Source organism: Cottoperca gobio, chromosome 15 (assembly GCF_900634415.1).
Source record: "Cottoperca gobio chromosome 15, fCotGob3.1, whole genome shotgun sequence".
NCBI classification, from domain to species: Eukaryota; Metazoa; Chordata; class Actinopteri; order Perciformes; family Bovichtidae; genus Cottoperca; species Cottoperca gobio.
The window spans coordinates 23971093-24043181 of NC_041369.1; the positions used below are offsets into that span (position 1 = coordinate 23971093).

The 72089-nt window shown below is 40.9% G+C and overlaps 6 protein-coding genes and 1 pseudogene across 10 annotated transcripts in view; all 7 read left to right on the forward strand.

Moving 5' to 3' along the window:
- arfgef3 (ARFGEF family member 3) overlaps positions 1–8106 on the forward strand; it is a 44313-nt gene extending 36207 nt beyond the window's left edge. For 3 of the 5 annotated variants that reach the window (XM_029449270.1, XM_029449268.1, XM_029449271.1), the window contains 9 exons: positions 814–945; positions 1286–1416; positions 1901–1909; positions 2220–2438; positions 2629–2800; positions 3129–3230; positions 3624–4009; positions 4220–4700; positions 4956–8106. In XM_029449270.1, coding sequence (XP_029305130.1) covers positions 814–945; positions 1286–1416; positions 1901–1909; positions 2220–2438; positions 2629–2800; positions 3129–3230; positions 3624–4009; positions 4220–4700; positions 4956–5147 — 1824 coding nt within the window. In that variant the 3' untranslated portion in view covers positions 5148–8106. The remainder of the gene's footprint in view (positions 1–813; positions 946–1285; positions 1417–1900; positions 1910–2219; positions 2439–2628; positions 2801–3128; positions 3231–3623; positions 4010–4219; positions 4701–4955) is intronic. The other 2 variants (XM_029449272.1, XM_029449269.1) reach the window with 1 other exon arrangement.
- A 7069-nt stretch (positions 8107–15175) lies between these two features.
- LOC115019729 (high-affinity choline transporter 1-like) lies at positions 15176–25958 on the forward strand. The gene is given in 9 exon segments (XM_029449273.1): positions 15176–15538; positions 16804–16917; positions 17359–17514; positions 17748–17896; positions 18365–18508; positions 18796–18949; positions 19148–19365; positions 25393–25737; positions 25739–25958. Coding segments are annotated over 9 exon segments (1677 nt in total). The 5' UTR covers positions 15176–15354; the 3' UTR covers positions 25952–25958.
- A 2993-nt stretch (positions 25959–28951) lies between these two features.
- Positions 28952–30351, forward strand: LOC115020306 (G-protein coupled receptor 4-like; annotated as a pseudogene).
- A 2462-nt stretch (positions 30352–32813) lies between these two features.
- LOC115020307 (G-protein coupled receptor 4-like) lies at positions 32814–39037 on the forward strand. The gene is made up of 5 exons (XM_029450259.1): positions 32814–32997; positions 34969–34975; positions 37679–37838; positions 38252–38439; positions 38530–39037. The coding sequence occupies exons 1-5, from the start codon at positions 32814–32816 to the stop codon at positions 39035–39037; spliced, it is 1047 nt and encodes a 348-aa protein (XP_029306119.1).
- Positions 39038–44313: 5276 nt separating this feature from the next.
- On the forward strand, positions 44314–45858 carry LOC115020309 (G-protein coupled receptor 4-like). Its single transcript, XM_029450262.1, has 3 exons — positions 44314–44517; positions 44931–45121; positions 45212–45858. Exons 1-3 carry the CDS (start codon positions 44314–44316, stop codon positions 45717–45719), a joined length of 903 nt encoding a protein of 300 aa, XP_029306122.1. The 3' UTR covers positions 45720–45858.
- Positions 45859–48203: 2345 nt separating this feature from the next.
- On the forward strand, positions 48204–53980 carry LOC115020273 (high-affinity choline transporter 1-like). Its single transcript, XM_029450224.1, has 8 exons — positions 48204–48387; positions 49274–49390; positions 49885–50040; positions 50208–50356; positions 50496–50639; positions 50816–50969; positions 52210–52427; positions 53349–53980. The coding sequence occupies exons 1-8, from the start codon at positions 48204–48206 to the stop codon at positions 53907–53909; spliced, it is 1683 nt and encodes a 560-aa protein (XP_029306084.1). The 3' UTR covers positions 53910–53980.
- Positions 53981–59490: 5510 nt separating this feature from the next.
- Positions 59491–72089, forward strand: part of LOC115019849 (high-affinity choline transporter 1-like) — a 70565-nt gene continuing 57966 nt past the window's right edge. The window contains 1 exon segment of the mRNA XM_029449505.1: positions 59491–59674. Within this exon segment, the coding sequence (XP_029305365.1) occupies positions 59491–59674 (184 nt within the window).

A 72089-nucleotide genomic window follows, 5' to 3' on the forward strand; every position in this document is an offset into this window, starting at 1 on the left:
GAACTGTATGTCAGTAACATGGGACATAAATATAGTGTCGGAGCAATGTTCTGCTTTTTGATGAAGTTCTTGATTTATTAGTTTGGAGCTTCTGAACTTCACTGGTTTGACTCTTGACTGATTTATTTAAATGTAATTGTAATCCATTAGGGCGTCCCTGCATGTGCTACTTTCTGTAAAACTTCACAAAAACTGGACAAAATGTTTTAAATGTAAAGTTTGTTTGAAGTTCAGGAGGACCCATCGTTCTATAAACTCCTGCGCTGCCCTGTACGTCCAGTTGTTATATTGTCTGTATATTTGTTAGTGTTCAATCACACACATCAGTTATTCTGTCAAGAAAACGTAGAACTCTCAGAGTGTCTGCGTGATTTAAAACAACGCGTTTAGATTTCCCAGGGGAAACTCTGCTAACATACAACCCAGTGATTGTCGCACGCTGGGAGCCTTTAACATAAAGCTTACAGTCAATCCTTAACATGTAGCTTATGCTTTCAGAAACGTCAACACGTGACCTTTGACTCGGTTTATAGAAAAGCTGAATTATTTATAAGCACTGCATTCAGGTCACATACGATATTATGTAAAAACTGTATTAAACTGTATAATACTTCATCATGATGGAAATCTACTGTTTTGAGATCATATAATAGAAAAAGAATGATGAAAACAGGGGTTTGCATCATGCACACAGTGTTCTGTGTATTCAGGGGAAGTATACTCAATCCAGTAATCCAATTAAGTAAATAAATGTATGAACATGCACCAGCAGATCACGTTAACGTCCGTCTCTGTGTCTCTGTGTCTCTGTAGAACCTTCTGGCCTGTTTTCATAGCGGCTCAGACAGTTTCTCTGGAGACGCCTGCGAGGTGAAGGTGGCGGCGCCGTCCCACTCGCCTGCAGCTGAGGCGGAGTACTGGAGGATCAGAGCGATGGCTCAGCAGGTCAGTGGGACTTCATGCTGCGACAGGGAAGAGGCCCGCGATGGTCCAGTACAATCTTTATTTGCACATTCATTGGGCTTTTTTTAATTTTTTATTTAGTGAAGTGAGACATGGTAGGATTAGCACAACAGGACAAACGATGTTAGCGAAGGTGCGTCGTACACGGCTCCTGTGATACCAGTAAGATTAGGTTTGCAGATGTGAAAGTGAGTTCTGTGGTGCAGCATGTAACCACAGCTGTCTCCAATGAAGCATAATATCTCAACTGTAACTAAAAGTTCATTAATATCTCTGCTATAACCGCCGCCGACAGTTTAATGATTGTGCTCGCTGTGTCCAGGTCTTTATGTTGGACACCCAGTGCTCTCCGAAGACGCCCAACAACAAGGAGGGCTTTGAGCACGCTCAGTCCTGCGTCCTCATCATCGAGCTGCCGGCTGACCAGCAGTCCAACGGACACACCCAGAAGAGGTGCACAACACACACACACACACACACACACACACACACACACACACATCTTCGAGTCCAAGTGAACGTTTGTGCCAAATTTGAAACAATTCTCTCGACAATTCTCACGTTTTACTGGTGCGGAGGCATCAAAAGGCTTTGATGTCAACTCTTGGACAAGACAACACTAAAACTATTTTTGATAAATGTATATAATGTGTTCACTTCAGCGTATTTCATTCTGTGCTGCCGAGACGTCAGAGGTTGCACAGCATGTGATGAAACACTTCTGTTAGTGCAGCATTGAATGCATTGTTTCTTGTCTTCAATGTGTTCAGCTGTTTCCTCTCTCAGTACCTTTAAAGGACAGTTTGCACATTTTCTAAGTTAAAAAAGGACATGCAGTCTTTAGTTTGAACATGATTGGAAGCACACGTGCAGCCACATTAACTCAAATCTAACCCTCACTAACTCTTTGCTTGCTTTTCTGCTGCTGGGGTTACAGGAAGATTGGGTGAGTGTGTTGTTCTGTAACATTGTGTTTGTCAGATTTAACTGTATGTTAGCGTGGCTCTGCATGGGTCTGTGTGATCTCAGTCAAACGTATCCGTCTGAAGAGTTGCCCAATGTGAGAAGAAAATACTGTGTTTGTTGGATATTGATGTTTTGAAATGTGATAAATGCTGAGATTGAGTTGTAGCTGTGTGAATGAAGTCGGGTTTACTCAGAACATGCAGTACAGGAGCTGTTCGATTGGTTCACAGTCGAACATTCTTTACTTGAATAAATGTGATTTGACGTCGTCTGGTTTCTGAATCCTGCAGGATCCCGTTCCGCACCATCGTGGTGAGCCTGTTGTCCCACCAGGTTCTGCTCCAGAACCTCTCCGACATCCTGCTGGAGGAGTTCGTCAAGCAGCCCGAAGCAGACGAAAAGGTCACGGCTGTGACCTCTGACACCAGCCGGGCCGCGGCCGGCTTCCTGCGCTACATCTCCATGACTAACTTAGCCATTATCCTGGATCTGCTGCTGGACTCTTACAGGTTACTGAACTATAACATCTATGTGTATATATATATATATATATATATATATATATATATATATATATATATATATATATATATACAGTATGCACATAGGCACTATTTTCATTATCAACAACATGATATAAAACAGAGAAAATCAAAACTCGACTAATGATTGCAGCTCTGCTTCTGATCTCTGCTACAGGACAGCGCGGGACTTTGACACTCGGCCAGGTCTGAAATACTTGCTGATGAAGGTGTCGGGTGTCTGTGGAGCGGCTAATCTTTACCGCCAGTCTGCCATGAGCTTCAACCTGTACTTCCAGGCCCTGCTGTGCGCCACGCTGAGCCAAGCCGACAGCATGACGGCCCAGCAGGTAGAACTCTCACTTCACACCAATCACACGCTTCAAGAGGCTTTAACATCAACCTTTATTTATAAAGCACTTTCATTACACAGTGAATTTACCAAAGTGCAGGACAATAAAACAACATAAAACACAACATGGTATCAGTGTTTGGTCATACTTCTGTTTGAATAATGTTTAGTTCCACATTTAGTATTTTCACTTCTGTTTTGTGTTTTAAAGAGTTATACAGTTCAGATTGGAAGTGAAGCATCACACAAACAATACATTCAAGTTGACTTATTAATGAATGAACTAGCACGATGAAGATGCAGCTCACAAGTCCCTGTGATCGTAGGTGAAGAGGATGCTGTACGAGGAAGAGGAGGGGAGCTCTGACTCTTCTCACCCCGGCTCTGCCTCCTCAGAGGACGAAGACATATTTGAAGAAACGGCACAGGTGACACACACACACACACACACACACACACACACACACACACACACACACACACACACACACACACACACACACACACACACACACACACACACAGATAAAACAAATCAACTGCACAGAAAATGATTTGTTTTCCTTTTATTTGACGTAACAAGCAGATCGGTGCAGAAACACAGAAGAATACAGAACAGTTGCACTTAAAGCTCGTTGTGATTAACCTGAACTACAGGAGCAAAGAAAGTTAGTCCAGCTGCTGCTTTCTTCTTCGTTGGTCATTTCCTCGTTAGTTTTCTCCAGTTTAAGGAACTCAGTCCTGAGAAGGTTTTCCTAAAGTAACAAGGAAGATGTTGTAATATCAAACATCCAACATCCCCTCTGTGTGTCCTCCTGTAGGTCAGCCCCCCTCGCGGCCGGGATAAACGGCATCACTGGCGAGCCCCCATCCCGTCTCTCAGCGTGCAGCCGCTGAGCAGCGCAGACTGGGCGTGGCTGGTCAAACGCCTCTCCAAACTGTGCATGGACCTGTGCAACAGCTACATCCAAATGCACCGCGACCTGGAGAGCATGCTGGAGGAGATGGCGCTGCTGAGAGGAGGAGCAGGAGGAGGAGGAGATCACGTCTTCTTCCTGCCTCTCTTCCAGTCGGAGACGTCCACCCCAACATCGGCAGGCGGGCTGTCAGTGAGGGAGACGCCATCAGAGGAAGGAGGCTCCAGATGTCAGGCAGCGGACAGCGCAGCACCTCCAGGGGACACGCCCACACCCAGCCCAGGATTGAGGTCTGACTTTAATCATATTTTTAGGATGACATGACGTATGTAAGTCTACCTGCAGCCTCGAAGTAACTTGTTATTGATTAGGATATTCGACTACTAGCATCCCAACGGTAGAAGTCCAAGTCCTTGTTGTCAGCTTCTTGACGCCAAAAACTATCTAACCAGAACTATGTTTCTGTCTGTCAAGTAACCATGTCATCTCTCTTCTCACAGCTGCACAGGCAGTCTGCCCCTCAACTTCCCGACCGGAGGTGAGAGGAGGGACTCCGGCTTCACAGGAAGCTCTGTGGGAGGAGCTCCTGGCAGCGCTGGACTGGGAAGGAGAAAGGAATGGTGGGAAACCGCCGGGAACAAACTGTACACCATCGCCACGGACAAAACCATCAGCAAGCTGATGATGGAGTACAAACGCAGGAAACAGCAGCAGCAGCCGCAGCAAACCAACGTCAACCTGTTCATGAAGGAGCAGGGCCGGGCGGCGGGAGGAGGAGGAGGCGTAGGGGAGAGGAAGGGCCCTTTGGAGCCACAGAGGCCCCCACAGAGGCCCCAACATCTGGTGGACCAGCAGGGCCCCCCCTTGAGGCACTCAGTCAGTGCAGGGCCTGAGGTTCTGAGGCAGGAGAAGAGACCACGATCTGGATCCACCATCAGCTCCCACAGCATCACCCTGAGGGACTCTGAGGCGCAGATCCAGGTAGAGGCCATACAGGAAGTGTTCTCATGTTTAAGGTTGTACTTCATACAGAATCCAGCTGTGGAACTGTGACTGTCACATTACATTTACTCTCCAGAACAAACCAAAACATATCCCCTGACATACGCATGAACAATTCAAAGTGACTCCACATCACGGGCCAGTGAACAAGTGAATTTAAAGTGTGTTGTTTTAATGTGCTGTGTGTGGCAGTTCTGTCAGCTGCTTGTTGAAATGGTTCCTCTCTCCTCGCAGGCCTGGACCAACATGGTGCTGACTCTCCTCAATCAGGTCCTCCTCCTGTCAGACTCCTCGTTCCTGGCGCTCCAGCCGGTGCTCTACCCCTGCCTCAGCCAGCTTTCCTGTCACGTGACCGACGCCCGCGTCCGCCAGGCACTGCGCGAGTGGCTGAGCCGCGTCGGCAGACTCTACGACATCTTCGTGTGACATTGCAGCGAAGACGAGCAGAAGCACCGAGCGAAGAACGCAGTCTGTCGGTCAGTGAAGGACGGGAACAGATGACTTTATGTAATGATGTCACGACGTCACGATGTGACAGAGAGTGATAACTGGCGTGTAGTCTCTGATGTCATCGTAATGGATCTGCTGCAACTTTTGAAGAGCGTCGGCGAACATCATGTGACATTAAGCTGGAGGATTTGATTGGCTGATGAAGGATGTGGCGTGTGATTCTTTGTGTATAATGTGACGGTTCTGCCTCTTGTTTTTCTGCACACACACACACACACACACACACACACACACACACACACACACACACACTCAAAGCTTTTAAATATGATTTTGAAACAGTGATTTGCAGAACATCTCATCCTCTCATGAGTCACGATGAGCTTCCTCTCAGGTGAGGGCTTCACGTGCATCGACTTATCATTTGATGATTTACTTTCATACTTTTCCTTTGACTTCGTCGACACCCGTGGAGTTTAGCAACAGCCGTATTTATATTAGCATTGCTCAGCTTCTGAGGTCGATAACATGCAGTTTGATTCTTCCAGCTGTTTATTCTAATGTTTCAACATCTGCGTGTGTTGTGGCGTCCACACTCTGGATAAGTGCTTACGTGCGAGTCCTCGTAGAGCATGAATTAAATTAGGTCGCCGTGTTTAAGGTTGAAAAAGCAAAAATACTGTTATATTTATTTATTTATTTTATTCAGTGAATCCACTTTATATCCGGAGACGTGTTGTTCGTTTGATCTGATTGTATTTGAATGTTTGTCGCCGCCATTTTCAATATCAGCTTTAATCAGCAAACAGTCTGTGCATTCTAACGGCGGTGAGATATAACAAGTTATTTCTGCTGCTTCTGTGTGAACGTGTATTTATGGAAGTGCTTCATTATTTAACGGGTCATTCAGCATTTTCTATTTACTTGTTTGTGTACGTGTTCCCTCTTGGTTAGTGCTCGCTGATGATCCAGAGGCTGCCGGTGCTTCAGTCTTTATATCAGCGCGTGGCGTTACATCGGATTCAACTTCAAGAAACGCATCATGTGCTCACAACAACGTCATCCATTGTCCATCCTCACTCCCCAAGTACACACCTTCCTTTGTCATCCGACACCAAAATACAACTTCCACACATTTAAAATGTAAAAGCTCAACGTGTTCTGACAAACACAAAGATATTATATTTATGATTAACAACGTTGTGAGATGGAGAAGCCAGAGAAGATTTGATACTTGTCACCTGCTGACACGTGATGGATATATTCTCAGAGGGTGACCTCCTGACCTTTAACTTTAACACCATCAGACCAGAACGTGACCTTACTCAACGTGATCTCGTGCTACCACTTTGTTAGCTTATATATATTTAAAGTATTCTACACACACTAATGTTTGGATCAAAGAAAACAAAGTGCATCAAACGCTGACTGTGTAACGACCCAGAGATAACGTTACGTCCTGTGACCAGCAGCATCTGTACGCACTGGTTCATGCTACTGTGCTTTTGAGAAGTGATTATGACGACATGAACGAAAGAAGAGTTGAACTCTAACTTCAGCAGCTCGGACCATAACGAGGGAGGGAGGGAGGGGGGGTCATCTGACGCTCCTAAGAAGATTTACTCTTCTTTTTTTAACCCAGTTTGTCAACATCTGAGGGTTTGTGCCTTTGGTTTGCACTCATTGCTCTCCGGCTCCCTCACTTCCTCTGCACTGTCTCATGTGTTCATCTTTGCCAGCTGTCTCTCAGGATATAAAGTGAAAACAACATGACTCTGCAGAAATCTCCAGAGCGCTTGTGCCATTTCACAGCATTACACACTGAAGGAGAGAAGAGATGTAGGTCAGATGGAGCCAGAACGGCAACAAAGTGTGTCTGTGGCACAGAATCAGTCTTTCAGTTCAGTCTTCAGCTTCGTTACGAGAGATACAAATCTGAATCTGGGCAACGTGGGAAACCCCATGACTGAACAATCAAGCACATGTTCCAGCTACACCTGTGTTCGAGACGCTGATTCTTCTGATTCTTCTTAAAATAAAAGTTATAAATCGTAACCCCGGCTACTTCTGTTGAGCCCCTAGTGGCCAGCAGAGGAACATCGTGTCACATATGGACGCCTGGCCAGGACGTCGTCACTATGTTCTTTCCTTTCCCACCTGAACCTGCAGACTGGCTGCCACACAGAAGTAATCCCATAATCTTTGCCCACTCGTTCCTACTTCTTCTCTAAATGTATTTTGCACATGTGCTCCAAACAGCTTTAGTATGTCTCGCCTCTGCCGTCTCTCAGCCCCTCCCAGTGTCCCTGACCCGTCCTCGTTTGTCCTTATTGCTGTTTGAGTGAGCAGCGAGGGGACAGATGTTGTGGGCCGGCAGTGTGATCAGCAGCAGTGAAGAGGAGGATTGAGTTGGTGTTAAGTCCGTGCCAGCGTTTCCCTCTAAAACAAAGCGACTAATGTGTCTGTGTCCTGCAGCCGTCTGTGATTCACTGATGATGAACCTGCTGCCACTCCCTCAGATACACTTTGCGTGTCTTGTGTTGCACTTTGTGTTTCACTACGAATGTGCATTTGACATGAAGCTCAGAGATTAAGATTGAATCCTGAATGTAGGAGTTGTGACCGAAGATCTTCACAAACTTCATCCGCACTCTAAACAGATGTGATGCACTGGGGTATAGTTTAATACCGACGAGCTCCAAATCCTTTCATTGTCATGTGTTCCATTAACAGAAAGTCTTTGCAGGATGTTAAGCTCTCATTGCTTTCTGATTCGCCAAAGTAAAAGCTCAACTTCTGTCCTTGTGCTGGGAAAACTAATCGCATTTCTTCTAATAATTTACAGTAAAATCATCAACAGTTTAGTGTTTTATTGTGCGGTCGAGGGATTATTGTGAACAGATTGACGGCAGTGACGTGGTACACTTGCTGTGCTCTGTGCTATATATATAAATATATATATAAATATATTTATATATATATATAAATATATTTATATAATTATATTATATATATATATTATATATATATATATATATATAAATATAAATATATATATATATATTTATATTTATTTATTTATATATATATATATATATATTTATATATATATATATATATATATATATATATATATATATATATTATATTTATTTATATATATATATATATATATTTTATATATATATATATATATATATATATATATATATATATATATTTATATATATATATATATATATAAAATATATATATTTGGTGGCTACAGATTCATAACAGAAGAACATGAGTTACAAAGTGTGGCCGTGAAGTTTGACAGATGTGGACATTTATCCTGCAGAAGGTCTAAGAAAAGCTGCAGTTGCATTGTGGGAAGAGTAGGAGTTAGTGGTTTTGCTTGACTCATACCAAAGACTACAAGTCAGGATGTCTCAGCTTCTGTTGCTTCTACCATTGTTTTTAAAATGTGTGAGTGTGGGAGCGAAGTCACTGAAGTCCTTTAAACTGAACTTTAATCAAACATGCCACAGAAACAACTTTATATCCCTTATAACACGGTACTCAGAGGACATTCTGGCCTCCAGGTTTCCAGGTAAACTGAAAGCTTCTATAACATTGCACATCCACATTTCATAACTTCCTCTTCTGTTACTTCTGTTTTTTAAGTGCTCCTTACGTTATTAAATAGAACAACTGGATCTTGAGCTCTGCCTGCTGCACGTGTGCTTGAACCACTGACAATAACACGATTGTTGACCTTCATTCAGTTGAGCGAGTGTAACTAGATTCTTCACTCCAAAGACGAGATGTTGGGAAAAAGGTTTGTGTGTGATTTTAAGGCTGTTTTTGGAACCGTAAAGATGTGTGATGTGTCGGTATCTCTGCAGATGAATGTGCAGACTGATGTGACCGCGGGCGTCCTTCACGCTCAGGTGCGTCCTGCACCTGTTTGCTTCCTTCACTGACCTTCACCGCTCCGCTGTTGGACCGGCCTCCGCAGGTCAGCTAATGTTGTGGCTGTGATTTCTAAAAGTGTATTTTTTTCTGCTTTTGATATCAAAGAAAAGCACCTGTAATCTCTCCTCCTGTTTCTAACCTGCTCCGGCTTCGCCTGTCTGTGTGTTGTACAATAAAAGCAGTTTATCTCACATGCTTGTCATCATGTTGTGCTGTTTCTATGACAACAATCTGTTACATTACTTCCTACTGTAGCTTTGCCTCACCTCAACGGGATGTCAGGGTCAGAGAAAGACTTGGGTGGAAAGCTGCACAACACTTGTAAATCCTGTAAATGTGTCTGATGTTGTCAGTTACTCCTAAAATCACATTTCTAAAAGTATTGCTTCTTCACTGACCTTCAAGCTCCAACTTTCCAAAAGGCAACAGCACAGAATCCTCAGTTCATCTTTGACATCTGCTGCCAGTTGTTTCTCCTTCCACCATCTTTAACTGGTTTCTTTTAACCATGATCTGGATCTTTCCCAAAGCTTGACCAAGTGTCATTTTGAAGACACTGCTAAACATGTAGGACTGCTGCACTTTACCTTCTCCCATGTCCTGGTGAGGTCGTTATTCTCTCACTAATTCACCACAATAAGGAGGACGAGGCATTTACAGGCTGTTTTTATATCCAACAATAATCTGAGGAACCCTGAACAGAACTCAAAATGTCATTTACTGACAGAACAAAGAGATTCTGCAGCACAATTGTGGAGATTATTTTTTCCTTCTTGAGGTCTCCGGCTGATCTTTGGGCCTCCTCCTTGAAGGCTGAGGACCAAACCTCAGCACCTAAAGCTCTGAGGAAGATGTCCCCGTGGCTCAAGCTCAGGAATTGTTGGACCAGCAAAGAAACTTTAAAACAACAAGAATAAAACTTGTGCATCGATGGAGTTGATTCTTCAAACATGAGGACGATCTGTTGAAGTCTGGGGTCTCCAAGTGAGTCTGGAAATGAATCAAAAGGAATTTGAGGATTTTATAAACTATAATGAAATCAAGACAGATTTGGACACAATTTATAAAAAGTGAAAAGTCTGGAACAGAAAAAGCGAGAACTTATTTGTTATGCTGTTATTTCTTTAACTATTCAAAGAAGCTTAAATGAGTTGATATGTAAAGTTGTCACATACACGACTGTAGATGAACTGCGTTGGGGATTAAGCATCATGTGTGTAGAAAATGAAACTCACAGTTATTGTTAAAACATTTAAATGACTCAAAATGAGATGTTAGTTTGTATTGTTTTGCTCTTTTGGAGCGACCCCCCCCCCCCTCCCCCTCCCTGTCTCTTGTATTCCAACAGTTGTGTTTCGCTGCTGCTGACCAGCTTCCAGCAGCTGTAGATCCTCCCATCAGGACCAGTGACGTGTCTCCTCTCAGCTGGACACATGGACTGTCTACTGCCCTCGTGTCTTCCTCCCTCCCCCCTCTCACAGTTATTATTTCAGGCTGATCACTGGAGCTCTGCAGTCAGTGTCCCTTTGAGCTCACAGCGGACTCCTCATCTCTCCGTCCACCCGCCTCCTCTGAGCTCTCTCGGCCCCTGTTGGCCCGTGGCTCCAGGCTGGGCTTCAGATCCTCCACCCGTCCACCATGCGGTCTCTGTTGGATAGCAGCTGGACCAAGTTTGGCCCGGCCGGCCGGGACTCTCTGGACTGGTCGCCCGGACCCTCGGCTCTGCCCTCCACCGACAGACAGGCCCCGGTGAGTTCATCCAGATCTCACGGGACCAATGATGACGTCACTATCAATCCATCTGTTGTATTCTTTTGTTCTTTTATTAATGTTAACGTTTCTAAAGATTATTACACAGAGAATGTGGGCTTGCACATGCACGTGGCTTCACACAGGACATCAGCACAAGGAGGGCATTTGGCCAATAAGATCATTTAACAAGGAGTCCAGATATTATTCAGTCCTTTGAAGTTTGTCTTTTTATAAAACCTTCTTGATTACGTTGTAACTGAGAACTGCATGAAGTGTCATGTAAATGATGTGTCCTGAAGCAGAAAATAATAATATAATAATAATAATAATAATAATAATAATAATAATAATAACTTTTCCAAATAGTTTGCATTAGCGATGTTACTTTTATTATTCAGATGTGATGCTGAAGCTCAACAGACTCAGCAACATGTAACAGTATAACACACTCTGTATATTATCAACATATATGAAGTGTTTAAGTGAAACGCATCGAGGCTGTGTGCTCACAATAACACTCTGTTGACGGTGCAGATGGTACAGATTAATTCTCATAAAGAGGCCAAACAGATGTGTGTGACTCACAGCGCCCTCTGCTGGCCAGATGTTATCTAGAACGTTCATCACCTCACTTTAGCAGCACAGTGGAGTACATGAAATATACATCTATCCCCAAGTAAACATTACAATGATAAACATGCAGCATGATTTCATAAGTGAATGTTTTATTTATTCTCATGAAAGCTTTGTTTTGCTCGATGAATTTAAGTAAACGGAGCCGAAACTATATCAAAACCTCCGTTTACTAAGTGTCACACAACGCGTGCAGTGTAATATAATATATAATGTATAAGTCTCATTTATCCAGATGTAAACTCACTTTTTGCTGAAACATTAGAAAGAGATAAAACTGATCATTTTGTGGGTGAATTGGTCCTTTTAGGGTTTATTGTGAAATGTAATTAATTAATGCACGAATGAATCGCATTAATGAATCCATGTTTTAATCCATCCTTTGTGTACCTCACAGGGCCAGAGCTCAGGTGAAGCCTTCATGAGTGCAGGATCCATCACCTACATTGCCATAGCAACTGTCTCCTTCCTGGTCCTCTTCTTCAGCGTCCTCGGCTTCCTGATCAGGCGCCGCAGACACGTCTTCAGCTTCAACGGCAAACTGGGATTTGCCAACGTGATCGCCCTGGAGGACCTGCAGGACCCAGAGAGGAACTGCGAGCTGCTGTCCTCCATTCGCCGCAGTCGGGGGCAGAGCCAGCTCCCCAGCGCCAGCTCCGAGCAGGACGTGACGGACGGCGTGTTCCTCATGGTCTACCTGCCCTCGCCGTACGAACATACGCTCACCAGAATCGCCAGAGCTGCAAGTACAAGCAGCTCCAAAGACTTGGAGCTGCTGCCGCCGAGTCCTGGGCCAGAGACGGGCGGCAGACATGAAGACGGGATGAGGCCGGACGACTAGGCGACCGCAGAGGAACCTGAAGGCAGAACACAGAGCTGCGGGGAGGACGGGGTTTTTGTAGGCCAACGCGTAAATTAGCATCACCCTGGTTCCCTCGACAAAAAGCCAATGGGATTATTTCATTGGATTTGGGATTACTGCAGAAAATAAGCTCTCTGGCGGACCAAAGTTTATGATACTTACATGTTTTAATAAATTAAAGTGTAAATGTAATCACCGCAAGTAAAAAAGCTAAAGTTAAGCTATAAACAAACTAACAGCGCGGTCACATGACTCCACATCACCCCCCCTCGTACAGAAGGACAGTCAGGACCCCCGTGTGCCCCCGTGCCATCCTGCAGCACGTGCAGCAACACAATGACTGAAGAAGCTACAGAATATTAACGTACCTTTTACATCATCGCTTAAACATAACCTGGCAAGGCATTTGCTTTTTCGTTTGCACCTAGGATTGTAAAAAATGTACATCTGGATTGAAATCATTCTATTTTCTACAACTCTTTGATCTGTAACACAGCTGTAGCATCCTTTTAGAGATGTGTTTTGTAATATTTGTACTTATTTTTGCCGTTTGATATTCACAGTACATTCATTGTCACGGTTTGACCTCTGGATACAATGACTGACAATAAAGTGGAGGATTCAGAAATTCTACTTCTATTTTGCAGTATTTCATCTCAATGAACAAACGTTTCTGTTGCTCAGGTCTGTCTGCTTCGTCAGGTGGAGAGTTTTCTAGCTTGAACTCAAGCGTTTGAGTTACTAAACGTTTCAGACGTCTGCTGGATTATACCTAGATCATAGTTTTACTTTTAGTACACACTGCAGCTGCACTTCCAAAGTATGTATTGGGACACAATACTTCGTTCTAACATGGCACCTTCGACTTTGACCCTCTTGCGCATATATCTGCTGCGCAAAGGATTGTGGGTCAGAATACTGCAAACTGCAGAAAGCCACCTGACATACTAGATACACACTTAATTAAAAGGTAGTGTGGCTTTTGAAATGCAGGGTGTATCTTCCACCGAACATAAGGAATGTTGCTTTTCTTGTAATTGCAGATACTGTACGCTGCAAACTGTCATCAATCATTGATGTTCCTGCACTATTTCTACCTTAAATATGTTCTCTGTCTCTGGATATCTGCATGAGGACAAAGCTTGTGTACAGAAGTAAACACATCAACGCTGTCAGATCGGCCACACTGGACATTTTAATCTAGAATGCTGCCTTGTTTTTGGCTACAGTAGCTGCTTTGCTCCAACATGGAACACACACACGCACACACACACACACACACACACACACACACACACACACACACACACACACACACACACACACACACACACACACACAGTGACAGGTCATACTTATTACTGTCACACACCCATGTCTGTTTATTCAGGACCTGTTTGGACACTTTGACGAGTTGTGTTGCATTTTAAAGAATGAAATATTCAAGTCCCAACTCAAAACTCATTGTTCAAACTGGCCTACTCTGCAGTCTCCATCATCCTCCCTCCTCCACCCTTCCCTTCTCTTCTCTGTCTGTCTCTGCCTTTGTTTGTCTGCCAACACATCAACATCAGTCTGAAACAGGTTTTCTTCCAGGTAAAACCATCCCATCCTTTTGAACCCTTGGCAGGCAGGATGACACAATGAAGTTATAATAACAAGTTGTTGTTGGGACTGGTTCTATTTCAACGGTCGCTGATTGTGCAGCTCTTCCAGCTCTTAACGCTCAACATTTGGTGTGATTTAACGCACAAATAAATGTTATGTATATCCCCAAAAGTGATTTTGCTGCGCTGTAACAAAATCTGAGAATTTATGATGTCGTCTTTTGCGACTCTTATTTCCCCGGCATGTTTTTCTTTGCTGCACGGTTTAATAGTTTTGTCAAAGATAACAATTCTAGTACACACATAATCAAATAGTACGGTGGCCCTGAAGGGCAAAACACAACGACATTTCATCAAACCGGAAAAGGTAGGTACGTATTGGACAATGATTCCTAGTCTCTGATTTGGATGTGGCCCGGAGAAGGGAAGATTGGGGTTCCTTACTGGAGCTGCTGCCCCCGCGACCCGACCCCGGATAAGCTGTAGACGATGGATGGAGGGATGATTGGATGCCCTGCCTGTCCGTCTGTGACAAACAGAAATACTTCTTCTTCCTGCCTAGTGATGGACTGATGAGTTACTTGTGCTGGAAACATTGCGGCACATTACTACTTCTCATCTCATAGGACAGGATGATAGGATGATATAAAGTAATGATTGCAAAAATGAACAGTATGTACCGGGAAAGCCAAGTGGTCATGAATCCCCAACTTTTCCCTCTCACTGCCCGCTGGCTGCACAGCTCCCACCGGCTGCTGGTGCACTCATGATCACACTGGGATGCAACCTTTATTTACTTCATTTGTATGTTATTTTTGTTGTGTTTTTAATGTCTTTGTGTTTTGTGAGATATTTTTGTGTTTTGTGAGATATTTTGTGTTTGTGAGATATTTTTGTGTTCTGTGAGATATTTTTGTGTTCTGTGAAATATTTTTGTGTTCTGTGAGATATTTTTGTGTTTTGTGAAATATTTTTGTGTTTTGTGAAATATTTTTGTGTTCTGTGAAATATTTTTGTGTTCTGTGAGATGTCGTGGGGTTTGGACTTTCAGGGCCACCGTAAAATAGGGCAGTGGGACTCCGCGCAACTGCATCACAGTGAGCTGCGACAGCGATTTGAAAATCAGTCCCCCTGTCTGCTGGAGTCAGCTGACCAAACTGCCGTTTAGCTTGTCCCCCCCCCTGCAGCATAAAGACCCCACTGGCAGCCACACACTGCACTCACACAGCACATCCACGCGGACATGTCAGTCAATAAAATCTTCAGGTTGAACCAGTTCCAAAGGATGCGCGCATGCAGCCTGCAGCTTCTCTCTAATAAAGGATTCTGATTCTCTGCACCGCGTGCACTGCGCTGCTTCTCGTCGGTCAGCATGGCACTCAACATCCCGGGACTCATCGCCACCATCGTCTTCTACCTGCTGGTGCTCGGGATCGGCATCTGGGCCTCCATCAAATCCAAAAGAGATGGAAGCAGGACGCAGGCAAATCATGCAGACATGGCCCTGCTGGGGAACAGAGACATCAGCCTGGTAATGGGAATCTTCACCACAACCGGTGAGTGGTGAGGAGCCGCGCTGCAGCAGCTGCAGGTTCATTGTTATGAAACTGCATTTGATTGCATGATCGCAGAACTCGCTCTTTATTTCATGTTTTCTTTTACACATTTGCCAAATCGTATATATATATATATATATATATATATATATATATATATATATATATATATATATATATATATATATATATATATACACACACGTGTGGGTTATGTTTTTTTTATATATATATTCGTATTGTTGTGAGTGAATATATATATATATATATATATATATATATATAAAAACATTTTAAATAATAATTTATAATAAATACATTTGACCAGACCAGACACAAAAATAAAACGATTACTTAGTTAATTCATTTAAAACCGCTCTTTGAGAGAGCCTGGAAATGTCTCAGTAATACACAAAGGGATTTCATAAATGTCTTTAATGTCAGGTTATTACTTTATTTACTGTACAAGATAAGCTATTTAACTATGTGTTTTGATTATTGATGTTATTTGTAGACTGGTGAACAACAACATGTTGTGTATTCTTTGGATTACTTTGGGCTACTAAGGTTCAACTAAAGCTTTACAAGCTTTAAAGCTTAAAGTTACGTATTCAATGCACATTCATCATAAAGTGTATATAATAATAAACTTTATTTTTGTGTGCCTTTCACAGAATACAGCACCATACAGATAATATATGGTGCATAACATAATACAGATTTAAATCATACAAAGCAAATGCAAACGGATCTGAAGTGGTCAAACATAGAGAGGAAAAAGATTTATGATATTAAATACGGATTCATAATGATCATAAGGATATGAAATGTTTAAGGGCTTCTTTTTGAAATCTTTGACTTTAATGTGGATCTCTGTTGTTACACCCTTGTGGATGATTAACACAGGACTGTGAGGGAATCACTTAGATGTTTTACACTATAAGGTATAAGCAGACAGATGAATAGAAGTTACATAACTAGTGTTTAAAACATTATGTTCAACAGTATGAATAGTTACAATAACATTGAACAACCTACATGTGACTTTCGTTGAGGTTGTAGTTTGTAAATGTGAGAGCGTCAAACGTTTTGCTCCATAGATAAAAGTGAAGACACAGAATGCAGCTGTGATCACATTCTTATCGTTCTTATTGTCTCGAGATGCAACATTTGCTTTACTCCAAGGACATTTACAAAAGGTCTCCTGCAAGAACATTTGAAGTTTGAAAATGGTGTGTGTGTGTGTGTGTGTGTGTGTGTTGCAGCTACCTGGGTTGGCGGGACCTTCATCATCGGCACAGCTGAGACCGTGTATGATCCGAAGTTGGGGCTGATCTGGGCCGTGATGCCGTTGGCGGCTTCTTTGGCCTTCATTGTTGGTGAGGTTCTCTTTGTTTTAAAGGTTTTTTTACACTAACTGACACTTCAACTCCTCTCAGGATTACTCTAACCCTAATCCTAATGGAAGTTATCCATTCCTACTTTAACACACAAACCAAACTGGTGCAACTCAAAGTCTGCACCGAAAAAACACAACTTACTGCGTAAAGTGAGGCTGTAAGGAAACACACGTGACACGGGTATAATCATCTCTTTGTTCAAAGTGCAAATTCCTTTTTGGCTCAAGGAAGCTGTAACACATTATTAAGAAAATACATTTATTATATATCCCGCCTTAACTTCCAGTTTCAAGTTGAGTCTTTATGTTTGGTGGTTTGAAAGAACGCGTAGACGCACAGATGGAGTAGAATGAATGAAAGATTTAACATCCAGTGGTGCGATGAAATCCCAACTGCAACTCTCCTGCTTTTGCTCTCAAGGTGGTCTTTTCTTCGCTGAGCCGATGAGAGACAGGAAGTACGTGACCATGATGGACCCTTTCCAGATCAAGTACGGAAACAGACTGACTGGACTTCTGTCTGTGGCGCCGCTGATGTCGGAGATTATTTGGGTGACATCCACTCTGATAAGCTTGGGTAACAATTTATCAAACTACTTCTTGATCTCTATAAACATGTCGCTGTGTGCAAACTGCTTTACAGCGTTTGAGATTCTCAGTAAAATGCTGCACTCTGCTCTTTTTGTTCTGCAGCAAAGAACCAATCGTTTCTTACCTTTGATATGTTAACAATTTTTCCTGGATTGTTTCTCTTCTGTTTACTATCTGTGTATTTTAAGTGTGCATGGCAACTGCATGTGTGTTTCATAGGAGTAACCATGAGTGTGATCCTGGATTTGTCCTACGCTGTGTGCATCTGGATCTCTGCTGCGGTGGCCATCACCTACACCCTGCTGGGAGGTCTCTACTCTGTGGCCTACACAGACGTCATACAGCTCACTCTCATTTTTGTCACCTCGGTAATTTGGTCAATCACATCTGAATTAGTTTGGATTCACAGCAGTTTCAATGGTGACTCATTTACATGATTATTAATTCTGCCGTTGGTATTTCACAATCATCATCAGAAGCCATGCTCTCAGTTTTGGTGCACAAATTACGGACCAAATAAAAACATTAGGGCCAAAAAAGAAGCTTTCCACCATTATATATTTGTATGTGGCAGAACTACAAACAAAGACAAATAACAAGAGTCAAAAATGTACTTCTTTCAAAACTCTGAATACAATGTGAGGAAGAGACAGAAGGTCTCCACTTTGAGGTGGAGAGTTAAACGGGTGTAGCTGAGTACGGCCCTGGTGAATGGCAGCTGCATAGTTGCTTTCTAACCTGCTAACAAGGCTCCGCTCCCCTGACAAAGCATATTGTTTGTCCAGTTGTAAGATGAGGTAGAGGTGGGCTTACATGGTGTACCTCTCTCTCCTCAGTGGGTGTGCGTCCCATTCCTCCTCATGAGCCCCACCTCCGTTGACATCACCACCACGTCTTTCAACCACACCTTCCAGTCTCCATGGGTCGGCTCTCTGACTGCAGACAGAGCCTGGAAGTGGCTCGATATCTTCTTGCTGCTGGTAAGATGAAAGTATGTGATGCTTTGAGACTAATCCAGGCGGATGCATGAGCGGGAAAAGAGCTCAATTTCACGTGAGATGTGCATATCTACCCTGTAAACCACTTACCATGTCTTCTACTGTGGAAATACTGGTTCACCTTGGAGTACAGCCGTCATCAATGTTAGAAACTATAAGTAAAAACAATTAACAATAAAAACCCACATGTATGTGGATCTACTGTACCTCTAATTGTATTATTGTTGCCTTCATGATTCTCTCTTCTCTTATTTCTCTTTCCCTCCAAGAGTATAGGAGATCTCGGTTTCCAGGACTTCCACCAGAGGACCTTATCGGCCTCTTCCTCAGCCACAGCTAAGCTGCGATGCTACGCTGCAGCATTTCTCATACCCACGTTTGGGATTCCTCCTGTGCTTATTGGGGCAGTGGCTGCATCAACGGGTAAAGCAGTCGTGTTGAATACCTTTCAACTTGAAATGTAAACTTGTATTTTCTCCAAATGTTGCTAAATGGAAATAGTTGCTACTAGAAGAACTAGCACACTAACTGTGCTGTAGGTAGCTCTAGACATCACATCCTGCTCCCACACTTGCTGCACTGCACAGTGTGATTCATCCTGTGCCTCTTTGTGTGTCTTAGACTGGAACCTGACTTCGTACGGCTCTCCGTCTCCGTTTGAACGAGGTCAGACGGGTTTGATTTTACCGCTCTCCCTGCAGCACCTAACCCCGCCCTACATCTCCGTTGTGGGCATCGGAGCTGTGGCTGCTGCCGTAATGTCATCAACTGATTCTGCCCTGCTGTCTGCAGCCTCCATCTTCTCCTCAAACATCTACACCAAGATCCTGAGGACCAAGGTAAAGGTTAGAGAAGAGGGTGGAAGGTCAGATGGTAGCTAGGATAGCAAAGGGTCGAAGATGTTCAGGTACATTTACAGAAGATTTCCAAGGGAAGTTAATTTTGGGAATTATTGCACGATTCCAAAGATCTTATCTTTTAATAAGGAACTTATTTGGGGGGAAATACACATTAAAAGCCGTTGAATTAAAAGAATTCAGCAAAGTTGCAGATAGATTGTCTTCTTCTGATATGGCTATGATCTTGTTTTTATCTGCTTATGACGATGTAAATACAGCCTGAGCAGATAAACTTATATTTACATTGAATTTCTTTTATTTCTCGTTAATTCTCATACATTTCCATGGAAGTTTCACCTTGAATATCCCTGGACTTTTGCAACCCTCGGTGTAGCCACATTTATCATTGAACAGATAATAATAATAATAATAATAATAATAATAATAATAATAATAATAATACATTAGATTTGTATAGCGCTTTTCTAGAAAGACGCTTAGATCTCAGTCTCAGTTTGTTCCTGAAATGTTTGTCAAAAACATTCTTGTCATTCTTGAAAAGATTGAGGGGGAAGTAAAACACACACATTGAAAAGGAATTTGAAATGTTGTCCGAGACAGAGCGAGGACTTCGCTCTGTCTCCGTCCTCGCTCTGTCTCCGTCCTCGCTCTGTCTGTCCTCGCTCTGTCCTCTCAGTTTGAAGAAAAAGCATTTCTTAAGGGCCTACGAAATGATCTGTCGTCAGTGTTATTGGGCTGGTATATGATAGAGGTTGCATATCTATTGTGAAATGTGCCATATATATATTTTTATTATTGATGTATTCGTAATAAATCACGATCATAACAGCATAAAAATGACTTCCGCTAACAACAATTGATCGCTGCGCCGAGAGCATCCACTTCGGCAATGTTCGGGCGATGACGTCACAAGTAGAATACAGCCGCCGCCAGTGTTCGTCTGCGTTACAGCCGCCGGCAGTGTTCGTCTGCGTTACAGCCGCCGCCAGTGTTCGTCTGCGTTACAGCCTCCGCCAGTGTTCGTCTGCGTTACAGCCGCCGCCAGTGTTCGTCTGCGTTGAAGCGTCCAGCAAAGACTGCTGTCAATTATTACGAGAAAGAACGGAAAACAATCGATCTTCAAGGATACTTGTGAAGCGATGTGTTGTGTGGGGGTGTGGGGCCGTCTCCAGCTTTCTGTGGCCAAAAGAGGATAAAATGTCGCGTTTATGGACAAGACAAGTGCGTCGATGAAACCGTCGATTTGTGGGCAGCACTTTGAGAGATTGTGTTTCCAACAAACTGCTCGCCAAGGAAATGAGATTCAAAAAGAATTTAAAACTGAACGCAGAAGCTGTGCCTACAATACTGCCGAGACCCCAGCCAGCACAAGCCGGCACGCCGACTCAAACACGTCCGCCGGTGCAGAGTCCTCCACCAAGAGACGACGAAATGCATTCGCCAAAAGGGAGAGAGCGAAGGTACGCCGTGCTACTTGTTTACTGTATTTATTGTTACAAGCATAAAGCCATCATCGCTCTAGACCTACTGTATGTAACGAGGTTACACCAGGCCCTAGCTGATATCTGTGTTATTGTTTGTAGTATTAATAACTAAAGCTAATTACACTTCATTATCTTAATTAAGTGTAGATTCAATGTTTATAACAGGCTTCCCCATTTTATTCTGTAGTTTGAGTAAAAGCGTGAGTCTATTTAACGTTTAACGATCACCCTATTATTACAGAGGTGTTGAAACATTGGTGAATGAAGCCACTGACAGAACTGAGGACACCTGTATGATCAGCGACCATCTATTGGACGTCCACACTGGGGAGGGAGCTGTGTGTACAGCAGTAAGTATACAGACTGTACGTCATCTGTACATTACAGTTGTAGTACCAGTAGACCTGCACATGACGTGTTAAACATACAATCACCACATGCATGTACATAATTCATATATTTAATTGATTTGATATCATTGCTCTGTCAATCAATTCAACCACATCTTTTATTATGAATGTTATTAGATATGTTCTTTACGCAGACATGTATAAACATGCAATACAAGTTCAAGCTGGTTTGAAAGATTTATTAGTAAAGTTGTGTTTTGTACATGTGTGTGTGTGTGTGTGTGTATATATATATATATATATATATATATATGTATATGTGTGTGTGTGTGTGTGTGTATATATATATATATATATATATATACGTGTGTGTATATATATATACATACATACATATATATACATACATATATATATATATATGTATGTATATATATGTATGTATGTATATATATATACACACACGTATATATATATATATATATATACATATAGAGAGAGCAGGGAGACAGAGAGGAACAGAGAGAGACAGAGAGAGAGAGAGAGACAGAGAGAGCGAGAGAGAGAGAGGAGAGAGAGAGAGATAGCGATGAGAGAGAGAGAAGAGAAGAGAGAGAGAGGCGAACAGAGACAGAGAGATAGAGGGTACAGAGAGAGAATGAGAGAGACAGAGAGAGAGACAGGAGAGAGAGAGAGAGAGAGAGAGAGAGAGAGAGAGACGAGAGAGAGATGCGAGACAGAGAGACAGGAGACGTAGAGAGAGGCAGTAGCGGAGAGAGGAGAGACAGAGAGAGAGAGATACAGGGAGAGAGAGAAGGAGACAGAGCCGACACCAGGGGAGACCAGATAAGAGTACAGAGAGAGGAGAGGACAGAGAGACCAGAGATAACATAGAGAACAAGAGACAGAGAGAGACAGAGAGAGACAGAGAGGTGATGGAGAGAGAGAGAGAGAGAGAGGAGAGAGAGAGAGATGAGAGGATTCGATGAGAGACATATATAATACTATATACTATATAGATGATATATATATATCTATATATATATACATATATATACATATATATATATATATATATATATACATATATAATATATATATGTAGATATATCCTATATATATATATATATATATATATATATATATCTTATATATATCTATACATATACAATCACACACACGCACACATATTATATATAATGTTTGATTATAAAACATATCTTTTGCAGAGTATGTTACTGAACTCTTGACCGAGACTCTACGCTTTGTGCCAAGACAATGTTGATGAGGAACCATTGGAAGTCCCAGATCCACTCAGCAGTGAAGAACCAAACCAGAGGGATGCTGTTGTGCTGCACAGAAGCAGATCCAATCACTGAACTGACGTTGTGTTTTGTTATTGACTCTAATAAAGTGCTGATAGTTGAATGACGTGTAGTTGTCAGATGGAAACGTAGCACAGATCTTTTGAATGGCAGTCTGTGGTTCTTACCAAGTATTCCCCAACAAGTTCTCACCAGCTGGCGGTATGCCACATAGTGATACATTCTGTAACATACAAGATAATACATAATAATACTAATAATAAGCTTTATTTGTATAGTGCCTTTCATACAAGAATTGCAGCCCAAAGTGCTTCATAGCAAAAACATAACAATTAGTACAAGGACAGAATAAGAGCATTTACAGAACAATAATCACAGTGTAGATGTAAATGAGTTTGAAGTACCATTATACAAATAGCCGTCATCTTAATTTCATACTATTTATATGCCTGTGTTTGACAACAGGCTCGTAAGCACTATAGGTGAGACGGTCAGTATATAGACTATACTTTATAAACCAGTGCTGTCCTCCGGTCTGTTTGTTAGCTAATAGCTAATGCTTTATATACAGCCTCGTAATATATGACGTTTGACATCAGACACAACGATAGAACCTCAACCGCAGAAACTTCGAGAGAGAATCAAGTTATCAAGCTTTACAGACGTCGATGTGTCCAAGTATAGAAGTAATTAAATGTTTAGGGATCGAGCAATGTGCAGACAACTAGTCGGGTTCATAACAGTTCATGGAAACCAAGCTATCGACTCGATAGCAAGCTAACGATAGCTTGCGATCTATTTACGATCGAGGATAATGTTACGTTTTATTATGATGTACTTACTATTTATTGAGAAGTTCTATGAACTATAGTCAAATGTATATACCTGTCTGTGTTCTGTTGCACAGGATCTCCGCCAAATCCAGATTCACCATCACCATCATCAGCATGTTCGCGCCCGTCTGTGTCTCCATCTTGAATACTGTGTCTCGCGCTGCTCTGTTTCCACCACGTTAAACTCGCCCGCATGATCTAAATCCACGACACCGGCATCCTCTTCAATAAACTCCTCTTCTTCAAGGTGCAACGAGACGACTCACTGTCACTCGATTCTGTCGAAATATCCGAGCCAGAGTCCGACATCGCCACGTCTGTGTATGTCTGTGTATTCAACTGGTGGACTGTTTTCTACTTGTGACTACTTGTGGTCAATTTAGTATTTAATCTATTCTACCTCTAGCATCTAAAGTTTAGGTTTTCGTTTTGATTTCTCCTGAAAATGACCCTCCTGTCTCTCTGTAGAGGCGAGAGCTGCGTGTCCATCTAGAATTTTTTAGCTTCATTACTCTAGCAGCTCTTATTTATCTGATTAAGATATGATTACCTTGCGGGAGTATCATGTCCCTTGTTGTAATTAAAATTGTGTTTTATGTAAAGCGTGTTAGAGCTCCTCAGCCCGTCATATTCGCCGCTCGATCCCCAAGAAACGACCTCTTATATCTCGAGGGCATTTCTCTCTTAACAGGTCACACAAGCGCGTTCTCGACCGACGTTTGTTCCAATGTTTCTTCCTCAAACCTGTGAGTACCAGTCAAACCATAAATTGCAGCTCAGGACTTCACAGAATCCTTATCTTCTCGTACATGCATCTCTGCAGTCACATTCTTGCAACAGTTAGCACCTGATGTGCCCCTAAAGAGAAACACCTCAGGAGCCTTTTCACACAGGAAGCCGCACCTCACTGGTCACATCAGTGCAACAGCAGGAGTTAAACATAAACCTGTTGAAACCACTTTTCTAAAACCATGTCATAATGTATAAAACGTATAAATATAATTATAAATCCCTTCTATTGCTTTTCTCTTCATGACATCCTTTAGGAGTGACCTCCCCTTATACAGAGTTTAAGCTATAAATTAAAATAATGCTTAAGATGTGACTATTAGTTCCAAAACCACTCGATTTAAGTTTAAATAAGTAAAACTATATCAGTACTTCAGCAAGCTAAGTCTTATGAAAGATTTACAGGTTGATCAAGTTGTTAACATTTTAAGAAATCAATTTAAGTAACTCAAGTAAAAACATTAAGAAGTTATATACATAACTCTGGAATAAAGAATAGATTATTCAATTCCATTCTCCATAAGTGACACACAGTCTGTGTATGACGATAACTTCCTTTACTTGTTACTCTGACCATAAATGTAGAATATGTATCTTGCCCTTATCTGGTGGGGTAAACCTCTCCTTCAGCCATTTTAGCTTTTTTTTTGTTTTTAGCAGTACTTTTTAATTGTTGGTTGTTATTTTTGAAGTGCCATTGCACATTAACACTCATACCGCTCTTATTCATGCCGGTCAGATGTCTTCTATGAAGCCACCTGTAGCACATTTAGCAAATCATTAGATATTAATTTCTCCACCTTCCACTTCTCTCTACACCTTAACCCTGCATTCTCTGTAACCTCCAGCAGGGGGCGACTCCTTTATTTTCACTTCCTGAAAATTTATTCTAACATTTTGGTCGCCTAAAAATGTCTCGATCAGCGTTTGGTTGTACTTTGCTCCCCCCTCTCGTGTCACTGCTGGTTGTAAAATATCAAGAATGTTGATGGCCTAGAAAAACAACAAGATGACGACGGCCAAAATACCAAACTGGAGGCTTTAAAACCATAGTGGACAAACCAATGGGTGCCGTCATGGTGTTTACGTCCAGTTCTTATAAACAGTCTCAGGTGGGACGAACAACAAATACTTTGAAACTAAGAGTGAGGAGAGGTTTGGAAAAGCAAATGTATCAGCTGCTGCTTACCTTACAGATTTCCTCTTTTATTTATTTTGATTGAAGGCATCAGAGAACGAGATCCGGTGGGTGATTCGTATGTCGGTGGTCGTCTTCGGTCTGGCCGGTACGTCGCTCACCTTCCTGCACACAGGTGTCATGGCTTTCTGGGTCCTGGGTGGAGAGATCGCCTACATCATGATGTTCCCGCAGCTGGTCTGCGTGCTTTTCTTCAACATATCCAACGGTTACGGTGCCGCTGTGGGCTTCCTGGCTGGGTTTCTTTTAAGACTTTTGAGTGGAGAGCCCTTGGTCGGGCTCCCACCTGCCATCCATTTCCCAGGATGCACCCTTGAAGACGGTGTTTACGTTCAGTATTCCCCCATCAGGACCCTCTGTATGCTGGTTGCCTTTTGCAACCATATTGCTGGTGTCCTACCTGGCAGCGCTGCTCTTCAACAAAGGACTCATATCTGAGAAGTGGGACGTGTTTCAAGTTAAAGTGTTGCCCCCGCCCCAAACACCCAAACCAGCAGATGGTGCCAGCAGCAATGAAAACCACAACTCAAAACCTCTGTGTGAGGACGATGCAGTCTCAGATCCAATGTTGGATTCAAAATGTTGAAATTCACTTCATCTATATATATATATATAGATATATCTAGCTATCTATCTATATATATATATATATATATATATATATATATCTCTATATAGTATATATATTATATATATATGCTATATATTATATAGAAGATTATATCTAATCTCTATCTCTATATATCTATTCTATATCTATTATATAATTATATATGTATATATATATATAGAGCGATCTATATCTATTACTCTCTCAAGAGAGAGGAGATAGATAAGAGAGATAGATCTATATATAGAGAGAGATAGAGATAGATAGAAGATAGATACATAGATAGAGATATAGAGAGGAGATAGGGAGATATATAGAGAGATAGAGAGATATAGATATATAGAAGATAGAGAGATATATTATAGATAGAGAGAGATAGATATATATATATATTATCTCTAGATATATATATAGATATATATATATATATATAGATATATATATAGATTATATATATATATATATATATATAGATATATAGATATAGATAGTATAGATATATATATATATATAGATATAATATATATAGATATAATATATATATATATATATATATATATATATATATATATATATATATAGATATAGATATAGATATATATATATAGCAAACACAGAAAAGCAGGAAGTTGCTGCAGGGGATCAGTGATGTCATCTGTTCATTGACAGTTTAACAATTTGACGCTGTCATTTGACAGCTTTCGATCTTTTAACTGAATGTTTTTATGATGTTTGTAACATATATTAAAGTTATTGCTTTTACATCTTTGACCATGTGTTAAGATATATTGATTCTGTTCCTTTTCAGATTCTAATCTGATACCTGAAAAGCAGTTCCCATATAGAGCACGGTTGTAAAAGGTTTATAAAACAAGGTTGATTATAACTGTTCTCTTCTCAATGTTTGATCCCTAGAGGTTTTATATTTGTAAAACGTGATTTTAAAATCTTTGACGCGCCACAATGTAAAGTCTATGGCCAGTGGGGGAAACACTACTGCACATGTTCAGTGGGCTGCATAACCAGGAAGTAAATCCGGTTGCTAGGAAACTCATATGCACCATGTGATCAATTTTCATTGGACTGATTAGGCGCCATCTTTAAGGCCGTTATCCAGTTCTTATAATACAGAAATGTAAGTGACATTTACTGGAGAACTACAGCTTGTTGTGTTTATTAGAGAGGTCAATACCTGCTGACATGTCCTCACTGCAGAGGTTGAGAGTAAACTAAATCCATACTTCATTTTAGTAATTCATCGCCTTCGGTTCCCAAACCAATGCCTGTCTAGTTTAGTTTCTTCTTTAAGTGTTGCATGTTGTATTCAGGACATTATTGCGTGAAGAAGCTTTGCATTATCTGTAAAAAAATCAGAGGAAACCAAGGATGAGACAAACCTAAATATAAACTACATCTTTATAGCAGCTAATGCACATGACACATGTTCAGAAGAAGATTATAATCAGAGATGTACAGGCAGTACTGTGTGTCATTACTCACTGTGAGGACATGGTGGACAAAGACAGCAGATTTAGATTTGTTAAAGAACCTCTGACTTTAAAGTGTCTCCCCCAAATCTTTCTGAAGTCCATCTCATGCACACAGGAAAGCATTTTCAGCTGGGGGGCTGCTCTGGATATGTACAAGAGCATATTAATGTTCAAGTATTAAAAGCTGCAACAAGCTCAACTACTGCTGACTCAAAACTGAAAACCTTAAACATACGGACTTAACGTGGAGTTTTATCTGCCCCAGTCCCTCACACGCTAATGCATATTTAGGCCTTACTCATTTTTTCTTTCTTCCTTTAAAAGAGGAAGTGAAGATTATCATCAACCCACTGCATATATCTATGATATACATCATAGATATATGCAATCTAGACTGTTTGATTGTAGAGGACAAGACATCTCCTTGCTGTCAGGAACTCATCCAGGTCGTGTGTTGCAGCTTTCAAAGGTACATTTTGCTCCATTATATTATATAGTTTAAAAGAAAAAGGATAAAGAAACTGCAACAGTCATGCAAATAAATATGCAGCATTTAACAAGCAGCCCTGCAGGTGCACAGACTACTGTGTTTAAACCCCTGATGTTTTATTTCATTTGGGTTTTTAAAAAACATGGGGAAAATAAGTATTTTTAATGAAAGCAATTAAATAAAATGTAGTACTACTCTTTAGACATATTAGGAAAGGAGTCCAGATATCTAGAACTTGCTTGTCATTATTCTTATTCTTATTGTTATTATTGTTAGTATATTAACTGTTGTGTAATTACTTTAGATTATGTGCAAATATTAATCCACTGAGAGGTATTTATATTTGCAGTTTGCAGAGATATGCAAAAGAGCGGTGTGTGTTGTAAATATGATTATTGATGGTATGTTATGCAACTCAAGACGGGTAATATTAAACATTACTTTAAATGCCTGAAACACTGGACGATGTTCTGTGACTGCAGTACAGACCTCCCATGAGCACCAGGGGCATTAATAAACATTGATTCTGTAATCTTTACTCCAGTATAGTATACCAAAAGGTTTAAAAGTAATGCACTAAATTCCTACCCAACCAATGTTATGTAACTTAAAAACTGTAACAGACATATTTTGCCTCTTTGTAGAGGTCAGGAGAGAAAATGATCATCCTCAACATTTGTTGTGTTTTAGACTCAGTGATGAAGAAAGTTATAGAAAAGTTAGACACTAAACGGGCTCTGCAGCATCATGGTTTATCCTTTTCAACTGTCATGTTTCTAACATCTAACATCTCTAATGGTGCGTGAACGTCAGGCTCCGCCCCTGCTTCACCAGAACATGTTGCACTATGTGAAACTGTATCATTTAATTCCATATTATTAGCAGATAATGTAACAAATATTGGAAATGTTTGATACCATAACAATCTTCGGTAAATATTAAACAACATACTAACTTCTACAATCTGATCTCATAAACAGGCTTTCACTCTGAAGAATGGAAAGTTCCTACATGGACTTATACTGTTTGAACATTAGCAGCGAGACATCCTGGAACATCTCTGATGACTATGACTGGACACCTTCCAGCAACTACGAATATAGTGGACAAACTGGATTCATCTCATATGTAGTGACGTGCATAATCATTTGTATCGGCCTTCCTTTGACCCTCACGGCCATCTTTGCTGTTTATTTTCTGGTATGTACCAATTGCATAGGCTTCATATTAATTTGAGGGTCCGGGTGTACTCGGCATGAAAACTTTAGCCTCCTCCCTTTCAGCGGATCAGATGCTAGCATGTTAGCCCTTCTTAGCACATTGGACTAATCTAATATGACTTCACTCAAAAGGTAATGCGAACATCTTTGCTCAAAATGATTGGTAAGGATGTTGGAGGTCTGTGCTCTCTGGCTGCTCTTCTCTGTATCTGTCTGTGTAAGATCTTGATGTGGTGTCAGGGGGCTGGGATGATGTGTTTTATTGACCTCTACATTTACGGTACTAATTCACTCTATAATTAAAATGTGCATGAAGCTGATTGGACCCTGCAGATCATGGGTCAGAACATGTTTACAGCTGCTTTCTTTTCTTCTACCGATGTCTTCCTGCAGGTGCAAAAGGATCATGTTGCTCCGATCTTCGTCATGAACCTTCTCATTTCCGACCTCATTCAGCTCTGCTGCATGATCGTCTTGGTGGTGCGACCTGTGCAGACATTGGTGACATCTATCACCTCAATTATTATTTACTACTCTGGTGTCTGATGGCCAGTGTTTGCTTCATGGTGTCTATCGGTCTGGAAAGGTAGCTGTCTGTCTATGCAGAATGTGTGCAGTACTTCTGTGACCGTTATATCACTAAAGATTCTGAAGCTGTGTCTCTCTTGTATTACAGGTATTTAGTTATCGCCCACCCACTGTGGTACCGCTTCAGACGAAGCATCAAGATCTCTGTGGTGGTCTGTGTTGTGATTTGGGTCCTTCCAGTTGTCTGTCACTTCACGTCCTTGGCATTGCATTGGCCTAAATACAACCCCCGCTGCCTTTTACCTCCTTCCCCTCCCACTACTCATATTCTTCCTCATTGGGACCCTCAGAGCCCTGTCCGCTTCCATCTCAGTCCCCGCTGACGAAAAACGACGAATTGTAGGAATGTTGGTCCTTGTGCTTCTTATTTACACGCTGCTGTTCCTGCCCTACATCATTTGGTTGTTGGCAGATGGAATCAAATGTGACATTACCTTCACCCACCTGTCTTCTTTGCTTCTTCGGTTGAGTCCTCTCGCAGACTTAGCTCTGTATGTTCTCATGAGGAAAGGGACCATAGACAAGCTGCTGGCCTCTGTGTGTTGTTGCAGAATGGACAGCAATGATAGCAGCAGTTCAGCAGTATGAGTGATGTGCACAGTCAGAGAAAATACAAGGAGATATGCAGTCGAATAGAAAGGATAGAAACAAGACTGTCATCTCAATCCCAACTCTTCAAATACCAACACTTGAAATGTGTAACAAACTTGTAATAAAAGAGCACCTGTCAATTTGAAAAGTGAGTTGTGACGGGGAGGGGGGGGGGGGGGATGCTGGCGGAACAAAAGTCAGGGGCATCTAGGAGCGTGATTAATCTGCGTTAATATTTTTAACGCGTTCATTTATTTTAGACCGTCAACCCAAATGCTAATCTCTTCCGAAGCCTAACCAAAGAGTTTTGTTGCGTAAATCTAACCAAGTCAAAGTGGTTAAAGTGGAAGAAAACGTACGTTGGGATTTTATTTTGAAAAGACACACTATGCATGTAACGTGCGGAGACTGACACGCCGTCCTGACGTGTGCAAACTGACCGAGACGTTTGTATTTGACGAGTTGGGAGTGAGAATGATTTGATAACTCACATAACTGTAGATACACAAGCCTTGTCCTCACGTTCTGGTTGCTTTGGAAATGTTTTGGGAAACTTGCTCTGCTTTACTTTGATGCTTCAACAAATGTTAATGAAATATGTTTTTATTGGTTTGCTAGCTGTACGTCTTTTATTATTGTCTTTTAATCACAGAAGCAAATGAAATATTAGCATTATAGCTGTGCGCTGTCTTGTTCCTTTATTGTGATTGTTTTGTGTAAGTTTAACACAGAAAGAGTCTTTTGGACTTTTTACTTTGTTTTTTCTTCTCCTACATATATTAATTTAGTTGTTTACTTTGTTAATTATAATTAAAGTATGTCAATCAAAACTGTGTTTGTTATTTTTTATACAACGAAATCTAAACTTTTTGAATGACTAAGTACTTTTAGTGTTTTAGTGCGAGGCAGATTTTTAGGAAGTGATTCAGAGCAGGTATTACGCAACAGCTGATCACATCGCACAGTTAATTCAAAGTGCTTTTAATGCAAAGAAAAGTATTAGAATTACATTTTTAAACATAAGTAATAAAATGAATTCAGATAGTTTTATTTGATGAAATGCATGAAATGAAATACTAAGACCAATCAAATGCAATCAAGGGAATAAATGTGCACATTTGAGATCACCAGGATGTTGATTACTTCTATGGCTGCGAGTGGGCATCAACATCGTGCACATCCATGCAATGCTTCCATTGCTGATGTTGTTCCACTACGACTTGTTTGTTAGCTAACTTTAGTTTGAATGAATTAGAATGTGTTGTTTATATCTATGGTGGACTCCCACCTTGTCACATCTACTGAGCCAGTTTGTGTCACGGTTCAGGACAGGGGAGGACCCAAATGCAGCGAATCAGACGAAGATTATAACCAAAAGTGAGCCTTTAACCCTTTAACACCTAAGCCTAAAAAGCCTCAACATTTTCGCCTGGACTTTTTTACATTTTGACTATAAAAAGGTGAGAAATGTCCTGTGAGTAAGTGCTTTTGCCCATTTTCCAACAATACCTGGACCTTTCCATATCTAGCAGTCATTTACAATTTAGTTGCATGTTATGAGAGTGTAATAACAGTTTAAAATGAAGAGAAACACAAAAGCGGAATTTGAGTTTAGTGGTTTAGTGAACAAAAAACACAGCAATTGTACATGAATAAGAGATTTAACATGTTACATTTGAAGTTTGAAATGTATACAACTATATCCAGTAAAGGTTTTGAGTCTTTTACTCTTACATCTGCAAAAACAGGCCATAAGATGGAAAATATGTCCAGGCGTTTTTCCCCACACAGGGTAATTCTCTCCTCTCTGAGTGTCCCTTCACATGCAGAGGTCTTGGTGGTACTGCCAGTGAATGTTCCTGTTGCTCCTGTTTTCTCTGGGTCACTCAGATGAAGATTAGATCAAATGGCCATGAACTGTCTAGTCTGGGGACATGACAGTGGCAGGGAATGACACATGGAAGATGGTTTGCTTACACCAAAAGTTGCTCATCTTTGTGCAGGTCCAACACTGACATGTACAGCAACATGCCTGTGGACTTCTTCATTTCTTCTGGAGTTATTTCAGTCCAGATGAACAACTCCACAGTGGCAAAGCCGTAGGGGCTGATGAGTTCTGGGACAGTGCCTAGGGCGTGGCAGACCGGGTTGGTGATTCCCCTATTAAAAAAGGGGGACCGGAAAGTGTGTGCCAACTACAGGGATATCATACTTCTCACACTTCACTATAAGTACTAATTTAGTTGCCTCTTGGCTCAATGTTAACGATGCTCAAGATGCATTCAAGAATATCCTTTATGCTTGCCAAGAATCATTAAATCACTCGTTTCACCAGACAGTATTCAGTTGGAAGAAGTTCCTGTTTTTCCGGTTTGTCCTCTAGATTGTCTCCCCTCTTTTCTGTAACACTCACCAGTCAGTCTGACATCAGCGAGTGAGGAAACCAGTCAGCATCGATCATGGCTGTTAACATCCCAGGAGTGATAGCGATGTCGTTTTTCTACCTGCTGGTCCTTGGGACCGGCATCTGGGCTTCTTTCAAGTCCAAAAGGGAACAGAAGAAAAGTTCGGCCTCTGGAATAGAGATGGCTCTGCTGGGAAACCGGAGCATTAACGTGGTGGTGGGGATCTTCACAATGACAGGTGAGGAGAGCACCGCTAACAACACTTGGATGGAAACTGGAACTACAAAGTTGTGATTGTTAAAGAAATATATTTTTAAGAATATAAATATATTTTTGGTTCTGTAAAGGGTTGGTGTCTTATGAGCTGGCTGCACAAAGTTCCAGTTTCCATCAGGCAACAAGACACTTTGAATGTATTGATGTTTGTGAATATAAAAATAAATGTATGTACAAAGCTGTAGCATGAGGATGAAAGCACTGCATAGAGTTCCTCCACAAACACTGTAATGAAATATACGCTATGAAGTATGAGAGTTAAATAAGTGATTGTAGGTTGTCAGCTGGAATGAAGAATGTGAAAACAAAGTTACCCTTGATGTTGTTTAGTCTTCTGAGCCAGAGTTAAGAAACCAAAGAAAGGATAATAATAAGTATTATTATTAAGTGTTCACATTTAATCAGTGGCGGGCCGTCAGGGCCAGTAAGGCCTTCTCTGCTGGCCTAAACATCATCAGAATATAAATTTAATTTTGAAATATTCCCCATAGTCTATTCTCTTCATTTCATAGCTTTCCTCTTGGTTGCAGCTGCTTCCAGCCTCAGATGGAGATTTGGAGGTCTGGCCTTTATGTTAGAGCTTTTATCCAATCATATTTCAGCCATGATGTGTTGCCAGGGTCCAAGAGATCTGCCCTGAGGCCTTCAGAAGCAACAGCGCGGGCGCCTGTCGCTTAAAGTGAACGAAGACAAAACTGTGGCGTTAACCAATCAGATTTCGAGTTGGCGACATAGGGGCCAGCTAGAAGGCGTACGATAACGTCAGCACATGCCACGTCTTTCGATTGGATACGCACTATTGAGAGGCAGAGCTACGCAGAGCTAGCAACCTTGAACGAGCTAATATGTGTAGATTTCTACAAGCTGTTTTTTCAACCCACAACGGCTGAAGGAGGAGAAGAGATCGATTTGGTCGCAGATATCATTACAACGCCATTTTCGAGACAAACTTTTCAAGAAAAGCTAGACATCATGAGAAGAGAACGGCCAACCCTGACGCTAGCGAGTCCTATCCCTGTGTCCACTGCTTCTGCCAAGCGGTCATTCTCGGCCTTAAAGCAAATTAAAACTTATGGCAGAAATGCTACTGGACAGACTCGGCTTTCAGCATTAGCCTCCATGTCTGTAGAAAAGGACTTATTGGTGGAACTGAAACGCACAGATAAACTCTACAACAGTCATTGAAGTCTTCTTGAGGAAAGAAAGGAGGATGGATTTTGTGTTAAAATAATCAGTTGTTTTGGTAACAAGCATTTTGTTTTTTGACAAATATATAAAATGTTTGATGCTTCTGCAAGAGATGTAGAGATGTGTGTGGTGCACTGGCTCAGCTGTGCAGTAACAGTACTCAAGGAGACTTGTTGAATTGTTTTGGATTAACCTTTATCAAAGTGGACATTCAAGGCTAGGAATACACTTTCACCACTGTCGCAAAGATATCCTCATGAACAAATGCAAATTATTTGTTTGTTTTCTTTTATTTTCAGTGAATAGTTGCTGTGTCTTTATTCTTTATCGTCACGTTTCTTAAATGAAACTGCTTTAGGTGCGACAATGTGCTGTTTAGTGAACACACTTGTTAAAGCTCACATACTTTTAGTGGACTTAATAAAACTTTGTAGACTAATCCCTTAAAAGCGCCTTTTATGTTTAAGTGTTGACAGTATCCTAGCGATCTTAAAGCTGGTAGTTTAACACTCTTAATTGTAAATGTGGATTTATTGATTATAAATGCTTCGGAAATATTAATATAACTCTGTTGTACTTTCTGTCTAAATGTATAGTTTCTAGAGCCATGGCGTCATAATGATGGTATTAAGACGTGGAATAATTCAGGTAGGACTGTGTAGGACATCACTGAAGGCCTAGGTGTGAAATGCACGGCCCGCCACTGCATTTAATACAGTACTGATAATTATTTGTGTTCATGTAGACAAGATGTAAGTGCTTCTAAAAGCATTGTTACTAAGTTTGATTACACTACAAGTTAGACTCTAATGGTCAGATACAATCTTCTTCTAAATGCAACTAAACTAACCAAAATTTAACAGAAAATCTATGAAATTAAATAAATTGCTAAACAATGTAAAACACTATACTTGGTTTCAAAATAAACTTGAAAGGAATTGCATATACTGTAAGAGTTTAAAGTAAAACCAAATCAATTATTTCAAATACTTTTAAACAACTTTCCAATTAAGTCTCTCCTAATTTAAATCTTTTGACCTTGTTTATTTTACTGAATTTTGGCTTGGTCAGAGAAGTGTCCGCTGTTAGTCATTAGAGCTGGGAACTCCACAATATTTACCGTTGAACACTTTTCTCATCCAAGAAGCTTCTTCAGTTCTCCTGAAAGGTGGATTCATTTTGAGTTGAAGTGAGACGATAAGTGATGTCAGAGAATCCCCATGCTCTCCGACATGTGGTAGGAACAACTCTGTCCTGAGGCTCCAGAGCCCAATGCAGGTATGCATGGTATGACACAGCTCTACTCAACTCCACTCACTCTTTCTTGGTTTTCCATCGTTAAAAGTTGTGGCTAGTAGTTTTTTGGTACCTCCGCCGTAAAGGTTCCAAGTGAGATGATCCGATACTAGAAGTTAGAGTTACAACACTGCAGACCACAGAGATTGGTCAGAGAGAATCATAACTAGCACTTCCTGAACAAACCTGCTGTATTAAAATAGTCAATACATGTATTGACTTGACTCAGATTTTAAAACCCTGTCGTACACGATGAAGGACACACTACACAGTACACTTGGGAAGATTACTGGAGAACTACAGCTTGTTGTGTTTATTAGAGAGGTCAATACCTGCTGACATGTCCTCACTGCAGAGGTTGAGAGTAAACTAAATCCATACTTCATTTTAGTAATTCATCGCCTTCGGTTCCCAAACCAATGCCTGTCTAGTTTAGTTTCTTCTTTAAGTGTTGCATGTTGTATTCAGGACATTATTGCGTGAAGAAGCTTTGCATTATCTGTAAAAAAATCAGAGGAAACCAAGGATGAGACAAACCTAAATATAAACTACATCTTTATAGCAGCTAATGCACATGACACATGTTCAGAAGAAGATTATAATCAGAGATGTACAGGCAGTACTGTGTGTCATTACTCACTGTGAGGACATGGTGGACAAAGACAGCAGATTTAGATTTGTTAAAGAACCACTGACTTTAAAGTGTCTCCCCCAAATCTTTCTGAAGTCCATCTCATGCACACAGGAAAGTATTTTCAGCTGGGGGGCTGCTCTGGATATGTACAAGAGCATATTAATGTTCAAGTATTAAAAGCTGCAACAAGCTCAACTACTGCTGACTCAAAACTGAAAACCTTAAACATACGGACTTAACGTGGAGTTTTATCTGCCCCAGTCCCTCACACGCTAATGCATATTTAGGCCTTACTCATTTTTTCTTTCTTCCTTTAAAAGAGGAAGTGAAGATTATCATCAACCCACTGCATATATCTATGATATACATCATAGATATATGCAATCTAGACTGTTTGATTGTAGAGGACAAGACATCTCCTTGCTGTCAGGAACTCATCCAGGTCGTGTGTTGTAGCTTTCAAAGGTACATTTTGCTCCATTATATTATATAGTTTAAAAGAAAAAGGATAAAGAAACTGCAACAGTCATGCAAATAAATATGCAGCATTTAACAAGCAGCCCGCAGGTGCACAGACTACTGTGTTTAAACCCCTGATGTTTTATTTCATTTGGGTTTTTAAAAAACATGGGGAAAATAAGTATTTTTAATGAAAGCAATTAAATAAAATGTAGTACTACTCTTTAGACATATTAGGAAAGGAGTCCAGATATCTAGAACTTGCTTGTCATTATTCTTATTCTTATTGTTATTATTGTTATTATATTAACTGTTGTGTAATTACTTTAGATTATGTGCAAATATTAATCCACTGAGAGGTATTTATATTTGCAGTTTGCAGAGATATGCAAAAGAGCGGTGTGTGTTGTAAATATGATTATTGATGGTATGTTATGCAACTCAAGACGGGTAATATTAAACATTACTTTAAATGCCTGAAACACTGGACAATGTTCTGTGACTGCAGTACAGACCTCCCATGAGCACCAGGGGCATTAATAAACATTGATTCTGTAATCTTTACTCCAGTATAGTATACCAAAAGGTTTAAAAGTAATGCACTAAATTCCTACCCAACCAATGTTATGTAACTTAAAAACTGTAACAGACATATTTTGCCTCTTTGTAGAGGTCAGGAGAGAAAATGATCATCCTCAACATTTGTTGTGTTTTAGACTCAGTGATGAAGAAAGTTATAGAAAAGTTAGACACTAAACGGGCTCTGCAGCATCATGGTTTATCCTTTTCAACTGTCATGTTTCTAACATCTAACATCTCTAATGGTGCGTGAACGTCAGGCTCCGCCCCTGCTTCACCAGAACATGTTGCACTATGTGAAACTGTATCATTTGATTGCATATTATTAGCAGATAATGTAACAAATATTGGAAATGTTTGATACCATAACAATCTTCGGTAAATATTAAACAACATACTAACTTCTACAATCTGATCTCATAAACAGGCTTTCACTCTGAAGAATGGACAGTTCCTACATGGACTTAAACTGTTTTGACATTAACAGCGAGACTTTCTGGAATATCTCTGATGACTATGACTGGACACCTTTCAGCAGCTACGAATATAGTGGACAAACTGGATTCATCTCATATGTAGTGACGTGCATAATCATTTGTATCGGCCTTCCTTTGACCCTCACGGCCATCTTTGCTGTTTATTTTCTGGTATGTACCAATTGCATAGGCTTCATATTAATTTGAGGGTCCGGGTGTACTCGGCATGAAAACTTTAGCCTCCTCCCTTTCAGCGGATCAGATGCTAGCATGTTAGCCCTTCTTGACACATTGGACTAATCTAATATGACTTCACTCAAAAGCTAATGCGAACATCTTTGCTCAAAATGATTGGTAAGGATGTTGGAGGTCTGTGCTCTCTGGCTGCTCTTCTCTGTATCTGTCTGTGTAAGATCTTGATGTGGTGTCAGGGGGCTAGGATGATGTGTTTTATTGACCTCTACATTTACGGTACTAATTCACTCTATAATTAAAATGTGCATGAAGCTGATTGGACCCTGCAGATCATGGGTCAGAACATGTTTACAGCTGCTTTCTTTTCTTCTACTGATGTCTTCCTGCAGGTGCAAAAGGATCATGTTGCTCCGATCTTCGTCATGAACCTTCTCATTTCCGACGTCATTCAGCTCTGCTGCATGATCGTCTTGGTGGTGCCACCTAAGCATGGGAAGACATATCACACCATCTTTATTATTTACTACTCTGGTCTGGTGGCCAGTGTTTGCTTCATGGTGTCTATCGGTCTGGAAAGGTAGCTGTCTGTCTATGCAGAATGTGTGCAGTACTTCTGTGACCGTTATATCACTAAAGATTCTGAAGCTGTGTCTCTCTTGTATTACAGGTATTTAGTTATCGCCCACCCACTGTGGTACCGCTTCAGACGAAGCATCAAGATATCTGTGGTGGTTTGTGTTGTGATTTGGGTCCTTCCAGCTGTCTATCTCCTTAGGTCCTTGTTCTGGTATATTACATATGTCCAAGAAACAATCTCCGCTGTCTTTTTCCTCCTTCCCCTCCCACTACTCATATTCTTCCTCAGTGGGACCCTCAGAGCCCTGTCCGCTTCCATCTCAGTCCCCGCTGACGATAAACGACGAATTGTAGGAATGTTGGTCCTTGTGCTTCTTATTTACACGCTGCTGTTCCTGCCCTACATCATTTGGTTGTTGTCAGATGGAATCAAATGTGACATTACCTTCATCCACCTGTCTTCTTTGCTTCTTCGGTTGAGTCCTCTCGCAGACTTAGCTCTGTATGTTCTCATGAGGAAAGGGACCATAGACAAGCTGCTGGCCTCTGTGTGTTGTTGCAGAATGGACAGCAATGATAGCAGCAGTTCAGCAGTATGAGTGATGTGCACAGTCAGAGAAAATACAAGGAGATTATGCAGTCGAATAGAAAGGATAGAAACAAGACTGTCATCTCAATCCCAACTCTTCAAATACCAACACTTGGTCAGAGACCCTGACGCACTCTATAGCGTCTGTATGAGACACACCGGGCTTTTTAAGAATATAAACCCATCCGAGTCACTATTAACCAGTAAGAGCAACAGTAATATGATGAGGTTAGTGAGGATGGACGTTCACCCAGGAGACCGCCGTTCGTCAACATCGACTTATTTTACTGTACTTTCGTTACGTTACTTATGCGGTTAGCGCGTACGTAAGAAATGTGCTTATTTTACGTAACACACATACTTATTCAACCCAAATGCTAATCTCTTCCGAAGCCTAACCAAAGAGTTTTGTTGCGTAAATCTAACCAAGTCAACTTTAAAGTGGAAGAAAACGTACGTTGGGATTTTATTTTGAAAAGACACACTATGCATGTAACGTGCGGAGACTGACACGCCGTCCTGACGTGTGCAAACTGACCGAGACGTTTGTATTTGACGAGTTGGGAGTGAGAATGATTTGATAACTCACATAACTGTAGATACACAAGCCTTGTCCTCACGTTCTGGTTGCTTTGGAAATGTTTTGGGAAACTTGCTCTGCTTTACTTTGATGCTTCAACAAATGTTAATGAAATATGTTTTTATTGGTTTGCTAGCTGTACGTCTTTTATTATTGTCTTTTAATCACAGAAGCAAATGAAATATTAGCATTATAGCTGTGCGCTGTCTTGTTCCTTTATTGTGATTGTTTTGTGTAAGTTTAACACAGAAAGAGTCTTTTGGACTTTTTACTTTGTTTTTTCTTCTCCTACATATATTAATTTAGTTGTTTACTTTGTTATTATAATTAAAGTATGTCAATCAAAACTGTGTTTGTTATTTCTTTTTTACAACTTAATCTCAACAACATACTATTTGTTCATCCTTTTTGAATGACTCAGTATTTTTTGTGTTTTAGTGCGAGGCAGATTTTTAGGAAGTGATTCAGAGCAGGTATTATGCAACATCCGTTCACATCTCAAACACAGAGTTCATTCAAAGTGCTTTTAATGCAAGAAAAGCGTTAGAATTACATTTTAAAATGAATTAAGATTTTAATTTCATGAAATGAAAATGAAATACTAAGACCAAAAATACAGTTACAGTACAGTAATAAGTTCTACATTTTTTAAACTTGTTTGTTAGCTAACATTAGTTTTAATGAATTTGAAATAACAAATTCAAATTCATTGCAACTTTTCAAGTATTTGAATTTGTTATTTATATCTGCCATGGACTCCCACCGATTATATTTATGTGTCTTGTAGTTAATCATTGTTAAGTGTAAGACGCTACATAAACAATGTTTAGTTTGATATTTTTGTTAATGTTTAATGTTCTTTGAACTGGCTAAACTTTATGTCAAGACCTCGGACACAGGGAAGGAAGACACAAACGCACGATGCCAGAAACAAATGTTTACTTCAGATAATCAAACTCAAGGAGGATATACAAACCTCAGACGCTATGACTGCCTTTCAAATCAATCCAGCAAACTTCTGAATGTTCAAGATAGTATTTATTTAAAGTGATGATAACAGCATTTTGATAAGACAAACTGGCACAAGACAAGGGGAGACAAGACTATTTATACAAGAGGTGAGTGGGTACAGGTGGAAACAATCAGGGGCCACATAGAAACCACATAAAGACAGGAAGTAAAGGGATCTGGATTGAGAAACAAGAGGTTGGTACAAAATAAAATAGGAAGTGACAAGACAACATGAAAACTTCCCATAGCCTTTCCAGTCCACCAGGAATTGCTTGCCATGTCTCCGGTTGCGGACCGCCAGGAGCTTACGGACCTTTTATACCGGACCACCGTCGACGATCTGGGGGGGTGGAGGGGGCTTGGAAGCGGGGATGAGTGGGCTCTCCAGCATGGGCTTGACCCTGCTGACGTGTAATGTGGGGTGAACCTTTATAGACCTGGGGAGACCTAGACGCACAGACACAGGATTAATAATGTTCGATACGCAAAATGGAACCACGAGCCTTGGAGCCAATTTTTTGGAGGCAACGTGGAGAGGTAGGTCCTTGGTGGAGAGCCAGACCTTCTGGCCCAGTCTGTAGATGGGAGCAGCCCTGCGATGTACGTCAGCTGCGGCCTTCATCCGGACCGAACTTCTAAGCAAGGCCCGGCGAGCACCGTCCCGTATCCGGCGACAGCGTCTGACCATGGCATGGGCCGGTGGCAGCTGTGGGAAGTGTGTTGTGTTCATACTCCACTCAGGTGAGGTGATTGCTATAGGTGGCCTGGTTCTGCAAGACGAGACAGCGTAGGGTCGTCTCCAGCTCTTGGTTGAGCCGCTCTGACTGCCCGTTTGACTGAGGATGGTAGCCAAGACATGCTGACGGTGTAGACATATATGATGCAGAGAACAGCAGGTACCCTTATATTATTGGAAAATAACATGACCTTTGTTTTGTCTGCATTTAACACCAACCTGAGATGAAGTAGGTGCAACTGAATAATGTTAAAAGCAGACTGCAGACGTTCAAATGCAAGGGCAACAATGCTAGCACAACACTATACAACAGTATCGTCAGCATAAAGATGTAAAGAGGCATCAATATCTTGACCCATATCATTTACATAAATTGTAAAAAGGGTGGGTCCTAAGACGGAACCTTGAGGAACACCTCTGGTGACATTAAGAAAGCTGGAGGAGAGACCACTGAATTGTACACATTGCTTATGATTTGAAAGGTAGTTTGAAAACCAACCAACAGTTTGATCAGACAGGCCAATAACTTCTGATAACTTCTGGCATAAAATGCCAAAGATTAAAACATGAGACACTGGTTCGGCTATAATATCTGCAGTTAGACGTAAGAAATAAGGGGGGAAATTGTCTGGGCCTGCGGATATTTTGGGGTCTAGGCCCTTTAAGGCCTTACAAACCTCTCCAACAGAGAAGGGGGTGAAGGAGAAAGTGTGGCTACTAGAGGCATGACTGGTAGGAAAGGAGGGGGGTGATTTACCAAAAGATATAGTGTCCTTTAAGGAACTGGAGGCAATAAAATGTTTGTTACAACAATTAAGCATCTTGGACTTATTTGGCACAGGGGTGGAGTCAACAACAATGTTAGGAGGCAGCTCTAAGGAGCAAGAGCTGGCAGAGAGAGATTGTATGGTTTGCCAAAATCTCCTAGGGTCGTTTAAACTGTCTGTGGTCTGGGATAAGTAAAAATAGCTTTTGGCTTTTTTAATGGAAGCAGTACAGCGATTGACGAAAAAGAAGCCAGTCAGCCTCAGAGCCAGACTTCCTCGCAGCAGCCCAAAGCTGGTTCCTCTTGCGTAAGAGGCCTGCCAGATCAGGAGTGAACCAGGGGGTATCGCGGCCCTTCACCCTGAACTGGCGAAACGGAGCATGTTTATTTAAAAAATAACTAAAGCTGTCATAGAAATAATTCTAGGCATGGTCAACATCACCAATCAATAAAAGACGATCCCATTTAAAATGAACTAAGTCATGAAAAAAGGCTTGCTTTATAAAGTGCTTAAGATTTATTTTCAGGACAACACAGGGCTTAGTACGGGGGATTTTGGTATCCCGAATAGCACCAACTAAACAGTTGTCACTTAGGTCATTAGCAAAGACCCTGGTTGCAATATATTTATGGGGCTTATTAGTAATTAAAAGATCGATAAGAGATGATATTTTTAGACACCTGGTGTTAAGATGTGTGGGACTTTCAATGACTTGTGTAAAGTTAAGAGACAGACAAAGTAAAAATAAGTAAAAATCACCTACCAGGATGATTTCCTTACAATGTAGTTGAGATAAAATCTGCATTAGCGAGAATAATGTGGCATTGGGAGCAGAAGGGGGCCTATAGCAACCAACAACAGTTAAAAGCAGACCGCCAGATAAATCAATGCTTAGTGCTAGGATTTCCAAATGCTTAATAGCAGATTTGGAGAGGATGACCTGAGCAGCAAGATTAGATTTCACATAAATCGCCACGCCACCGCCTTTTCTGGGGCGGTCCGAACGATAAATATTGAAGCCATCAATTGCGACATCTTTATTCACTATATTCTTCGAAATCCAGGTCACAGATACAATAATTAAATCAGCACCAGTTGACTCAGACCAAATTCGCAACATATCCATTTTGGAGAGCAAGCTGCGATCATCCACATCATTATATGGATGATGTGTAACCCAGACATGTTCTTAAAGTCCGTCGGGGTATTATATGTCATTAAAGGACCAGGGTTAGGTTGAATACCAGACAGAAGTAAAAGCAACATAATTAGGCACAAAAAAACAGATCTCGTGAACCCAGAGTCAGTAATTACAATAATGAGAAACAATTCCAACAATATTTGCATGCGAGTATTTTTAATGAAAGCAATTAAATAAAATGTAGTACTACTCTTTAGACATATTAGGAAAGGAGTCCAGATATCTAGAACTTGCTTGTCATTATTCTTATTCTTATTGTTATTATTGTTATTATATTAACTGTTGTGTAATTACTTTAGATTATGTGCAAATATTAATCCACTGAGAGGTATTTATATTTGCAGTTTGCAGAGATATGCAAAAGAGCGGTGTGTGTTGTAAATATGATTATTGATGGTATGTTATGCAACTCAAGACGGGTAATATTAAACATTACTTTAAATGCCTGAAACACTGGACGATGTTCTGTGACTGCAGTACAGACCTCCCATGAGCACCAGGGGCATTAATAAACATTGATTCTGTAATCTTTACTCCAGTATAGTATACCAAAAGGTTTAAAAGTAATGCACTAAATTCCTACCCAACCAATGTTATGTAACTTAAAAACTGTAACAGACATATTTTGCCTCTTTGTAGAGGTCAGGAGAGAAAATGATCATCCTCAACATTTGTTGTGTTTTAGACTCAGTGATGAAGAAAGTTATAGAAAAGTTAGACACTAAACGGGCTCTGCAGCATCATGGTTTATCCTTTTCAACTGTCATGTTTCTAACATCTAACATCTCTAATGGTGCGTGAACGTCAGGCTCCGCCCCTGCTTCACCAGAACATGTTGCACTATGTGAAACTGTATCATTTAATTCCATATTATTAGCAGATAATGTAACAAATATTGGAAATGTTTGATACCATAACAATCTTCGGTAAATATTAAACAACATACTAACTTCTACAATCTGATCTCATAAACAGGCTTTCACTCTGAAGAATGGACAGTTCCTACATTTACTTCTACTGTTTGAACATTAACAGCGAGACATCCTGGAACATCTCTGATGACTATGACTGGACACCTTCCAGCAACTACGATTATAGTGGACAAATTGGATTCATCTCATATGTAGTGACGTGCATAATCATTTGTATCGGCCTTCCTTTGACCCTCACGGCCATCTTTGCTGTTTATTTTCTGGTATGTACCAATTGCATAGGCTTCATATTAATTTGAGGGTCCGGGTGTACTCGGCATGAAAACTTTAGCCTCCTCCCTTTCAGCGGATCAGATGCTAGCATGTTAGCCCTTCTTGACACATTGGACTAATCTAATATGACTTCACTCAAAAGCTAATGCGAACATCTTTGCTCAAAATGATTGGTAAGGATGTTGGAGGTCTGTGCTCTCTGGCTGCTCTTCTCTGTATCTGTCTGTGTAAGATCTTGATGTGGTGTCAGGGGGCTAGGATGATGTGTTTTATTGACCTCTACATTCACGGTACTAATTCACTCTATAATTAAAATGTGCATGAAGCTGATTGGACCCTGCAGATCATGGGTCAGAACATGTTTACAGCTGCTTTCTTTTCTTCTACCGATGTCTTCCTGCAGGTGCAAAAGGATCATGTTGCTCCAATCTACGTCATGAACCTTCTCATTTCCGACCTCATTCAGCTCTGCTGCATGATCGTCTTGGTGGTGCCACCTAAGCAGACATTGGTGACATCTATCGCCTCAAATCTTATTTACTACTCTGGTCTGGTGGCCAGTGTTTGCTTCATGGTGTCTATCGGTCTGGAAAGGTAGCTGTCTGTCTATGCAGAATGTGTGCAGTACTTTTGTGACCGTTATATCACTAAAGATTCTGAAGCTGTGTCTCTCTTGTATTACAGGTATTTAGTTATCGCCCACCCACTGTGGTACCGCTTCAGACGAAGCATCAAGATCTCTGTGGTGGTCTGTGTTGTGATTTGGGTCCTTCCAGTTGTCTGTCTCTTCACGTCCTTGGCCGTCTCTATTCCATATGACCAAAGTCCAATCGCCGCTGCCTTTTTCCTCCTTCCCCTCCCACTACTCATATTCTTCCTCAGTGGGACCCTCAGAGCCCTGTCCGCTTCCATCTCAGTCCCCGCTGACGAAAAACGACGAATTGTAGGAATGTTGGTCCTTGTGCTTCTTATTTACACGCTGCTGTTCCTGCCCTACATCATTTGGTTGTTGGCAGATGGAATCAAATGTGACATTACCTTCACCCACCTGTCTTCTTTGCTTCTTCGGTTGAGTCCTCTCGCAGACTTAGCTCTGTATGTTCTCATGAGGAAAGGGACCATAGACAAGCTGCTGGCCTCTGTGTGTTGTTGCAGAATGGACAGCAATGATAGCAGCAGTTCAGCAGTATGAGTGATGTGCACAGTCAGAGAAAATACAAGGAGATATGCAGTCGAATAGAAAGGATAGAAACAAGACTGTCATCTCAATCCCAACTCTTCAAATACCAACACTTGAAATGTGTAACAAACTTGTAATAAAAGAGCACCTGTCAATTTGAAAAGTGAGTTGTGACGGGGAGGGGGGGGGGGATGCTGGCGGAACAAAAGTCAGGGGCATCTAGGAGCGTGATTAATCTGCGTTAATATTTTTAACGCGTTCATTTATTTTAGACCGTCAACCCAAATGCTAATCTCTTCCGAAGCCTAACCAAAGAGTTTTGTTGCGTAAATCTAACCAAGTCAAAGTGGTTAAAGTGGAAGAAAACGTACGTTGGAATTTTATTTTGAAAAGACACACTATGCATGTAACGTGCGGAGACTGACACGCCGTCCTGACGTGTGCAAAACTGACCGAGACGTTTGTATTTGACGAGTTGGGAGTGAGAATGATTTGATAACTCACATAACTGTAGATACACAAGCCTTGTCCTCACGTTCTGGTTGCTTTGGAAATGTTTTGGGAAACTTGCTCTGCTTTACTTTGATGCTTCAACAAATGTTAATGAAATATGTTTTTATTGGTTTGCTAGCTGTACGTCTTTTATTATTGTCTTTTAATCACAGAAGCAAATGAAATATTAGCATTATAGCTGTGCGCTGTCTTGTTCCTTTATTGTGATTGTTTTGTGTAAGTTTAACACAGAAAGAGTCTTTTGGACTTTTTACTTTGTTTTTTCTACATATATTAATTTAGTTGTTTACTTTGTTATTATAATTAAAGTATGTCAATCAAAACTGTGTTTGTTATTTTTTATACAACGAAAAAAAAACTTTTTGAATGACTAAGTACTTTTAGTGTTTTAGTGCGAGGCAGATTTTTAGGAAGTGATTCAAAGCAGGTATTACGCAACAGCTGATCACATCGCACAGTTAATTCAAAGTGCTTTTAATGCAAAGAAAAGTATTAGAATTACATTTTTAAACATAAGTAATAAAATGAATTCAGATAGTTTTATTTGATAAAATGCATGAAATGAAATACAAAGACCAGAACACAGTGACCCAAATGCCCAAATGCAATCAAGGGAATACATTTGCACATTTGAGATCACCAGGATGTTGATTACTTCTATGGCTGCGAGTGGGCATCAACATCGTGCACATCCATGCAATGCTTCCATTGCTGATGTTGTTCCACTGCGACTTGTTTGTTAGCTAACTTTAGTTTGAATGAATTAGAATGTGTTGTTTATATCTATGGTGGACTCCCACCTTGTCACATCTACTGAGCCAGTTTGTGTCACGGTTCAGGACAGGGGAGGACCCAAATGCAGCGAATCAGACGAAGATTATAACCAAAAGTGAGCCTTTAACCCTTTCACACCTAAGCCTAAAAAGCCTCAACATTTTCGCCTGGACTTTTTTGCTTATTTTGACTATAAAAAGGTGAGAAAATGTCCTGTGAGTAAGTGCTTTTGCCCATTTTCCAACAATACCTGGACCTTTCCATATCTAGCAGTCATTTACAATTTGTTGCATGTTATGAGAGTGTAATAACAGTTTAAAATGAAGAGAAACACAAAAGCGGAATTTGAGTTTAGTGGTTTAGTGAACAAAAAACACAGCAATTGTACATGAATAAGAGATTTAACATGTTCATTCTCATTTGAAGTTTGAAATGTATACAACTATTTCCAGTAAAAGTTTTGAGTCTTTTACTCTTACATCTGCAAAAACAGGCCATAAAATGGAAAATATGTCCAGGCGTTTTTCCCCACACAGGGTAATTCTCTCCTCTCTCAGTGTCCCTTCACATGCTGAGGTCTTGGTGGTACTGCCAGTGAATGTTCCTGTTGCTCCTGTTTCCTCTGGGTCACTCATATGAAGATTAGATCAAATGGCCATGAACTGTCCTGTACAGTCTGGGGACATGACAGTGGCAGAGAATGACACATGGAAGATGGTTTGCTTACACCAAAAGTTGCTCATCTTTGTGCAGGTCCAACACTGACATGTACAGCAACATGCCTGTGGACTTCTTCATTTCTTCTGGAGTTATTTCAGTCCAGACGAACAACTCCACAGTGGCAAAGCCGTAGGGGTTGATGAGTTCTGGGACAGTGCCTAGGGCGTGGCAGACCGGGGTGGTGATTCCCCTATTAAAAAAGGGGGACCGGAAAGTGTGTGCCAACTACAGGGATATCATACTTCTCACACTTCACTATAAGTACTAATTTAGTTGCCTCTTGGCTCAATGTTAACGATGCTCAAGATGCATTCAAGAATATCCTTTATACTTGCCAAGAATCATTAAATCAGTCGTTTCACCAGACGGGATTCAATTGGAGGAAGTTCCTGTTTTTCCGGTTTGTCCTCTAGATTGTCTCCCCTCTTTTCTGTAACACTCACCAGTCAGTCTGACATCAGCTAGTGAGGAAACCAGTCAGCATCTATCATGGCTGTTAACATCCCAGGAGTGATAGCGATGTCGTTTTTCTACCTGCTGGTCCTTGGGACCGGCATCTGGGCTTCTTTCAAGTCCAAAAGGGAACAGAAGAAAAGTTCGGCCTCTGGAATAGAGATGGCTCTGCTGGGAAACCGGAGCATTAACGTGGTGGTGGGGATCTTCACAATGACAGGTGAGGAGAGCACCGCTAACAACACTTGGATGGAAACTGGAACTACAAAGTTGTGATTGTTAAAGAAATATATTTTTTAAGAATATAAATATATTTTTGGTTCTGTAAAGGGTTGGTGTCTTATGAGCTGGCTGCACAAAGTTCCAGTTTCCATCAGGCAACAAGACACTTTGAATGTATTGATATGTTTGTGAACATAAAAATAAATGTATGTACAAAGCTGTAGCATGAGGATGAAAGCACTGCATAGAGTTCCTCCACAAACACTGTAATGAAATATAAGCTATGAAGTATGAGAGTTAAATAAGTGATTGTAGGTTGTCAGCTGGAATGAAGAATGTGAAAACAAAGTTACCCTTGATGTTGTTTAGTCTTCTGAGCCAGAGTTAAGAAACCTAAGAAAGGATAATAATAAGTATTAAGTGTTCACATTTATTACAGTACTGATCATTATTTGTGTTCATGTAGACAAGATGTAAGTGCTTCTAAAAGCATTGTTACTAAGTTTGATTACACTACAAGTTAGACTCTAATGGTCAGATACAATCTACTTCTCACTAAATGAAACTCTATGAGATTAAATATATTGCTAAACAATGTAAAACACTGCACTTGGTCTCAAAATAAACTTGAGATAAACTGCATATACTGTAAGATAGAGTCTAATGCAGGTATGCATGTTATGGCACAGTTCTGCTCAACTCCATTCACTGCAGACCACAGAGATTGGTCAGAGAGAATCATCAGCAGCACTTCCTGCACTAACCCGCTATTTATAAATAGTCAATATTTTAAAAAGTGTCCGTTAAAAAACATTTTTGACCTCTGTTCAAAAAGCAGTTGTTTGTGCACTATCTTCCTTGCTGTGTGTTGATCCATCCTGTAGCTACATGGATCGGAGGAGGCGTTATTGTTGGCACAGCTGAGATGGTGTACACGCCCTCAATGGGACTAACCTGGACTCTCTTGTTATTAATGGCTTACAGCTCATCTTTTATTGTTGGTAAGAGTTTTAAATTATATCTGACAAAAATAATGTATCCAGACAAACAGGGAGATGCTTCATAACTTGAAACTCAAACTGACATGTTGACATGGTGTGTGTCTCCCTTCAGACGGCAAAAGAAAATCAGCCACTTTTGCTCCGTGAAGTAATCTAATATGGCCACTATTCTAAAAAGAAAATGAATCTTTAAAACTTTGTTCCAGATTTTAGCAGTCAATGTTAAAATAAATCTATTATTTGATAAATGGAAATAGGCACCGGTCATTATGCAGGTTATTTCTTAATTTAAATATAATTACTAACCTGCACATTTAATGATCATTTGATGACTTTATTTATTAGTTGTAACTAACAATACTTATTGTTATTAAACTGATTACTTTTTTTTAAAGATTAATGAATCTAATAGAACTTGTGATATGTGATCACCTTTTAATTGTTGTTTTATTGTTTTTCTAATTGTGACTTGCCCTGTCTTCTTTTAAATGAAGCTGGCACGGTGTTTGCAAAGCCAATGAGAGACAGAAAGTGTATGACGATGCTGGACCCTTTCCATGCCAAGTATGGAAAAGTGTTAACAGCTGGACTGTCCCTGGCTTCACTTTGTGTTGACGTGGTGACTGTGCCCACTACACTAATTGGTTTAGGTACGGTATAAACATATGCATTTTACCAACATATACATATATATGTAACTGTGTTTACAATTCCTTTATCTGTTAAGTGAAACAAGTGAATACATGTAAATTCTACGCTGTGTAGATATGACTTAGTACAATGAATGTAAACTGGTTAGTTACAATGTTTTTGACAGGAGGGGTTATGAGCGTGGTCCTGAATGTGTCCTTCAGTGTGTGCATCTGGATCTCTGCTGCCGTCGCCATCACCTACACACTGCTGGGAGGTCTGTACTCTGTGGCCTACACAGATGTTATACAGCTTGTGCTCATATTCTTCAGCTTGGTGAGTTTCCTTTACTTTTAGTTTGTATGGTGTCCGGCTTTTCGTTTGAAGAAAATAATCTTACACAAGGCATCAAAAACTCCAAAGGACGTCTTTAAAAGTGTGTGTTCATTATTTCCATTTGTATTTGTCTCTGCAGTGGCTCTGTGTTCCCTTTGCTTTGATGAACCCTTACTCCTTGGACATCAGCCAGACACTGATGAACAACACCTTACATGCTCCCTGGATTGGTACACCGGGAGTAAAACAGACCTGGATAATGATTGATGATTTTTTATTCTTTGTAAGGAAGCAACAATACAGCTGATGTCAAATTCATTCTAGTCTTGATAAATATCTTCAGAATGATGATAAATACACATTTAAATAGTGAAACATTTTTTATTTTAACTAAATAATCAGACAGATTGTAGGAACAGGCTGTAAATAAAGCAACAAATCAACTGTTTTACTTTTAAGGCCCTGGGAAATATGGGATTTCAGTGCGTCCATCAGAGGACTTTGTCGGCATCTTCTACATCCACAGCCAAGAGAACTTGTTTTGTTTCTGCAATGATCTTACCTGTATTTGGAATACCATCAATTCTGCTTGGGGCAGTTGCTGCCTCCACAGGTATTAACATGTTCTAGATACTCGGGTAAACTGGGAAAACAAATGTCTCTTTATACCTGTGTGTAATTAATTATATAAGTTTAGTACCAGGAACTAAGAAACTCCCAAACATTTACTTGCTCAAATAAGTGTCAGGCACAGATCAAGGAAGGTACTAACTTACATGACAAATGGTGTTTTTAGGTTGTGTAATTATCATAAACAAATATAGTGCTGAGTGTTGTAAACATCTCCTGAACGTGAAAGGAGATAACAGCATGTCTACAAATGAATGCACATTTTTTTCATGAAGCCAAATGCTGAAATATTTGTGTTTTGTATTTAAACCTTGTAACAGCACAGATATGCAAATTGATCACATCTATATCTCTGGATGTTGAAAACAATACATTTAGTTGTATTTACATCAGGTAAAAAAGGGTTGTAGCGTCTAAATGGCTAAATAGACAGAATCATCAACACAATATACAATGGTGTCATCTGCATAATGATACATGTAATAGCACAGTATGGACAAAACAGTATATTAAAGGTTAAAAGAAAAGAACCAGAATGGATCTCTGTGGCACACCACATAGTAACAGCAAGAACATGGAGTGTTAGTCCCCACCCTTGCATGCTTATGACTGTCAAATAAACAGTTTTGAACCAAGAGATATCCCTCCTTAGGACAATACTTTTGTATATGCCAAGACCTTAGCATGCTAACATTACCACTAAACCCAAAGAACGGCGGGGAAGTAATCCGTTTTCTTTCATCAACCAAAGTACTTGACAAATTAAACTGTATGGAACTATATGAAAAGTCAGGTGATCACCAAAGTCAGTACAATTCATCCTCTGGGCACCAAACATGTTCCACATTTACTGTCAATCGTTGCTGAGTTAATTCAGTTTGTACCAAAGTGGTAGACGTGTGCGACATTACCAAACCTCGATGCACCCCCATAGTGTCGCTAAAAAGTAAATACCAATATTCAATATTCAGATTAGGGAAGTGCAATGGGATGTGGGGCATGTGACAACATGTTAAATGTCGCACAATTTCACATTTTACATCACATAACTTTTGATGATTGGATAATTGTGTCTGTTTATGATTTTCCTGGGCCCACTCTGCTCCATGCTGTGCATCACACAGTGTTTAGTTCACTCCTTAGTATACACAGTACTCTCATTTCAGAATCACTCAAACAGATAATGTGACAATTTTTCAGTCTTTCCTTCTTTTGTGTCTCAGACTGGAACATGACTTCCTATGGCTCTCCATCTCCATATGAACGTGGGGAATCAGTTCTAGTTCTGCCCATCACCCTGCAGCACCTCACTCCGCCATTCATCTCCATCATCGGTACTGCATGTGTGGCCGCTGCCGTCATGTCGTCAGCTGACTCTGCTTTGCTTTCTGCAGCTTCTGTCTTCACCTCCAACATATACAAGAATATCCTGAGGCCTCAGGTGATAAAATGCACTTGTTCTTTCAGTTTAGTTTTCATTAGCATAAAGGAAGTGATAACAGCAAAAGCAAACACCAACAAACTCATAGATTGTGCTGGAGAAGTAAGAAAACCCAAAGGGCTTGTAGTAAAACCTCCTACGATTTACAATGTATCATAATACTGTATTATGTAGTTGGTACATAAACATAGACTCATAACACACATACTGAGCACATTAACTACAGTAGAGGTGTTTATTCATATTCCTCTTAAATACTTGCACCATGGCACTGTGTCAGTGCCCAGGAGGCTCACTGGCACATCTCCATGTTTTAGTCCGTACTTGGTCTGTTTGGGGACTTGAAACAATGACCCTCCGCTACAGAGCCAAGTCCCTACGGACTGAGATACGGCCTCCTCCAAAGACTGCAGGAGAATATAGATGGAAGTAGAGACCGTCTTGTGATGGTTGCACTCCAGTTGCAATGCCAAATTGGGCGTAATGTGGGGGTCCAATGGCCCCTTCCCCACTTCCCATGCCCTTCATGAAACCACATCAATCTTGGACCTCAACCTTAATTTTGGTCTCAACTACACACCTGTATCTTTCACGGTTGCGATGCTATTGAGATAAAAACATCTGTCGACAGACATATAAACACCCGGCGAAGTATTACTGTGGTAGTTCATGCAGTAGATGTCATGACATACACACACACATACACACACACACACACACACACACACACACAAGGTAAAAACAACACCACTGCTGGTAAAAAAAGTGACATGATAGATAAACAAACTAGGATGAAGTGTGAATAAGAGAAGGAGAAAGTGAGAGAGTTATTTTAAAGCAGGAACAATATTTTGCTGTTTAACTGTTGTTCTTCTTCTTCTTCTTCTTCTTCTTCTTCTTCCTCTCTACTTTCTTCTTCAGTCATCAGACAGAGAGATCCAGTGGGTGATCCGTGCTTCTGTGTTGGTAGTGGGCTTGGTTGGTACATCGCTGACCAACCTGAAAACCAGCATCTTAATGTTCTGGTTCATTAGTGCTGAAGTGGCCTACATCATTATCTTCCCTCAACTCGTCTGCGTCCTCTTCTTCGACATCTCCAACGGTTACGGTGCTGTTATGGGCTTTCTGATTGGATTAGTGTTAAGACTGCTCAGTGGAGACCCATCACTTGGGTTAGCACCGGTCATTCACTTCCCAGGATGCACTCTTGAGGACGGTGTTTATGTCCAGTACTCTCCGGTTAAGACCATCTCCATGTTGTCTGCCATTGCTGCCATCTTGTTGTTCTCCTACCTGGCTTCTGTGCTCTTCAACAAAGGCCTGCTTCCTGAGAGGTGGGATGTGTTCAAAGTGAAACAGCAGCTCTCACCAGAACCACTGACAGCAACATGTGGCGCCGCAGAACACAATGAGAAGGAGAAGTTGAATAGAAACAACTCTCAGACCGAAGCATCAGAGCCAATGTTTAGCACAGACTGTTAATGTTCCTGTGTGTACAGTACAATGTGTTTCCTTATAGTAATATAGTTACTATGCTGAGGGTTTCTGTTGCAGTACCGCAGGTGTCCACTGGGACACATTGTCAGAAAGGTATAATGAATGAAATATAACTGCTTTGAATGGGATATTGAAAGTGTGGTGGGCATAGATATGTTGTTGCCGTGTTATGATATTATAAAAAGTACTTTAGTAATATAATAATACATTATAACGGTGTTGTAGACGTAAACACGACAGACATGTGAAATATTTCAGTTATTAAACTGAACATCTTCACCAGATGTGTGATGTGAAATTCTTTCCTGTCTGAAAAGTACAACAACATTTCTACCATTGTTCCTTATAGGACTTATAACTTGTGAGTGTGTGAATACAAGAAGTGATTATTTAATGTTATTGCAATAGCAGATACTCATATTTGATGAAGCAAATCAATCAGCAGTTAACCTGAAAGTGAGGTGTAACGGTACGATCAAGACAGAAGGGAGGTGGGACTCAATTGCACGACACAGAGGCAGATAAATGTAGAATGGAAATAGTCTTTACTGAAAACTTTGCAGTTTCTATGGTACACGCATGGACAATTGATCATACAAGGTATCAAGGGGTAATCCAGGAGCAGAGTCAGGTCACGGAAACAGGTTTGGTACACGGGTAGATACTCAGCGTAACAGCACAGCAGACAAGGATCAGGCAAGGGCAGAATCGAGTCATGGAAAAGAGGTCGAGGAAGCCGGGGAATCAAACACTTGGGAAACGGGAAACAGGAAGACGGGACTAATGCTGGAACTCTTGACATCGAAGTACGAAGACGAACTGGCAACAAGAGACAAACAAAACAGACTCTATACACACCAAGAAGTGAGAAGGAACGAGACACAGGTGAGGACACTAACGAACAGATTGGGAACACCTGGGGGTAGGAAGTAGAAACAACAGAGAACAGGTAATTAACAAAAATAAAACAGGAAGTACAAACACAACACAAAACATTTAACGAACAGGCCGAGACCTAATATGAGGTCTGCCTGGCAGGCTCATCTTATCACAAAAGAATCAACTGCAGTTTGCAGATGTGGCTTAAGTCTTATTGCCAATGCTTAAAGAAACCATGAGGTTAATACGAGGCAGGACATTTCCAGAGTCAGTGCTTTTAGAAACAACAAACTCTTGTTCTTATCAAAGATACATATATTTCAAGTTCAGTCGTTTATCTTACGGATGTTGACTGCATATGTATAGGTCTAAACGTTGCTTCAATAAGTACTTGCCAGCATATAACATACTGTGTGGACTACATTTCTTACACTCTGGAACCCTGAGAAGAATTAAGTATGTTGAAACAGATGTAAATAAGCAAGGCTCAAGAAGCCACCCTGGCGGCTGCTTTGCACAACTTTTAAAGCATCAGATCTTCATTGGTTGTGGCCAAATGTGGAGTTTTATAATGAACATTGTGAAAATAATCTTGGACCAAGGTTTCTTAATGATCAAAGTACTGGAGCCAAAGGAGCTGCAGGAGACCGACGTGTTGTCTTACACTGAAGGTGTTATAGAGTCTAGCACAAGGAGAACCGATAATAAACAGTAAAAGCGAGTAGATGCAGTCACATTGTCTGCCACCATACATTCAAGCGTCCAGCCACTTTCTCTTGACATTTATTCTAACCAAGGCCTTCCAGAAATTGTTTACCTGAAGATGCATCACCTCGATGGCTCCTCAAATCCTCGTCAACACATTATAGCTGTGTCTCAATTCAGGGGCTGTGATTACGTCACAGCAGCAGCAACAGGGCTGTCCCATTTCGGAGACTCCTTCAAATGCAGCAGACAAATGTGGCCTTCTTTTTCCTGATTTGGAGGATACATCTGATGTATCCTTCACGGCCGCACGTATCCCAAGATTCATTGCGCGCCCAGAGAAGCACACAATAAAGCCCCTGCTGTCTCCTGATGGGCAGTTTCTGTGTGTATATATCCCTGGCTGTCTCATTGGTCCTTATCAGTTCGTCATTCAAGTTACACCTTTGTTCTGGATGTTTCCCTCGTGTCTTCCTGGTTTGGGGTTTTTCTTTTTGTATTTCATAGCTTGATCCCTCTGTTGTTTTGCATTTGTACTTTCAGCTTTTAATATATTAAAGGCTCGCTTTTTGTTATAATCATCGTTCTGTTTACTGCATTTGGGTCCTCACCCTCTCCCCACCGTAACAGTTGTGAGAACAGTCTGAACTGAGAATGGCCTTGTAGAGGTTGTATTTGACCTAAAGCCTATGTGGATGTTCTCAGCCAGTCTCAGTCTACAAATATGTACAGAGACTGTGGTTTGACCATATCGACACATGTATAGTAAAATTTGTTTATATTATAGGTCCAAAATTCTTCAACAGTATTGACCGCAATGTTGCTGGTTCAGTTGCATTGTTGCATGTAAAAAACTCTCTCTCTCCATTTCCTGTCTGCATCTTCACTGTCAAAATAAAGGTGAATGAAGTTAGTTTACTTTAATTTACATGAGGTATGTTTGTGTTTTCCTAAGATTCTGTGCTCATCATACAGAAGGCTCAGAAATTGACTCAAATGTTGTCATTGTTGCCTTTGACACTGTCTGTTGTGCTGTGTTATGGCCATGGCCTTATTTATCTGCAGGGATTACTTTGTGGATGCATGCACCTTGTTTTCCCTATTTAAGTATGCAGATTTGGATGTGTGACCGCCGCCCCTTGATTGGCAGCGGCGACACCTCCTCCTCCCACCTTGATGAAGACCAGCTATGATTGATGGTGCACCTGTTCCGGCTCTCCAATCCAAGGCGCCCTGGAGACACTGGTGACTACAAATGCCTAGCCAGCTTGACAGTCGGGGCTGCTGGTCTTGTCAGCCATATGCCTTGTACTCGTGTGTGTGGATACTAGATTCTGTATATTGCATATTGTCGGTTAAAATTCTGTGTTCTGCAATTGTTTTCAAATTGTCCACCATATTTAATAAATACATCTTATTTTACCATCAACATCTAGTTATATGTTACTCCCTTTTCACTTGCCGAGCCGGGGCGTAACATGCTGTCATTTTCCAAAGCACTTCTCAGGAAGCAGTTTTTTGTGGATGAGCCGGTAAAACAGGTAGGAGAACAAGATGATGGAAGCGAAGACTGGAGAGCGTTTAACATAAATACCATCTTCAAGGGTGCATCCTGTAGCCATATCAATGGCTAACAGTTGGAGATGTTGAAGAAGAAAACACAGACCAGCTGTAGGTTATCAGTGAACTAAGACACCATAACATTACGATGCTGTTTCAGACATTAGTGAATGTGCTAACCAAGCCTGCTACCAACACACAGCCAAGGATCATCCACTTGATCTCTCTTTCTGATATATGGGAGAGAAGAAATGCAAAGATAGAGACATGATGAGCTGATTATCCCAGTGGCTGAATTCTACCATCTGTCTCACCTCAGCCCTATTGTTCCTCTTTCTATTTCTTTATTTACCTCCTCCTCTCATCTCTAACCTTGTCTTTCACTGGTACAAACTTATCCCAAGTTTCCCTCCTGTCTTCCTGGTTTGGGTTTTTACTTTTTGGATTTCACAGCTTTTAATATATTAAAGGCTCGCTTTTTGTTATAATCATCGTTCTGTTTACTGCATTTGGGTCCTCACCCTCTCCCCACCGTAACAGTTGTGAGAACAGTCTGACCTGAGAATGGCCTTGTAGAGGTTTGTATTTGACCTAAAGCCTATGTGGATGTTCTCAGCCAGTCATCCACTTGATCTCTCTTTCTGATATATGGGAGTGAAGAAATGCAAAGATAGAGACATGATGAGCTGATTATAACAGTGGCTGAATTCGACCATCCATCTCACCTCAGCCCTGTTTTAAATTTTTCTATTTCTTTTTCCCTCCTCTCATCTCAAACCTTCTCTTTCACTGGTACAAATTTATCCCAAGTTATCAAAATAATATTGTAGTTGTGCTGCATTATTGTTAGGGATTTGGCCATCAGGGGCATTCGGTCTTATATCACATATGGTCTTATATCACATCTCTCGAGATCCCTTCCCCAGTGCTTCCTCCAGCCCGGCCTCCTGAGCGGCTCCGTTTACCTCCAGCACGGCCTCTCCACCGGCTTCCAACCCTGCGTCCAGCACGGACTCCAGTGCGGCCTCTTGCCCCGCCTCCTGCGGTTCTTACAACTCTAAACTCTAAATCCAGATTGAAAAACCTCAAATAAACTATTATTATGTAAAAAATCACACAACTGCGAGATCTTAGCGAGAAAGGGAAGGTTAGATATCGGCCTATAGTTGTCTAAAACCTCTGGATCAAGACTAGGCTTTTTAAGAAGTGGTTTTATTACAGCTACTTTAAAGGATTGTGGTACGTAGCCAGATAATAGAGACAGGTTGATCATATTTAATAACGAGGTGTTAATTAAGGGTAAAACTTCTTTAAACAGTTTAGTTGGAATCGGGTCTAAAAGACAGGTTGATGCTTAGACGATGAGATTGTTGAAGTTAGTTGGTTAAGGTTGATTGGAGTAAAACAGTCTAGATATATTTCAGGAGTTACAGATGTTTTTAAAATTCCAACAGTTGAAGTTAAGTCGTTACTGATTGAGGTCAGGAGGAGATTAATTTTGTCTCTAATAATTATAATGTTATGGTTAAAGAAGCTCATGAAGTCGTCACTACTGAGAGATATAGGAACAGAAGGCTCTGTAGAGCTGTGGCTCTCTGTCAGCCTCAGTGCTGAACAGAAGCCTGGGGTTGTTCTTATGTTCTTCTGTTAAGGAAGAGTAATAAGCTGCTCTGCATTACGGAGAGCCTTCTTATACGTTTTAAGATGATCTAACCAGACTACACGAGATTCTTCCAGTTTAGTGGAACGCCATTTACTTTCAAGATTTCTCGACTTTTGTTTTAGCTTGCGGATTTGTAAATTAAGCCATGGAGCTTTCTTTTTCTGTTTTATGATCTTCTTCTTTAGAGGAGCGACAGAGTTGAGTGTTATTCGCAGTGAGGCTGCAGCGCTATAAACAAGATAATTAATTTGGGAGGGACTAAAGTTAGCATTGGAGTCCTCCATTATATTGATATTGAGCCCTGGTATTGAATTAAGTGCTGGTGGAATCACTTCCTTAAATTTAGTCACAGCACTTTCAGATAAACATCTAGCGTAGGATATTTTGCCTACTGGCTTGTAGTCCAGTAACAGGACTTCAAAAGTTATTAAAAAATGGTCTGATAAAAGAGGATTATGTGGACACACTGAACCATCCAAAATTCTTCACCCGATTAAAAATATTTCTTATATTAATTTAAGAAATTAAATTGTATTAATTTAGTTGCCTCTTGTCTCAATGTTAACGATAATCAAGATGTATTCATGAATATCCTTTATACTTGCCAAGAATCATTAAATCAGACGCTTCACAAGGCGGGATTCAGTTGGAAGAAGTTCCTGTTTTTCCGGTTTGTCCTCTAGATTGTCTCCCCTCTTTTCTGTAACACTCACCAGTCAGTCTGACATCAGCGAGTGAGGAAACCAGTCAGCATCGATCATGGCTGTTAACATCCCAGGAGTGATAGCGATGTCATTTTTCTACCTGCTGGTCCTTGGGACCGGCATCTGGGCTTCTTTCAAGTCCAAAAGGGAACAGAAGAAAAGTTCGGCCTCTGGAATAGAGATGGCTCTGCTGGGAAACCGGAGCATTAACGTGGTGGTGGGGATCTTCACAATGACAGGTGAGGAGAGCACCGCTAACAACACTTGGATGGAAACTGGAACTACAAAGTTGTGATTGTTAAAGAAATATATTTTTAAGAATATAAATATATTTTTGGTTCTGTAAAGGGTTGGTGTCTTATGAGCTGGCTGCACAAAGTTCCAGTTTCCATCAGGCAACAAGACACTTTGAATGTATTGATATGTTTGTGAATATAAAAATAAATGTATGTACAAAGCTGTAGCATGAGGATGAAAGCACTGCATAGAGTTCCTCCACAAACACTGTAATGAAATATAAGCTATGAAGTATGAGAGTTAAATAAGTGATTGTAGGTTGTCAGCTGGAATGAAGAATGTGAAAACAAAGTTACCCTTGATGTTGTTTAGTCTTCTGAGCCAGAGTTAAGAAACCAAAGAAAGGATAATAATAAGTATTATTATTAAGTGTTCACATTTAATCAGTGGCGGGCCGTCAGGGCCAGTAAGGCCTTCTCTGCTGGCCTAAACATCATCAGAATATAAATTTAATTTTGAAATATTCCCCATAGTCTATTCTCTTCATTTCATAGCTTTCCTCTTGGTTGCGCTGCTTCCAGCCTCAGATGGAGATTTGGAGGTCTGGCCTTTATGTTAGAGCTTTTATCCAATCATATTTCAGCATGATGTGTTGCCAGGGTCCAAGAGATCTGCCCTGAGGCCTTCAGAAGCAACAGTGCGGGCGCCTGTAGCTTAAAGTGAACGAAGACAAAACTGTGGCGTTAACCAATCAGATTTCGAGTTGGCGACATCGGGGCCAGCTAGAAGGCGTACGATAACGTCAGCACATGCACGTCTTTCGATTGGATACGCACTATTGAGAGGCAGAGCTACGCAGAGCTAGCTAACTTTGAACGAGCTAATATGTGTAGATTTCTACAAGCTGTTTTTTCAACCCACAACGGCTGAAGGAGGAGAAGAGATCGATTTGGTCGCAGATATCATTGCAAAGCCATTTTCGAGACAAACTTTTCAAGAAAAGCTAGACATCATGAGAAGAGAACAGCCAACCCTGACGCTAGCGAGCCTATCCCTGTGTCCACTGCTTCTGCCAAGCGGTCATTCTCGGCCTTAAAGCAAATTAAAACTTATGGCAGGAATGCTGCTGGACAGACTCGGCTTTCAGCATTAGCCTCCATGTCTGTAGAAAAGGACTTATTGGTGGAACTGAAACGCACAGATAAACTGTACAACAGTCATTGAAGTCTTCTTGAGGAAAGAAAGGAGGATGGATTTTGTGTTAAAATAATCAGTTGTTTTGGTAACAAGCATTTTTTGACAAATATATAAAATGTTTGATGTTTCTGCAAGAGATGTAGAGATGTGTGTGGTGCACTGGCTCAGCTGTGCAGTAACAGTACTCAAGGAGACTTGTTGAATTGTTTTGGATTAACCTTTATCAAAGTGGACATTCAAGGCTAGGAATACACTTTCACCACTGTCGCAAAGATATCCTCATGAACAAATGCAAATTATTTGTTTGTTTTCTTTTATTTTCAGTGAATAGTTGCTGTGTCTTTATTCTTTATCGTCACGTTTCTTAAATGAAACTGCTTTAGGTGCGACAATGTGCTGTTTAGTGAACACACTTGTTAAAGCTCACATACTTTTAGTGGACTTAATAAAACTTTGTAGACTAATCCCTTAAAAGCGCCTTTTATGTTTAAGTGTTGACAGTATCCTAGCGATCTTAAAGCTGGTAGTTTAACACTCTTAATTGTAAATGTGGATTTATTGATTATAAATGCTTCGGAAATATTAATATAACTCTGTTGTACTTTCTGTCTAAATGTATAGTTTCTAGAGCCATGGCGTCATAATGATGGTATTAAGACGTGGAATAATTCAGGTAGGACTGTGTAGGACATCACTGAAGGCCTAGGTGTGAAATGCACGGCCCGCCACTGCATTTAATACAGTACTGATAATTATTTGTGTTCATGTAGACAAGATGTAAGTGCTTCTAAAAGCATTGTTACTAAGTTTGATTACACTACAAGTTAGACTCTAATGGTCAGATACAATCTTCTTCTAAATGCAACTAAACTAACCAAAATTTAACAGAAAATCTATGAAATTAAATAAATTGCTAAACAATGTAAAACACTGTACTTGGTTTCAAAATAAACTTGAAAGGAATTGCATATACTGTAAGAGTTTAAAGTAAAACCAAATCAATTATTTCAAATACTTTTAAACAACTTTCCAATTAAGTCTCTCCTAATTTAAATCTTTTGACCTTGTTTATTTTACTGAATTTTGGCTTGGTCAGAGAAGTGTCCGCTGTTAGTCATTAGAGCTGGGAACTCCACAATATTTACCGTTGAACACTTTTCTCATCCAAGAAGCTTCTCCAGTTCTCCTGAAAGGTGGATTCATTTTGAGTTGAAGTGAGACGATAAGTGATGTCAGAGAATCCCATGCTCTCCGACATGTGGTAGGAACAACTCTGTCCTGAGGCTCCAGAGCCCAATGCAGGTATGCATGGTATGACACAGCTCTACTCAACTCCACTCACTCTTTCTTGGTTTTCCATCGTTAAAAGTTGTGGCTAGTAGTTTTTTGGTACCTCCGCCGTAAAGGTTCCAAGTGAGATGATCCGATACTAGAAGTTAGAGTTACAACACTGCAGACCACAGAGATTGATCAGAGAGAATCATAACTAGCACTTCCTGAACAAACCTGCTGTATTAAAATAGTCAATACATGTATTGACTTGACTCAGATTTTAAAACCCTGTCGTACACGATGGCGGACACACTACACAGTACACTTGGAAGGATTCAGCTTGCGTTGAAGATTATTTCACAGCAGTTTCACACGTCATCGCTTTGGCGTTCAGCTGAGAATCCCTCCTCCATCCATCCATCGTCTACCGCTTACCCGGGGTCGGGTCACGGGGGCAGCAGCTCCAATAGGGAACTCCAAACTTCACTTCTCCGGACCACATCCTCCAGCTCCAACTGGGGGATCCCGAGGCGTTCCCAGGCCAGTGAGGAGATATCTACCTCTCTAATCTCTCCACCGAGTCCTGTGTATTCCCCGGGGTCTCTTCCCAGCTGTGCCTGGAACACCTCCCTAGGCAGGCGCCCAGATGTAATATAGTTAATATATCGGGGTTATTTGTTGCAGTACCGCAGGTGTCCACTGGGACACATTGGTAGCTAGGTACAACGAACGAAATATAACTGCAAAGAATGGGATATTGATAGAGTGAGGTGTGTTTTGATATTATGTTGTTATAGTGTTATGATATTTCAAAAAGTACTTTAGTAATATAATAATACATTGTAACTGTGTTGTAGACGTAAACATGACAGACATGTGAAATATTTCAGTTATTAAACTGAACATCTTCACCAGATGTGTGATGTGAAATTCTTTCCTGTCTGAAAAGTACAACAACATTTCTACCATTGTTCCTTATAGGACTTATAACTTGTGAGTGTGTGAATACAAGAAGTGATTATTTAATGTTATATTCATATTTGATGATGAAGAAGCAAATCAATCAGCAGTTAACCTGAAAGTGAGGTCTGCCTGGCAGGCTCATCTTATCACAAAAGAGTCAACTGCAGTTTGCAGACGTGGCTTAAGTCTTATTGCCAATGTTTAAAGAAACCATGAGGTTAATACGAGGCAGGACATTTCCAGAGTCGGTGTTTTAGAAACAAAAAAACTCTTGTTCTTATCAAAGATACATGTATTTCAAGCTGAGAGGTTTATCTTACACATGTTGACTGCATATGTGTGGGTCTAAACGTTGCTTTAATAAGTACTTGGCAGCATATAACATACTTTATGGACTACATTTCTTACACTCTGGAACCCTCGAGAACCTTGTGACCCGTTTAGGACATCCAACATTATTATTTGTGAACATTACAACATGTCATTTTCTGACCGAGGTGGTTAGTTTCTAAACTCTTCTTCATCTCATTTAACACCTTACTTCTGTGTCACTGAGAAATCTGTGCAGTGCCATTATCTCAAAGCAACGATTTGTATCTCAGTTTAGAACTTAGAGATGCACTGTTCAAAACAAAAATGCAGTTTGTAGACGTTTCGACCCGTGGTACACTTGGCTGTGAACACAAACATCAAGTTGATTCTTCTCTTTTTCAGCAGGCCAAGGACCAGCAGGTAAAAACACTAAGCTATCACTCCTGGTTAACAGACATGATGGACTGGTTGTCGAGCAAATTGATATACAAAGAATGTGGAAAGGTAAGAAAGCACAGGTCTTGCCTCTCGTAGTTAATGTATGTTTGCAGTAAGATACAGGGGTGTGATTGTAAAGCTACCTGCATACTGTGGTGTAACAGCTTCATGACAGTTGAGTTAATCACTAAACATCAGTACATTTTTTATCATTCTATTATCACAGTTTTTAAGATATGTAAACTAGTTTGTTAATAATAATAAAATAACAATAATACAGTTTATTTGGAGGCGCCTTTCAAGACACCCAAGGACACCTTACAAAATACAGGAGATAAAAACAGCAAAAACAATGAGAGGGAGAGCAGACACACAAAACCAGACATATAGTGTAGACACAAAACAAAGAGCAATCCATATGAACAGTTTGATGATCCCATGGTGGTGTAGAGGGTCAGAAACAGTATGATCCAGCAGTTTCATAGTCCAGGTGATGTCGAGGAGGCTACGAAACCAGAGGGGTCGAGTGTGTTAGCTGTAGCCACAGACTGCAGGCAACACCCAGGCGGGGAGACCCGGGCCCAGCAGCAGGTCAGCCGGTTAGACGGTGGACACAGTGACGGGGCAGCCTCCGTGTTAGCGATACACCACAGGAACAACCTTGAGCCACAGAGAACAGTTGTGAGAACAGTCTGACCTGAGAATGGCCTTGTAGAGGTTGGTATTTTACCTAAAGCCTATGTGGATGTTCTCAGCCAGTCTCAGTCTCCAAATATGTACAGAGACTGAGGTTTGACCATATCGACACATGTATAGTAAGATTAGTTATATATTATAGGACTAGGTCCAAAGTTCCTCAACAGTATCGACCCCAATGTTGCTGGTTCAGTTGCATTGTTGCATGTAAAAAACTCTCTCTCTCCATTTCCTGTCTGCATCTTCACTGTCAAAATAAAGGTGAAAAAAGTTAGTTTACTTTAACTTACATGAGGTATGTTTGTGTTTTCCTAAGATTCTGTGCTCATCATACAGAAGGCTCAGAAATTGTCTCAAATGTCGACATTGTTGCCTTTTGACCAACCTGTAGCCATATCAACGGCTAACAGTTGGAGATGTTGAAGAAGAAAACACAGACCAGCTTTAGGTTATCAGTGAAGAAATGTGTTGCCAAGAAGCGCATACTGGCACTTTAACTCAGTTTTAACATTTGATAAAAATTTTAGAGAAGCTTTTATTTATTTCTGGTGTGTTTTTAGGCAGAGTAAGGGTGATTTAAACAGTCTTAGGCAGTGCTGGGACCATGGTAAGACTGAAATTAAAATGCTTTGTCAGCAGCACACCCTCAATGTCACACATGACATCACCAGATCTATGAAAGACCTGGAGGGTGATATAGTGGAACTAGAACAAATCAGTGAGTCCACAGGAGATCGAGGATATATTGAAATCCTCAAAGTAAAAAAAATGGCATGAGCCGAACTGCTAGACGTTAAAGTTTTTTTAGGGGGACTACCTCAGGTAGCCGAGGAAACCAACTCACAGCTGGAGGGGACGTTGACTACACAGGAGCTACAGGCTGCTCTGCAGAAAATGCAAGGACGGCGGGCTCCTGGTATCGACGGCCTCACTGTTGAGTTTTTTAAAGCATATTGGGACATTTTAGCAACAGATCTTTTAGATGATTTTAACGAGAGTCTGGCCTCTGGTTCCATGCCGATGTCCTGCCGCAGGGCCGTGATAACGCTCCTGCCCAAGAAAGGAAACCTGCAGGGCATCGGAAACTGGCGCCCTGTGTCTTTGCTGTGTGTGGATTACAAGCTTCTGTCCAATGCTCTGGCCACCAGGCTGGGGGAGGCTGTGGAGCAGGTCATCCACCGGGACCAGACCTACTGTGTGCCCGGCAGGTCCATGGTAGACAATGTCTATCTAATTCGAGATGTTTTGGAGGTCTCCAGCTCATTGGGCTTTGATACTGGTCTGATTTCTCTAAACCAGGAAAAGGCCTTTGACCGCGTTGAGCACAACTTCCTCTGGAAAGTAATGGAGAAGTTTGGGTTCAGCGCTGGTTTCATAGGCAAGATCAAGGTGTTGTACAGTGAAGTTGAGAGTGTGCTGAAATTTAATTTAATTTAAATGGTAGTCTGTGTGCTCCTTTTAGAGTGTGTAGAGGGGTCCGGCAGGGCTGTGCTCTGTCGGGGATGCTCTATGCGCTCTCCCTGGAACCTCTCCTCTACAAAATACGCTCCAGCCTACAAGGTCTGGTTTTACCTGGTTTTAATAGCAGATTTGTTTTATCCGCATACGCAGATGATATTATTGTTTTTATTAAAAGCCAGAGAGATGCGGACATTTTAACAGATATAGTTAATATAGATAGTTTTAGTGTAACATCGGCAGCAAAGGTAAATTGGAAGAAAAGTGAGGCCCTCGCTGTCAGGGAGTGGCGTGGCGGTCTCCCAGTTCTTCTCCAGAGCCTCACCTGGAGAACTGACGGCCTGAAATATCTTGGCGTGTTTTTAGGAAAATAAATTATTGTCCAGAAGAACTGGGAGAATGTCACAGAAAAGATTCAGGGAAAGCTTTCCAAGTGGAAGTGGCTGCTCCCTCAGATGTCTTTTAAAGGTAGGGTTTTGGTTTTAAACAACCTTGTAGCATCCCAATTGTGGCACCGTCTGACCAGTGTAGACCCTCCCTCAGGCCTTTTAGCAAAACTATAGAAAGAAATGGTGGACTTTTTTTGGGATGGTCTACACTGGGTGCCACAGGGGGTGCTGTTTTTATCCAGAGAGGAGGGGGGACAGGGCCTTGTCCACCTGGCCAGCCGAACAGCCACTTTTAGACTTCAGTTTGTACAAAAATATCTTACCGGCCCGGCTGATTTGGTGTGGAGAGATGTGACCAGCTGCATTCTCAGACGTGTAAATAACCTGGGGCTGGATGCTGCTCTGTTTTTAACTGATTCTATTTTTTAAAAGTTAAATAGGCTGCCTCCGTTTTATCAGGGTGTTTTTAAGTCTTGGGCCCTTTTTAATCATAAAAGGTGTCCAATGTCGGAATCTCTGCACTGGTTGTTGAAGGAGCCTTTGATTTACAGAACCAGGCTGGACGTCAGCGGCAGCAGCACACCCAGCCTGATGGTGGCGCTCTGCAGGTCCAAAACCCTGTGCTTGCAGCAACTGGTGGATGCAGTGGGGCCGGCACTGAGTGATGCCCGAGCCCTGGGCTTTCTGCTGGGTCTGACCTCCGCTCGAGTGGCCGAGAGGATTCTGGAGCTGTGGAGCCAGAGGCTATCTGGGAAGGAAAAGAGCCTAATAAAAGACTACAGTGACGGGAAGGCTTCTCCAGACCCAGCAGACCCTTTTCCGGAGATCAACCTGAGCCCAGGGCTGGGAGAACTGACCGGTCCCCTGCTCAACGTCACTAACCCGGCAGGACTGATGCTGCACAGAGCCGACAAAAAGACTCTATATACGAACTGTGTAAAAAGCATCCACAAGAAAGGCCTGTGCAGCAGAGCCTCCACTGTGTGGAGTAACAGACTGGGTGGAGGAAGTGGACCAGGCCCACAGTGGGGGGCTTTTTACAAACCTCCCCTCAAAAAGCGGACAGCCGACCTCCAGTGGAGGATTTTACATGGTGCCTTCGTTTTTACCGAGAGTGTTTTTATCATGGGAGTTGCCTACAAAAAACAAAGAAAAGTGGCAGCTTTTAAATTTCCTCTCGGGAGAGGCAAAAATGACCATCTACATTAGCAGAAAAAACAGAGTTGAGAACAGAGAGGGGCAGGAGGCCAAGACAGTGTGGCTCTGTAATATCAGGGCAAGACTCTGGCTCGATTTTAGGTTTTACAAACATACCGGGGATCTCGACACTTTTAAAGAACGTTGGTGTTTTAAAAATATTATCTGTACTGTGAATAATGAATGTTTACACTTTACACAGGTTTTTATTGGATAATCTTTATATATTTATAGAATTGTTATTTATAAATATATATTTTTGATATGATAATATGATTTTTCGTTACACTTTATTAGTAAACTGTTTGTTTTAAGAATATGTAAAATATCTCTCTCTCTCTCTGTCTCTCTCTCTCTCTCTCTCTCTCTCTCTCTCTGTCGCTCTCTCTCTCTCTCTCTCTCTCTCTCTCTCTCTCTCTCGCCCTTTCTCCCTCTCTCTCTCTCAATAAAAGAAAGTTCACATTCAAAATCCGTTTTATTCTAACAATAAGGCAATTCAGGCAACAAGACACTTTGAATGTATTGATGTTTGTGAATATAAAAATAAATGTATGTACAAAGCTGTAGCATGAGGATGAAAGCACTGCATAGAGTTCCTCCACAAACACTGTAATGAAATATAAGCTCTGAAGTATGAGAGTTAAATAAGTGATTGTAGGTTGTCAGCTGGAATGAAGAATGTGAAAACAAAGTTACCCTTGATGTTGTTTAGTCTTCTGAGCGAGAGTTAAGAAACCTAAGACAGGATAATAATAAGTATTAAGTGTTCACATTTAATACAGTACTGATCATTATTTGTGTTCATGTAGACAAGATGTAAGTGCTTCTAAAAGCATTGTTACTAAGTTTGATTACACTACAAGTTAAACTCTAATGGTCAGATACAATCTACTTCTCACTAAATGAAACTCTATGAGATTAAATATATTGCTAAACAATGTAAAACACTGCACTTGGTCTCAAAATAAACTTGAGATAAGCAGCATATACTGTAAGAGTTTAAAGTAAAACCAAATCAATTATTTAAATGACTCTTAAAACACTTTTCTATCAAGTGTCTCCTAATTTAAATCTTGTTATCTTGTGTTTTTGTTTCACTGCTGCACAATCAGTTGTCCTTCGAGCACAATTAAAGGGAATTATTTGACAATGTATTGGTTGTTTTATATATTTATTTTGTTCAAAAAGCAGTTGTTTGTGCATTAACTTCCTTGCTGTGTGTTGATCCATCCTGTAGCTACGTGGGTCGGAAAATATTTCACATGTCTGTCGTGTTTACGGCTACAACACAGTTATAATGTATTATTATATTACTGAAGTACTTTTTATAATATCATAACACGGTAACAACATATCTATGCCCACTACACTATCAATATCCCATTCAAAGCAGTTATATTTCATTCATTATACCTTTCTGACAATGTGTCCCAGTGGACACCTGCGGTACTGCAACAGAAACCCTCAGCATAGTAACTATATTACTATAAGGAAACACATTGTACTGTACACACAGGAACATTAACAGTCTGTGCTAAACATTGGCTCTGATGCTTCGGTCTGAGAGTTGTTTCTATTCAACTTCTCCTTCTCATTGTGTTCTGCGGCGCCACATGTTGCTGTCAGTGGTTCTGGTGAGAGCTGCTGTTTCACTTTGAACACATCCCACCTCTCAGGAAGCAGGCCTTTGTTGAAGAGCACAGAAGCCAGGTAGGAGAACAACAAGATGGCAGCAATGGCAGACAACATGGAGATGGTCTTAACCGGAGAGTACTGGACATAAACACCGTCCTCAAGAGTGCATCCTGGGAAGTGTATGACCGGTGCTAACCCAAGTGATGGGTCTCCACTGAGCAGTCTTAACACTAATCCAATCAGAAAGCCCATAACAGCCCCGTAACCGTTGGAGATGTCGAAGAAGAGGACGCAGACGAGTTGAGGGAAGATAATGATGTAGGCCACTTCAGCACTAATGAACCAGAACATTAAGATGCTGGTTTTCATGTTCGTCAGCGATGTACCAACCAAGCCCACTACCAACACAGAAGCACGGATCACCCACTGGATCTCTCTGTCTGATGACTGAAGAAGAAAGTAGAGAGGAAGAAGAAGAAGAAGAAGAAGAAGAAGAAGAAGAAGAAGAAGAAGAAGAAGAAGAAGAAGAAGAAGAAGAAGAAGAAGAAGAAGTACAGTTAAACAGCTAAATATTGTTCCTGCTTTAAAATACTCCTCATATTATTCACACTTCATCCTAGTTTGAGTGCCAGCTGTGACACTGGTCTTGTTTTTACCTTGTGAGTCTATGTGTGTGTTTGCTCAGTATGTGTGGGCCAGCCATCACCTTAACCTTCAGCTTCTTCAGCAAGGCCGTTGTCATCTTGGAGGTGTGTTTAGGGTCATTATCATGTTGGAAAACTGCCCTACGGCCCAGTTTCCGAAGAGAGGGGATCATGCTCTGCTGCAGGATGTCACAGTATATATTGGAATTCATGTGTCCCTCAATGAAATGCAGCTCCCCAGTGCCGGCAGCACTCATGCAGCCCCAGACCATGATGCTGCCACCACCATGCTTGACTGTAGGCAAAACACATTTGTCTTGGTACTCCTCACCAGGGTGCCGCCACACACGCCGGACACCATCTGACCCAAACAGGTTTATTTTGGTCTCATCAGACCACAGGACATGGTTCCAGTAACTCATGTTCTTGGATTCATTGTCTTCAGCAAACTGTTTGCGGGCTTTCTTATGCATCGGTTTCAGAAGGGGCTTCTGTCTGGGGCGACGGCCATACAAACCGATTTGATGCAGTGTGCGGCGTATGGTCTGGGCACTGACAGGCTGACATCCCACTTCTGCAACCTCTGCAGCAATGCTGGAAGCACTCGCACGTCTATTTTTGGAAACCAACCTCTGGATATGACGCTGAGCACGTGGACTCAACTTCTTTGGTCGACCCTGGCGAGGCCTGTTCCGAGTGGAACCTGTCCTGGAAAACCGCTGTATGATCTTAGCCACTGTGCTGCAACTCATTTTCATGGTGTTGGCAATCTTCTTATAGCCAAGGCCATCTTTGTGAAGCGCAATAATCCTTTTTTTCAGCCGCTCAGAGAGTTCCTTGCCATGAGGTGCCATGTTGTCCAGCATTCAGAGAGAATTGTGCCCAAAACACCAAATTTAACAGCCCTGCTTATCATTTACACCTGAATCCTTGTAACACTAACGAGTCACATGACACCAGGGCGGGAAAACAACATCATTGGGCACAATTAGGACATGTTCACTATGGGGTGTACTCACTTTTGTTGCCAGCTGTTTAGACATTAACAGCTGTGTACTAAGTAATTTTCAAAGGACAATAAATCTATACTGTTATTCAAGCAGCACACTGACTACTTTAAGTTATATCAAAGTTTCAGTAGGATAATGTTATCCCCTGAAAGGATATAACAGAATATTTGCAAAAATCTAAAGGGTGTACTCACTTTTGAGATATACTGTATATATATATATATATATATATATATATATACATATATATATAGACGGTCACTATAGCCTATAGGAGCCGGAACACTTACCAGATGTTCATGGAAGTTACGATGTCGTAACTTTACGAGAATTACGTGAAACGGGTAAACAGTTGCTACTAGGTAGATCTGACCTCCGTACGACCATAACAGGCTTATGAGCTGCTTACGAGCCTGTCGTGAAACACAGGCATATAAATAGTATGAAATTCAGATGACGTTAATATTGGCCTTTTTCTGGATATTGCACATTGTGTACATGTCCTTACCACTCTTCTTTTGTACATTTAGGTGTACATGTGAAAACTGTACAGTTATGGAAGCAATTGAAGAGCTGCTGCCAAGAGAAGGATGTCATGAAGGAATTCAATGAATATGAGGGACATGGTGCAAACACAACCTGCAGAACAGATCACCCAGGATTCAAATCAAAGTGTCTGGATGTTTGGGTGTTGCAGACAGCCTACCACAGGTATTCGAAGAGGGACAGACAACAAGCAGGTGATCAGCCACGTAATGAGGAAGTTACTTGTATTCACAAATGTGTAGAGCTCATAAACTTTGATGTATTTATGGGGAGTCGAAAGGTCAGTCTGGCACAGTCACAGAATAAATAAATAAATAAGCAAATAAGGTTGAAGTGATTACCATTGACATGTATTATCTTGTATTTTACAGAATGTATCACTTAGCGGAAGTCATTTTTATGCTGTTATGATCGTGATTTATTAAGAATACATCAATAATAAAAAAAGATATATATGGCACATTTCACAATAGAAATACAACCTCTATCATATACCAAGGCCAATAACACTGACAAAATATCATCTTAATTTAGAATAACAAGGCTAGTCTGGGTCCATTATATTCAGCCTCCATCGTGTATAATAATATATATTCTGTCATTTCTTGGAGCTTTCTCACCAGGAGTACATAGTTTAAAGTCGAAACGTTTATAGATATT

Excerpts from the sequence above, each read along its gene's own strand:
- LOC115020309 (XM_029450262.1), top strand. The coding sequence starts at position 44,314 with ATGGACAGTTCCTACATTTACTTCTACTGTTTGAACATTAACAGCGAG. Across the intron at positions 44,518-44,930 it reads TCTTTGCTGTTTATTTTCTG|GTGCAAAAGGATCATGTTGC; the intron begins GTATGTACCAAT and ends GTCTTCCTGCAG. Across the intron at positions 45,122-45,211 it reads GTGTCTATCGGTCTGGAAAG|GTATTTAGTTATCGCCCACC; the intron begins GTAGCTGTCTGT and ends CTTGTATTACAG.
- LOC115020273 (XM_029450224.1), top strand. The coding sequence starts at position 48,204 with ATGGCTGTTAACATCCCAGGAGTGATAGCGATGTCGTTTTTCTACCTG. Across the intron at positions 50,041-50,207 it reads CACTACACTAATTGGTTTAG|GAGGGGTTATGAGCGTGGTC; the intron begins GTACGGTATAAA and ends TGTTTTTGACAG. Across the intron at positions 52,428-53,348 it reads AGAATATCCTGAGGCCTCAG|TCATCAGACAGAGAGATCCA; the intron begins GTGATAAAATGC and ends TTTCTTCTTCAG.
- LOC115020307 (XM_029450259.1), top strand. The coding sequence starts at position 32,814 with ATGGCTGTTAACATCCCAGGAGTGATAGCGATGTCGTTTTTCTACCTG. Across the intron at positions 37,839-38,251 it reads TCTTTGCTGTTTATTTTCTG|GTGCAAAAGGATCATGTTGC; the intron begins GTATGTACCAAT and ends GTCTTCCTGCAG. Across the intron at positions 38,440-38,529 it reads GTGTCTATCGGTCTGGAAAG|GTATTTAGTTATCGCCCACC; the intron begins GTAGCTGTCTGT and ends CTTGTATTACAG.